The following is a 58,218-nucleotide window of genomic DNA, read 5'->3' on the forward strand; positions in this document are numbered from 1 at the left end:
CTGCTCCTAGCACCCAACCAAATCCTACCAACTTGTCAAGGTCCAGCTCAAATGTGACCTCCAGGAAGCCTGGAGCTGATCATCCTCTTCTCAAATTCAAAGCACCTATACATGATTCAGCTAACCACGGGAACTCATGAACCCACTAGCATCTCCTTAGTAGGAGGGTAGAGATCATGTCTGATTCAGTTCTGTATTCCTAGCATAGAGTCTGACAAAGAGCGCGTTCAGTATGTATTTGATGAACACACGAAATGAATGAAAACATTAATGAGTGAATGAGGGTGGTTTCACGTAACTGCCTGAATCCTGAGGTCTGGAATAACTATGCCCAGCGCCGGGGTGCTGTCATACTAAGCTCTCTTGGAATCAAATTCAGCCTAGGCTCCTTCTAAAATGGGTCTCCAATATCTTTATTATTTTGCAAACACACCCACATGCGCACATGTGGACACATATACACACACGTACATACCCACACACAAGCAAAATGCAGGGGGCCCAAAGAATCCATGATTATGGGTGAGGGGGTAAGGTCCAGGGTGGCGGAAGGGGGGGATGGACAGATGGCCCTGTTCAGCTCAGTTCAGCTCAGCACCTCGTTCCAGAGGCCAGGATGCTCCCTGAAGCTCAGGAATTTTTGCTCCAGAACTAACATCACCTCTGTTCCTCTTCATGCTTGATAGCGGTGCCTAGACCCCATGACTTACCAAACAGGGACAGGAGGTAGGGGAAGGTTGGGAGCCAAATATCCAGAGATTGGGAGAGGTGTAACTTAGGGATCCAGACAGGGCAGGAGGGCAGAACTACTGCTACTGCTCATTGGGGTTGGGGTTGGCATCTGGGTACTTGGTGAGGTCGAAGGTCAGGACTTTGCTGATCACACAGTCCCCTTGCTGAAGGAGGATGGAGAAAAAGAAAAATAAAATTGTAAGGAGAGAATTAAGAGGGGTCAAGTGCCCCAGGATTGTGGGGCCTCAAACCCTCCTCCCTACATACCTGCCCAAAGCGCAGGCAATGGTTCTCCGGGTATGAGAGGATGTACTCAGTCCCATGTGCCTTCTTTTCCTGCCTATCTCTGCACTCTCATCCTTTTCTCTGCTGTCTGGCTGCCTCTGCCTCGCCTTTCCACCTGTCCCCAAATGCAATGGCCCTGCCCAGCTGAGCTGGCTAAGCCTCCAGGGCAGGGCTCCAACAAGCCCAGATGGCCATTCAGGACCTGAGTCCCTATGCTCCCCCACCCCTGTGCCCCTGCACTGCAGCCTTCCCTTCCTGCCCTGGGGAGTCAGGCAGGGAGTGGGGCCGGCTCCTGAGCCAAGCCCGCCCTACCTCGGGGTAGACTCCAATGAGGCTCTCAGCCTTGGTGTAGAACTCCTCCTTGAGAGAAATGACGATGGCCTGGAAGTTGCAAGTCGACTGCTCCTTGATGTAATTTGCTACCTGTGGGAGGGGCCGTGGAGCACTTAGCAGGGCTGAAGCCCTAACACTCCCTGTCTTATCCAGTCAGAACCAGAGGCAGGTGGGATGGGGTAGGGGGTGGAGGGTTGGGGGAAGAGAGGCTGAAAGGAGGCCACTGACTAACACAGTGCGGCTGACCCTGGGCCCAGCCTCCCAGGCACAGAGAACAGGCTGCAGGAATGGCTAGGGCGCACTCAGGAGCTGTTCCCTGAAACCCAGCCCCGACCTGGGGGCCTCCCTCCCGGGCCCCACTTTCCTTGCACCTACCTTGCCAATGTTGGTGTTATCCAGGGCAGCATCGATCTCATCCAGGACGAAGAATGGGGCTGGCTTGTAGCTGGGAGGGAACCAGTAGGTGAGCTGACACTGATGGGGGCAGGGGCGGGGCATGACAGCCCCAGAGCCCATCATACAGGCCAGCACCCCCTTCCATTTCTTCAGAGATTAAAAAACCCAGGTCTGAATGTTGCCTGAGCCCCTAAAGGCCAATATACCAACTGAGTCCTCCTTTGCATCCAGCCCTGCGCTCCAGGATCCCACAGAACAGAAGACATGGTCCTCTCTGGAGCATCCAGGTTGGCTGGGGAGATAAAGTGTCCTAGGCTCTGGCCACACTGACCAAGCTACCTGGAGGTCTACCCCACCCACTCACACCATGTCTCCCTGCCTCTGCACATGCTGTACCCTCTGCCTTGGAATGCCTACTGGTCTCCCTGGCTAACTTCTACTTATCCTTTGCATTTCCTGCTCAAGTGTTAGCTGCCCTTGAAAGGCTTTCCTGGCTACCCACACCCTCCCAGATTGGGTTGGTGGCTCTCCTCTGTGCATCCACAGCTCACACGCTCACCCGGTTACAATATTTAGCTCACTGTCTGTTTACACATCTGGCTTCCAGTAGACCATGAGCTCCTCGAAGACAAAAACCACGTCTGACTCAGCTGTGTCCCTAATCCCCCAACAAGGTCTGGTACAGAGCAGCCCTCAAGAAATGCTCACTGAATGATGCTGTACAATCAAGCACTAAGTTGTGGGGGGGAGTCAGATTCAAGTACTGTTGGCATTCAGGAGGGGGAGGTCAGGGTATGCCACAGTGGTTGAAGCAGGCTTCCTAGAGGAACAGGAGGAAGAGAATGAGATGTGAAGGGGTGGAAGGTGATGGCCAAGCTAGATTTGCATGAAAAGGGCTTATGAGCCAGCAAACATGTGAGCAAAAGCCTGGAGGTGGGACTGAATACATGCAGGGGAGGGCATGCTGAGTGGATGAGGCTGGATTGGGAAGACAGGTCCAGGAAACCAAGGCCAGATATGCTGTAGTAGGTAGGGAGACAGGGATTCAATCCAGAGTCCACCAGATCATCTTCACCTCGGCATAACTCTGCATATCCTTGGACCCCAGAGCCTCCAGTGGCCTCAGTACAGTCTCCACCAACTGCCCGGGGGGGGGGGGGCGGGCGGGCACAGCCATACCTGTGGATGGCAAAGAGGAGGGCCAGAGCTGCCACTGTTTTTTCCCCCCCTGACAAGTTGTCCATGGGCCGGAAGCGTTTGCCAGGAGCCACACAGTTGTAGTTGATGCCATCCAAGTAGGGCTCCTCGGGGTTCTCAGGGCCCAGGAATGCCTAGGGGGAAAGGAGATGGGTCAAGGGTCTGGGTCTAGATGGGGATGAGGACAGGAAGCCTAGAGGGAAGGGCAAATGAGGATGGGTAGGGGCTAGTTGGGTAAGGGGCTCCAGCCTACCTGGGCACTGCTGTTACGGGACAGGGCCTTGTAGATCTCATCAATGTTGGTGGCCACTGATTCAAAACAGGCATTGAAGCGGTCAAAGCGCTCCTTCTTGATCTGTTCAAATGCCTGCTTGGCCTTCTTGGCTCGCTTTCGGGCTGCCTCAAATTCTGCCACAAGGGAAAGACAGGTGACCCCTCAGTACCCAGGCTCTGCCAAGGCTGAGGACCATGCCCTGGCAAAAATGACCTACAACTGACAATCCACAGAGCAGGGACATCCCACAGGAAGAGGAGTGCCTGCGGAGGGGCCCAGGAAGACAGTTCCACGATCACCTGTATCCAGTGGGCCAGCCACATAGTGCAAAGGAAGAAACATGGGCTTACAGCCACATAACACGGATTCTTCCCTGGGCTCTACCAGCAACCAGCTGTGTGACCTCAGGCAGGTCACTCATTCTCTCTAAACCTCAGCAGTTTTCTACTCTATAAAACAGGTGTGATAATCCCTACTGTTTAGGGCTCTTGGGAGTTTCGAGTAAGAAAGCACGTAAAAACAGGAGCCGTTGTGATGTATAACAGGCCCTTGCCATACCTCTAGCCTCCTGCCCTCATCTTAGAACCAAGAAGAAGAGGAAACCCTTACCGTCTGAGGTTTCCTGGAACTTGTCTCGGACACTTTCCAGCTTTTCCATGGCCTTCATGTTGGGGGCAGCAATACGCTGGAGCACACTCTGCTGCTCATTCAGCTTCTGCTGCAGTGTGTTCATCTCCTGCTTGATCTCCTCCTCGGCCTGGGCATCCTGCAAATCCCAGGTCCAGCAACATCAAGAAGGGCCAGGCCCCTACAGAGATACCTGATCCGGGCGGGGGCCTGGGGACCTACTCCCACGCAGAAGGCAGGTTCTTTTTCCCTAACCCTGCTCCTCTCATCAGGTCCTGCCAACAGTAATCATTCCCACCGTCCCTAGAAATTACAGGCTGACATCGCTTTTCTCATCTCTAGCCCTTCCCCCAGGCCGTCAACCTCTCCATCTCTCAGGAGGAGCAGCTGGTGGTGCCCCTCTCTGGCTCTCAGCCCAGGCCATGAGCCAGCGCCATCCCAGGGTGACCTAGAGGCTCCCACATAGGCTGGTCTGGACTCCACTTACAGCTCTACAACGAATAAGGCAACTCACGTTTTCTGCTCAGGTCACCACACCTGAGCAAATCCCATTTGAACTTGGTTTTAGGTCTTATGGATATTGTGATGCATGTCTGGGCTTGTGCCTTTCTGCCACTTTCAGTCAATAAATATTTACTGAATGCCTTCCAATGCCAGGCACTGGCCACTCATATCCTGTGAGTCATGGCTCCTTTGTTCATAGAGCTCATGGACTAACAGAGGAATGCATATAAGCAAACAATCAGAACATCGTATGGTGAATACCCAAACAATGATAAACAGATGGTGATGGGTCAGCACACAAGAAGGGCGCCTAACTCAGACAATGGGGCTAGGGAAGGCTTCCAGGAATATTTTTAAGCTCAGGCCTGTAAGATGAATGGTGAGGACAGAGAGAAGGAACAGTCTTCTATGCAGACAGGAGTATCACATGCAAAACCAGGGTTTATTCATGGTTCATTCAAGGAAATCAAAGCAATTCAAAAAAGTAATCAACTTTAATGAACTTCAAAAGCCAAACAGGGGAATTCCCTGGCGGTCCAGTGGTTACGACTCAGCGCTTTCACTGCCGGGGCCCAGGTTCAATCCTTGATCAGGGAACTAAGACCCCACAAGCCACACAGCACAGCAGGAAAAAAAAAAGGCCAAACAAATAAGCAAAGGGCAATTCAACATGGCAATAGTAGCAACTGTGTGTGTGTGTGTGTAAGCACACGCATGCCTGTGCGCTAGGCAAAGAGACAAAGCTGGAGGCACATGAAGAAGCCCAATGATAATGGGCCTTTTAAGAAATTTGGACTTTTCCCCAAGGGAGGTGAGGTACCACTGAATGACTTCAAGCACAGGAAGGACATGAATATACATATATATATTTTAGAAAAGCCTTTCTGAACATCTCTCTCTCTATATATGTATGGAGTGATTCGTGGATACAGTATAAGTAAAATATGAAAGGTACACAATAGAATGCTATCTTTTACCTAAGAGAGGAAATGTGAATAATTTACATACAAATATATTTGTATTTTAAAAATACAACAACAACAAAAAGATAATCCAAAAACTAAAATGGTCACACATACAGGAAGGGGGGTGAAGTTGGACAGGAAAGAAAGCTAAACTTCTCTTCACATACCTTGTATTATACTTCTGGTTTCAGGACCAAATGAAGAATTTACATAATTATAAAACAAAATTAAATTGAATCAAAATGTGAAAGCCACTGGGTAAAAAAACTGTTGGGGAACAAGATACTGACAAGATGTCAAAGAATCACCCTAAAGATTCCTTATTACTTACAAAGGTAAAAGTGTATGCTTAGCATTGAGATCTGGCAATTGATACCTTAACTGAGGATCAAACCTAGAATCATGAATAGTGGGACACCCTAACACTATGTGCCTCCTGGCGTGGTGCAATATAAAGTACACAGTGGGGAGTTGCCTGGCGGTCCAGTGATTAGGACTTGGTGCTTTCACTACCATGGCCCAGAGTTCAATCTCTGCTAGGGGAACTAAGATTCGGCAAGCCACGCTGCACAGACAGCGGGGAGGGGGAGTACACAGTGAAATATTTTTGCCAAAAAATTACTTAACCCAAGTCTATCAAGCCTCTAAAATAGTTCAAACTTCCAATTCATAGGAAATACAAGGTTAGGTGGAACAAATTAAACAGAGTAATGAAAGGAAACTAACATATCCATAATGTACCCATAACATATCCTGTTCTTCGAGACAACATGTAGACTGTTCAAAACACCAATGTTATGAAAAAAAGTGAGGGGACTGCTCCACATTAAAAGAAACTAACTAAATAAAAGAAACTAAAGAGAACAACCAAAAGCAATGCATGAATTTGATTGGATCACAGCTTAAAAAAAACAAACTACTACAAAAGACACTTTGTAACAACTAGGGAAATTTGAATATGGGTGGAATACTGACATAAAATTATTAATTTTCTTAGATATAAAACTGAACTTTTTTTTTTTTTTGCGGCACACGGGCATCTCACTGTTGTGGCCTCTCCCATCGCGGAGCACAGGCTCCGGACACGCAGGCTCGGCGGCCATGGCTCACAGGCCCAGCCGCTCCGCAGCATGTGGGATCCTCCCAGACCGGGACACGAACCCGTGTCCCCTGCATCGGCAGGCGGACTCTCAACCACTGCGCCACCAGGGAAGCCCGAACTGTGTCTTTTGGTCTTGTTTATTGGTTTCCTTTGCTGTGCAAAACTTTGAAGTTTCATTAGGTCCCATTTGTTTATTTTTGTTTTTATTTCCATTTCTCTAGGAGGTGGGCTAAAAAGGATCTTGCTGTGATTTATGTCATAGAGTGTTCTGCCTATGTTTTCCTCTAAGAGTTTGATAGTTTCTGGCCTTACATTTAGGTCTTTAATCCATTTTGAGCTTATTTTTGTGTATGGTGTTAGGGAGTGATCTAATCTCATACTTTTACATGTACCTGTCCAGTTTTCCCAGCACCACTTATTGAAGAGGCTGTCCTTTCTCCACTGTACATTCCTGCCTCCTTTATCAAAGATAAGGTGACCATATGTGCATAGGTTTATCTCTGGGCTTTCTATCCTGTTCCATTGATCTATCTTTCTGTTTTTGTGCCAGTACCATACTGTCTTGATTACTGTAGCTTTGTAGTATAGTCTGAAGTCAGGGAGCCTGATTCCTCCAGCTCCGTTTTTTGTTCTTAAGATTGCTTTGGCTATTCGGGGTCTTTTGTGTTTCCATACAAATTGTGAAATTTTTTTGTTCTAGTTCTGTGAAAAATGCCAGTGGTAGTTTGATAGGGATTGCATTGAATCTGTAGATTGCTTTAGGTAGTAGAGTCATTTTCACAGTGTTGATTCTTCCAATCCAAGAACATGGTATATCTCTCCATCTATTTGTATCATCTTTAATTTCTTTCATCAGTGTCTTATAATTTTCTGCATACAGGTCTTTTGTCTCCTTAGGTAGGTTTATTCCTAGATATTTTATTCTTTTTGTTGCAATGGTAAATGGGAGTGTTTTCTTGATTTCACTTTCAGCTTTTTCATCATTAGTGTATAGGAATGCCAGAGATTTCCACACATTAATTTTGTATCCTGCTACTTTACCACATTCATTGATTAGCTCTAGTAGTTTTCTGGTAGCATCTTTAGGATTCTCTATGTATAGTATCATGTCATCTGCAAACAGTGACAGCTTTACTTCTTCTTTTCCGATTTGGATTCCTTTTATTTCCTTTTCTTCTCTGATTGCTGTGGCTAAAACTTCCAAAACTATGTTGAAGAAGAGTGGTGAGAAAATATTTGCAAATGAAGCAACTGACAAAGGATTAATATCCAAAATTTACAAGCAGCTCATGCAGCTCAATAACAAAAAAACAAACAACCCAATCCAAAAACGGGCAGAAGACCTAAATAGACATTTCTCCAAAGAAGATATACAGACTGCCAACAAACACATGAAAGAATGCTCAACATCATTAATCATTAGAGAAATGCAAATCAAAACTACAATGAGATATCATCTCACACCAGTCAGAATGGCTATCATCAAAAAATCTAGAAACAGGGCTTCCTTGGTGGCGCAGTGGTTGAGAGTCTGCCTGCCGATGCAGGGGATGCAGGTTTGTGCCCCGGTCCGGGAGGATCCCACATGCCGTGGAGCGGCTGGCCCCGTGAGCCATGGCCGCTGAGCCTGCGCGTCCGGAGCCTGTGCTCCGCGACGGGAGAGGCCACAACGGTGAGAGGCCCGCATACAGAAAAAAAAAAAAAAAAAAAAAAAATCTAGAAACAATAAATGCTGGAGATGGTGTAGAGAAAAGGGAACACTCTTGCACTGCTGGTGGGAATGTGAATTGGTACAGCCACTATAGAGAACAGTATGGAGGTTCCTTAAAAAACTACAAATAGAACTACCATATGACCCAGCAATCCCACTACTGGGCATATACCCTGAGAAAACCATAATTCAAAAAGAGTCATGTACCAAAATCTTCATTGCAGGTCTATTTACAATAGCCAGGACATGGAAGCAACCTAAGTGTCCATCAACAGAGGACAGGATAAAGAAGGTGTGGCACATATATACAATGGAGTATTACTCAGCCATAAAAAGAAACGAAATTGAGCTATTTGTAATGAGGTGGATAGACCTAGAGTCTGTCATACAGAGTGAAGTAAGTCAGAAAGAGAAAGACAAATACCGTATGCTAACACATGTATATGGAATGTAAGGAAAAAAAAAGTCATGAAGAACCTAGGGGTGAGACAGGAATAAAGACACAGACCTACTTGAGAATTGACTTGAGGATATGGGGAGGGGGAAGGGTAAGCTGTGACAAAGCAAGAGAGAGGCATGGACATATATACACTACCAAACGTAAGGTAGATAGCTAGTGGGAAGCAGCCGCATAGCACAGGGAGATCAGTTTGGTGCTTTGTGACAGCCTGGAGGGGTGGGATAGGGAGGGTGGGAGGGAGGGAGACGCAAGAGGGAAGAGATATGGGAACGTATGTGTATGTATAACTGATTCACTCTGTTATAAAGCAGAAACTAACACACCATTGTAAAGCAATTATACTCCAATAAAGATGTAAAAAAAAAATTGAACTGCGGTTATGGAGGAGAATCCCTCGTTCCAGCATGCTAAAGAATTTAGAGTTGAAGTCTACAACTTCCTTCAAAAGGTGCAGCAAAAACAAAAAAAGTGTGCAGTGCAGAGGGAGGGAGAGAGTCAAGAGAGATTAGAGAGAAAGCAAACTGGGAAAATGTTCATTGGTCAATCTAAGGTGAAAGGCATATGGGTGTTCAACTGTACTATTCTTTCAGTTTTTCTTGTAGGTTTGAAAAGTTTCAAAATTAAACTTGGAAAAAATAAAGGAGAATACTAAAAAGCAAAATCCTTTAAAAGTTGAAAACTAAACAAAAGAAATCTGCCTATATATTAGGCTGGTTAAACACTCAGAAGATTCTTTCAAATCACTTTAAAACATAGGAACAGGACTATCCATGCCCCATGAGCCATTAGCTTAATGAGCCATTAGCATCAAGAAAATCTTAAATAGCATTCAGTAATCGAATTGTTACTAATAATATCTTATTATGATTTTCTATATACATGATAGGCTAAAGTAAATATACTATTGAATACTTGCTAGAAGCCAGATTTTTAGCAAGAATAATTGGAAACTCAAACATAAAATCAACGTTAAACTGTGCGAATTACAATTTCAGTTGGAAGTATCAATATGAACTCATGATACATTTTTCCCTCTAATAAAAAATGCATTTTGTAGCCCAGTCTACTGAAAAGTTCTAGAAGCACTGAGCAACCCAGCAGTCATGAACATTCCAGTGTCCAGATGGTAGTTGCTAAATAATAGCATTCCCTACTAAAAGAAGTCAGAGCTTCTCAGAGAAATGGCTAATTCCAGATCTGCGGTGGGAAACGTAAAGGATGAGCCTGGACATACCAGAAAGCAAGGAAGATATCAAAGACTACAGGAGGGGACTTCCCTGGTGGTCCAGTGGTTAAGAATCTGCCTTCCAATACGGGGGTGCGGGTTCAATCCCTGGTCGGGGAACTAAGATCTCACATGCCACGTGGCACAGCCAAAAAAAAAAAAAAAAATACTACAAGGGTTGTGTCAAAATTATTCAGAAGCCAACTTGAACGAGTTCCCACTGGCCAAAGATACAACACCTTGATGCAATGAGAAGGATAATAACCACAGCAGAGTGCAACACGTCAAATGTGTTTAAATCCTTAAGTTCATAATAACATGAAAACAACTCAGTGGACAAATCTTGAGAATGCCAAAGAACCACCTCATTATTTTATAAACTGGTAAATAAAGGCAAAGAATCAAGCACATATATCCTGCCTTTCCTATACAAACTACCTCAGGGTAACCAAATAATTGACGAGAGGAAATCTCTTTACAGTATTCCAGCTAATAAAGAAATGATAGAATAAGATGACCATTTTGCAACCCCTGACAAATTATGTAATGGATCTAGGCAATAATCATCATGGCTGCAAGCCACACAAAAAGAGCCAGTGACCAGACATTATAAACCTCCTGATGGAAGTAATGACGTCATATGAAGTAGTCTTGACCAAAATAAACCCCAAAACTTCAATCTAATCAAACCTCTAGATCTGAGCTGTCCAATACAGTGGCCACAACCCACATGTCACTACTGAGCATGAAAAACGCAGCTAGTGTGACCGAGGAACTAAAGTTTTAATTTTATTGAATGCTAGCTAATTTAAATTTAAAAACTGATACTCAATTCAGTTACTACAAAACTTCTAAGTATATTTGGAACAACTCGGGTATGTGGTTCTCCTTTTTCAATTGTAAATTTTAGGATATCTAAATACAGATCAAGTATTTCTGAGTAAAATTTAGCATCCAAATTGAGATGTGCTGGAAGCTTAAAATAGATAATGAATTTTGAAGACTTAGTACAAAGAGATGGTTAAATTTCTCATCAATAATTTTTATACTGTTTACACATTGAAATGATCATTCTTTTGGATATACTCGGTTAAACAAAATATAGTATTAAAATTAATTTCATGTTTTAAAAGTTACACATGTGGATGATACTGTATCTCTATTGAACAACACTGATCTACATCTAACTACCCACTTACAGGAACTATGGGGGACAGCAGAACTTATTTTTTTTGCTTTGTTCTGCGGGAACATTTCAAAAACCACAGGATACAATCAACAAAATACAGAATGTAGAAAATCCTTCAGGAGAAATGAGCGAATTTCTTCAACAACAATAAATATTGCAGAGAAAAATAAAAACAGACAGAGGGGGAACTTTTGGATTAAATGAGACTTAGGAGACATCATCAAGCAATCACTATATCAATCATCTATCTCTCTTTCATCTTACTTGACTCCCAGTTCAAGCAAGCAAACTGTGAGTGTGTGTGTGTATAACAATCAGGGAAATGTGAACACTAATCATAATACTATTATTAAGGAATTATATAATAATATATAACTCCAATGTTAAGTAATTGGGTTTTTTGTATGATAATGATTCTAAATATTTTTAAGAATTTTCTCTTATAGAGATACATTCTGAAATATTTACAAATGAAATGACATGGTGCCCAGAATTTTTTAAATAACCTGGGGGTGGGAAGGGGAGGCTGGAGTGTGTGGGGGTGCATATGAAACAACTTTGGCCATGAGTTGATAACTGCTGAAACTGGTGATGGCCACATGAGACAGCACTGTACTATTTTACTTCTGCATATGAAATTTTCCATAATAAAAATCTAATAAGAACAATAGCAAAAATCAACTTGAAGTGGCTCCCGCTGGCCAAGAATGGGACAATTTGAATATCAAAAAGAAAAATGACTCCAAATAGACTGAAACATACCAAAAGACATTTCAACACTTAAGTTTATAATACATATAAATTAGAAACCTCACTGGTCACTAACTTTAAAGGTTACAAGGGCAACCAAGTCATTCTGAAAGCTGGTAAATAAAGGCAAAGAATTAAGTATTTATTCTACCTTTTCTGTACTAACTGAATTTCAAGGGAACTAAACACTTGATGTGAGAAAGTTCTTTTTTAGAAATCCAATTAATAAATGTAGGAGGAATGAAAGAATCAGAAAATTACCATTTTGCAGCCCTTAATAGATGTAGGCAATGATCGTTCGTTAATAGCTGCTGAAACCAGCTGTGAAAGGCTGATAGGGAACTTTATAAGATTGATGGGGCTAACAACACCTGAACATGGTGATCATGATTGCTTTTCCTTTTTTAACTTTACATTACGTAAATTTTTAAACATTCACAGAAATGCAGAGAATAATACAATGAACCCCACGTACCCAGCTTCAATAATTATCAACTCATGGCCAATACTCTGCCATCTATACCCAATTTCTTTCTATATTCAACTATTTTAAACCAAACCTCAAATGTTTCATCCATAAATACTTCAGTATGTACCTCTAAAACAGGGTTTCTGAATCTCAGCACTAATGATATTTTGAGCCAAATAATTTGTTGTTGTGGGGGCTGTCCTTTGTGCACTGTAGGATGTTTAGCAGCATCCCTGTTGTCTACCCACTAGATACTGGTAGCAACCCCTGCCCCAGTTGCGACAACTGGGTGTGACAAGAGTATCTCCAGACATTACCAAGTGTCCCCTGGGGAGGCAAAATCCACCCCACCCATTGAGAACCACTGTTGTAAAAGGTAAGGACATTTAAAAAACAAAACCACAATACCATTATCACCTAAAAATATTAACAGCAATTCCTGAACATCATAAACTATCTGGTCAGTGTTCAAATCATCCTAATTGTGTTACATAAAAAATTTTTTACAGGTTTTTTTCAAAGCAGGTTCCAAATAAGGTGCCCACATTACAACTGGCTGATATGTCTCTTAAATCTCATTTAATCTATAAATTCCCCTGCCTCTCTTTTCTTTGCAATGGATTCAAGGGAAGGCCACACATTGTAATTGGTTGATTTGTCTCATAAGCCTATAAAAGTTCTCCCTTTCTGTTTATTTCTTTCTTCCCATTTATTTATGGAAGAGACCAGGTCTTTTGTCCTTTAGAGTTTCCCACAGTCTGGATTTAGTTAACTGCATCCCTGTGCTTTTATTTAACATGTTCCTCTGGCACCAGTGTTTCATGTAATTGGTGGACATAAAAGCTTAATCAGATCCTTGTTTGAGTTTCTGGCAAGAATATTTCACAGGTAGTGTTGAGCATTCATCAATCTTATCATTACAAAGATAGAGAGAACTGACATTCAGTGTCTACTGATGCGATGCAAAAGGAAGTTCATGAGTACACGGTACCATGTATGATATATTCTTGCCCAAAATAAAAAATGAATCTGAATCCAATCAAACCACAGATTTAACTACCAGTTTATAGGAAACACAAGGATGGAAGGAAGAACATGTCAAAAAACATCATGGGACACAATCAGCCAAATTCAGAGTATAGAAAATTGTACAAGACCAATGACCCAGATTCTTCCATAAATAGCAAGAAAAAAATAAAAAGGGATAAAAAATGTTATAGACCATAAGAGACCAATTTTAACACATGGACCTCACTTGGATCCTGATTTAAACACAGAAAATTTTTTTATTTTATTTTATTTTTTTTGCGGTACGCGGGCCTCTCACTGTTGTGGCCTCTCCCGTTGTGGAGCACAGGCTCCGGACGCGCAGGCTCAGTGGCCATGGCTCACGGGCCCAGCCACTCCGTGGCGAGTGGGATCTTCCCGGACTGGGGCACGAACCCGTGTCCCGTGCATCGGCAGGCGGACTCTCAACCACTGCGCCACCAGGGAAGCCCAGAAAAAATATTTTTAAAAAAGATATTTATGGGACATTCATGGAAATCTAAACATTTATTGAATATCAGGTGACATTACAGAGTTAGTGCTAATTTTTTGGTATAATATCGTGGTTACATTTTTTAAAAAGGAGTCCTAGAGATATATACTGAGGTAATTATGAATGGAATATCTAGAATTTGATTTAAAATGTGCCAATCAGGAGGGGGAAGGGTATAAAAAACAGGATTGACCATATGTTGCTAATTATTGAAGCTGGATGATGGGTACCTGGGGTTCATTGTATCATTCTTTCTACTTCTGTATCTGTTTGAAATTTTCCATAATAAAAAGGTTAAAAAAAAAAATCAAGTCCCCCTGCCTGGCTATAAGGAAAGATTGGAAAGCACCAGAAACTATTTAGAAGGCTCCTACAGTAGTCCATGTGAGTGGTGAAAGCAGCCTGAACTAGAGAGACAGTGGAAACAGAGAAAAGTAGAATTCAGTAGATATTTGGAAGGTAGAATTGACAGGGCTTGGTAATTCACTGAATATGCAAAGTGAGAGAGAGAGTTAAGGACAAGGCTCAGATTTCTGGTTTGAACCTGGGGCTGGCACTGAAGAGAAGAGGCCGATTTGGGGAGGAAGGCTGGGGTTTGAGGTACCTGTGGGCCCTAGCATAGAGATGGCAGCTGAAGCCAGGGGAGTAGAGGAGATACCCAGGATGAGAGAAGGAAAGGATGCCTGGGACAGAGCCCTGAGAACCCCCCGAGGTCTATCTGTTCACTGTACAGGAGCCTGTTCTCCGTGTATCTGGGCTGAGACGTGTACACAGGTGGAAGGGGAAGACTGGCAACAGGCAGGGATGGGGGCAGCTGGGGGTGGAGGTGGAAGATGTGCCTGTGTCTGTGTGTGCATATGGGGGGAAGCCATGGATCACAACTCCACCCCACCCCCCGCCTTGCCAGCTTGCCCCTCTTTCCAGACATGGTCTGTCTCCACAGGGCCCCCAGATGAGCTGACCCTCTCTCTGGACAGCTGGGAGGATGTACCCACTCCCCGAGGCTGAGCCTCACCTTCAGATCCTCACACAGGTCGCCGTAGTCAATCTCGATGAGGGCCTCTCGTGCATAGATATTGGAAGTTCGTTGGGAGCCACTCACTGAATCCTCCCCCTGGGAGCTACCCTGCAATGGCAAGAGGGAGAGTCAAATGGACCCGAATGGCCATAAGAGCACTTGCTCCTCTAGAGGGGGCTGAGGGGCTCCTTTGCAGCCTTCGATGTCTTTGAGAAGCACCTTGCTAGAAAGTACCTGTGGCAAAAGGAAGAGCAGCTCTGACAGGAGAAAGATCTGAGTTCAAAATTGGGCTCTACCACCGACTAACCGCGTGACCCTGGGCAAGCCATGCTGTTGCTTGAATCCTCATTTAAACACACAAACCCTCATCTGTAACACCGGACGATGCCTGCCTGGCAGGGCTGTGCTTAGGATTAGGAGTAATTATATCACGTGCTACCATGATGCCTGGCACACTGCCGGTGTTCAAAATATTTTGCTGAATTAAATGGAAATGCTATTTGGGAAGAAAGGAGGGAGAAAGACATGTGGGACTGAAATACATGTTCAGGTCAAAGACAAGATATCTGCAAACCTCCTCTCAGTTAACATTCCCAGCCCCTTGCTACCAAGCTTCACTTCCAGTGGATAAAATGCCTTGGCTCTTCTATTGGCTGGTGTCTCTCCCTTTTCCATAACTAAGCTTCATCACCTCTGCATTGCTGATGTCCCTTACCCAACTCTCTCCCGGCCAACCTCCCTCACTGCAGCTAAGTTACCATCCCTCAGGTCCCTCAATTCCATCTTCCTTTGCTCTTGGCTAATGACCCTCAATTCCCACTCCTACCAATATCCATCACCTGCTGGAACTATCTTAGCTCAAGTCCCTAAGGTTAATGAATGACTTCCTCCTCTCCTGGCTTACCTCCCTCACCACCTACTGACATGCAGCCCTACCCCCAACAACTTCCCTCTCACACCAAGGTTATTACCTTTCACCTCACCTGCCTTCACAGCCTCACCCTGCCTCATCTCCCCTGCATCCCTCCTTTTGTCTCTCACCACCTGCACCCACCATCCTTTTCTCTCTCTCTCTCTCCCTCTCTCACCTGCCCTCCCTAGCCACCTTCATCCCCCATTCCTGGTTATGTTGTTCACAGCTCACACCCACCACCAGCCTTAATACTCACCTCTTCCTGACTAATATCGTCCATGGTGCCCTTAGACAGTGGCAACTTGATGTCCTGCATCTTGCAGGCCTGTAGCAGGTTGTGGCGGTCACTGCGTTTCTGTTCAAGCTTGGTCTCAATGGCTGTTACCTCCTTCTGTAAATGGGTCATTTCCCTAAGAAGATCCAGGGAGATAGGTGAGACCCAAATCCAGCAAGCTGCCCGTACTACGTACCTCCCCCAGGCCCAGGCCTGAACCCACTCACTTGTTGGCGCCCCCCAGTTTCTTACGAATCTCCTCCATCTCATGGTTCTTGTCATTCACCTCTGACTTCTTGGCCAGGTGTTGATTCTTCAGGTCTTGTAGCTGGGCCATGGTCTCATCTATGATCTTCATGTGTCTTTGTTCCTCCTGGTCCCAGCACGGTGAACAGGACAAGAAGTGAAGGCTTTCCCCAGCTCACCTTGGGATCTTCCCTCATTGTCCCCACCCTTTCCACCAGACAGTTTGCTGGAATCTGTCTTCAATGAGCTCTGCTTTTACAAACCCCCATCACCCCTCTGAGTTCTTTTACCTTTTTCCAAATTATTTTGTTGACCTCCCCCTTACCCCAATATACAAGTTGCCTGCTGTAGAAAAGTTCAAAGTATAGGAAAAGTATGAAGTAGGAGGAAAGTAAGAAATTACTTGTAATCCCACCAGCCAGAGAGAACCAATTAACATTTAGCCTATTTCCCCTCAGCATTACTTATGGACAGGTCTACATAGTTGAGACTAGATTGTAATTAAAAGTCTATATTCTGACTTAATGTTATTTAAGCATCTTTTCCACACCAAGACTACTGTCATGAGCAATAACATCAATGTTTTTAAAACACCCACAAAAACAATACTGTGCACTTTGCATGAGTACATATATATGAATGCAAAAGTATTTAAGTAGGGCTTCCCTGGTGGCACAGTGGTTGAGAGTCCGCCTGCCGATGCAGGGGGCACGGGTTCGTGCCCTGGTCCGGGAAGATCCCACATGCCGCGGAGCGGCTAGGCCCGTGAGTCATGGCCGCTGAGCCTGCACGTCCCGAGCCTGTGCTCCACAACGGGAGAGGCCACAACAGTGAGAGGCCCACGTACCGCAAAAAAAAAAAAAAAATTAAAAAAAAAAAAAGTATTTAAGTAAATGCCTATAAGGTCTGGAAGAATACACCCTACATGAGATTAGCCCCAGGAAGAGTAAGGGGACTGGGATTGAGAGTGGTCAAAGGGGACTGTCATCTTACCTATTATGCTCTGATTTTTTTTTAAAGGAGAATGTTTTCATTTTGATCTGAAAGTCACAGAAGGGGACATATTTGCAACTTTCTCTCAAATGGCTCATAAGAAATAATATGCAGGGCTTTCCTGGTGGCACAGTGGTTAAGAGTCCACCTGCCAATGCAAGGCACACGGGTTCAAGCCCTGGTCCGGGAAGATCCCACATGCCGCAGAGCAACTAAGCCCATGTGCCACAACTACTGAGCCTGCGCTCTAGAGCCCAGGAGCCACAACTACTGAGCCCGTGTGCCACAACTACTGAAGCCCGCACGCCTAGAGCCTGTGCTCCGCAACAAGAGAAGCCACTGCAATGAGAAGCCCGCGCACCGCAATGAAGAGTAGCCCCCGCTTGCCACAACTAGAGGAAGCCCATGCGCAGCAATGAAGACCCAAAGCAGCCAAAATATAAAAATAATAATAATAATTTTTTTTAAATTAAAAAATAAACAACCTGGGGGACCTCCCTGGTGGCGCAGTGGATAAGACTCCACACTCCCAATGCAGGGGGCCTGGGTTCAATCCCTGGTCAGGGAACTAGATGCTACACGCATGCCGCAACTAAGTTTGCATGCCAGAACTAAGGAGCCCGCCTGCGGCAACTAAGACCCAGCACAACCAAATAAATAAATAAATAACAAAACAAAAACATCAACCTATGTGCCAGCATTTTGGATTTCCTCATGTATTACTGAGGAGAAATGTATTCTGAAGACTCTCAATGGATGGTGCCATATGGCCTAAGAATGCTGGTTTTGTGCGTCATGGCCAGTATCATTTAAAAAAAAAAAAAATCTTGGGTGATGTGATAGGAAACAAATTACACATAATTGTTTTAATTTGCATTCCTTTGATTTCTACTAAGGCTAAATTATATATATGTGTTTATGGGTTATTTGAATCTCTTCTTGAACTGTTTGTGCCACTTACTCATTTTTTCTCCCTATCTAGGTCTTGGTGTTTTTCTTATTTAGAAGAGGGCTTTATAAATTATGGATATTATCTCTTCCAATTTTTCCTCTTAGCTTTTAGTTTAGTTTTTCATGGTCTCCTTCCTTACCTTCTTGAGCTTTTCTATCTCATTTTCATCTTTTTTCACTGTCTGCTCCCACATGTGTACTTTATCCTGGTCCTCCTTCAGTTGGTTCTTTTCAAAATCCAATTGGATGCCCAAGCGAGTCTTCTGATTCTCGAACTCCAAACTGTGGGGAGAAAGGAGAACTAGGCCTAGGGCACAGGGACTCAGTTACTGCTGAATTTTAGTCACCACTCAGCTCATCCACATAAAACTGTCCCCTGAAGTTACAGAACTAAGTTCCTTGGCCTAGCTTTGTAGATATGGCACAAGGCAGAGGAGATTGGGCCAAACTCCATGAATCCTCCTTTAAACACTGGAGCCCCCATTCGGAGTTCCTAGAAGGAGGCACAAAAAGGTCCACCTGAACCCACCAGCTATGATAATTCCTATTTATTAAGCTTCTATGTAATTTACATACATTACCTCTAATCCTCTAATGAACAGCTCCACAAGAAGGCATTATTATCTTAATTTTACAAATGAGGAAACTTGGGCCAAGAGGTAAAAGACCTTGCCCAAGGCCACAGAGCTGGCAAAGAGACATTAGATCCCGGGTGTAAACACCAAAACCTGGGTTTCTTCTCCTGGCATCCTTGCAATATAATGTGGTGGGATAAGGGGACTGGTATCTCAACTCTGCCATTTACTAGTAATGAATCTCAGACAAGTTAGTCATACTCTCCATGCCTGTTTCCTCACCTGAAAAATGGAAATATTAATAGTACTTACCTCAGAGTTATTGGGAGTCAATATGTATAAAGTCCTTAGAACCATGCCTGGTACACAATAAGTACTCAACAAATTTTAGTTATCATCACCACCTCCAGGTATACTGGCTGTATTCAGTTCATATTCAGTTCATGGGCTTTGACTCTTTCCAACTACCCCCAAACCCCCGCATACACCTCTGCCCCAACATTCCAGAATCTCTAAAGGGGCAGAGCTTGGGTAGTAAAAAAAAAAAAAAAAAAAAAAAAAAAAAAAAAATGGAGAAAATAGATTCCTGCTAGTTCCCTCCTCCCCATCTCTATAGAAACTCAAGAGTATGTAACCAGCATACACAGATGCTAGCAGGACAGGCAGGTCTAACTTCCAACTGTCCCTCCACCCCCCAGTATGGTGTGACAGATGCTGCCAGATGTCATGCTAGCAGCTTAAACCTATTAGTCACTATAATCCAAATGGGATGTAATTAACTCTATAATTTTGAGCTATGCAATTTTAAGTTCAATCTCCTAAGCATGACTCACAAAGCTTTCTGTGATCTGGCCCCTGCTGACCTCTCCAACACCTCCGCCTTCCTCCTGACCCCATTTTTCTGCTCCAGATATTCAATACTTAGTTTGCAGAACAAGGTACGCTCTCTCACACCTCTGAGCATGCTGTTCTCACTGCTTGGAACTCCCTTCTTCTGTCTACTGCCAGGTTGGCTAAATCCTACTCACTCTACAGATCTCCAGTTCATCACTCCTTGGTCTATAAAACCTTTCCCAACGATTGTGAGCAGGTTCTTAGTTCCTATTACACTTTGTTGGGTTCCTCCCTTTTTGGTATAATCATACCCCATAGTCCATAAAACACTTATGATCGCTGTCTGTACAAGACCTTTCCCTTTTCTCCTTTGGTTCAATCTGATTTCTACTCCTATTATCTTCCCTACAGTGAGCATGTACACCAAAGTGACATACATACACACACATACATACATACGTATATAACCTTAAAAATGCATATCCTTGTAAAATGTTGTTTTGTTTTTAAATTTATACAAATGTACAGTGTTATAAATTTATCCTGTTACTGCCTGTAAATCTAGTTCTTGTCTGAACTGCTACACAGTATTCCATAGTCTGTATAGTCATCATATTTAACTTATACTTCTCTGCAGTGATGGCCGTCTACATTGCCACCAATGTCCCACTATTACAAATTATGCCAAGATGAACAACTTTGAATGTGTCTCTTTGTCACCCTGTGGCCAAGACTCTCTCTGGGATATAGACTCAGGAGTGGCTTTGCTGTCATTGGGCTCGTGTAGACTTATTTTCACCAAATACTGCTAGATTGTTTTAATTCGCATTTTCTCTAATTAGGAATGAGATGGAACATCAATTCACAGTTATTAGCCATTCGAGCTTCTCTTTCCTTGAAATGCTAATACATCCTCTCTCCATTATTCTACTGGGTCTCTAGGTTTTTATTTTTCCTTTTGTTGATTTGCAGCTCCTTGAACATTTTCCTCTGTATTTTCTATCTACCTCAAGTACGGCATCATTCTGAAACTGCTGATCTACTTGTTTGTCTTCCTCTTTACTCCATAACTCCCTGAGGACAAGGACAGTCTCTGATTCAATTCTATATCCCTTGAGCCTGACTTGGGGGTAGGAGAGCAATGAACAGTTACTGTATGGGTGATGGTCTAGCTGAACTGCTGACTGAAGCCCTGGGTCCAGGGGGTGACCTCCTTCAGAGAGACTGTGTTGTGTTCACCTATCTTACCCTCATCTCCCCACTCTCTCCAATACCTAGCACAGGACAACTTGGCACAAGTAGGTATTCAAACAAGGTTTGTTGAACAAATGAATAAACTAAAGTGGGAAAGAAAGGAGAAACTTGCTTTGTTCTTACTATTCTTCCAACCTAGAACTTTGGTCCTCCTCTCCCACATCACCCATCAGGACAATGACAATAATAAAAGCTAATATCTATTGGGAGTTCCCTGGTGGTCTAGTGGTTAGCATTCGGTGCTTTCACTGCCATGGCCCAAGTTCAATCCCTGGTTGGGAAACTGAGATCCTGCAAGCCACATGGCGCGACCAAAAAAAAAAAAAAGCTAATATCTATTGCTCTTAGTAGGTGCAAAGTATCATGCTAAATACTTTATAAGGATTAAGCCCAACCTCTGATCCACCCCAACAATTCTATGAGATAGGTATCACAATTATCCCACTTGATGCATAAGGAAACAGGCTTAGAGAGGTCAAGTCACTGCCCAAGATAAATGAACCATGGAGCTGGGACTTTAACCCAGGAAAACCACATTTAAAGTTGGTACTCCTAATCCCTATACTGTGCCACATGCTTCCCTGATGTCCCTGTTCTTTAAGGCTGACATACCATAAATGCCCATCGTTGTAAAAGCTGCTCCCTGCCTTACGATGGCATTTGACTTCCCAGATGTCAGGCTAGGGGCTCAAGGGCACCCCAGTCTCCCCTTCTAACCACACTTCCACCTACCGCTTCTTGGCGATTTCATTCTGCCGCTTCACCTTCTCTTCCTCAAACTCCCGGATGTTGCGCACACCAATCTCCCGACAAAACTCTTCAAATACCTCATCCTCTACCTGAGGGGGGGAAGCAAGGGAGAGAAAAGGCCCTCTGGGTCAGAGTGCTGCTTCCAGCCTCAGTCCTGCCCTGATGCACATGCTGGCATGGCTCATCCTCTACCAACCTGGTTCATCTTCTCCTTCAAGTCTTTCATTTCCCTCTCTCGACTCTGGATGATCCTCTTGATATCATTGATTCGAGGCCCAAAGTTCGCTAGCTCACTCTCCAGCTTGGACTTTTCCTGAAGGAAACGGGGTTGAGAGGACAAAAGAGACCAGGATCCTTGGAGAAAAAGAGCCACCTTGAGTATAGTAGCCCCATGGACAAAAAGGGCTAACTCGCCACATGCTGAGAGAACCTGACTTAGCACTGCTGTTAAGGTTGCATCATCTCTCACTTGGACCATCACATGGCTTCCTCCCTGGCCTCTAGTCAGCCAGCTTCAATCCAAAAGGCTGGGCACACAGTAAACATCATTACTTACAGGTCCACACTCCCTCATCAATAACCCCTGGGGCGAGATATGTTTTGGAATTCAGACTTTTTGATTTTAGAAAAATGATACATATACTACATATTACATAAACCTCCAGGGTGAGTTGGGGAAGCACTCATAATCAAACACATTACTGTATCTATAAAAGTACCCCCACCCACAGGGACTGAAATATCTGTAGTTCACTTTGAAAACTTTCAGAAGGAACTCAAATATTTGTTGAATGAATTAGTTATGTTAATAGCACCTAACATTTACTGAACATTCACTGGCTATGAGGAATCACTCTAAATACTTCACATGTATTAACTCATTCAATCTTTGTAAGGACCCTATAATTCTAACTCCCACTTTACAGATTAAGATGAAAAAATTGACACTGAGAGGTTTGTTTGTTTTTTTGTTTTTTTTTCCTGTTTTGTTTTGTCTTTTGAGTATCTGCAATACATATGTTTGACAAAGATATTGTTTCTGGAATATATTTTTCAAAAAACTTACAAACCAATATAAAAGTGAGCAAAAGATTTGAACAGGGCTTCCCTGGTGGTGCAGTGGTTGAGAGTCCGCCTGCCGATGCAGGGGACACGGGTTCGTGCCCCGGTCGGGGAAGATCCCACATGCCGCGGAGCGGCTGGGCCCGTGAGCCATGGCCGCTGAGCCTGCGCGTCTGGAGCCTGTGCTCCGCAATGGGAGAGGCCACAGCAGTTAGAGGCCCGCGTACCGCAAAAAAAAAAAAAAAAAAAAAAAAAGATTTGAACAGATACAACACAGAGGTTTAGTAACTTGCCTAATGTCATACAGAGCCAAGATCTGAACCCCTGTTTGTCTGACTCTATGCTATGTCTGGCTCCCCAAAGGAAGTGGGACAAGTTCCCCACCCCCAGAAAAACCTAGGCCAGGAATGTGAGGATGGCTTTAGGCAAACAGGGCTGAAGGCCAGGCCCCACCTGCAGATTCAGGGCCAGATGTCGTGTCTTGGTCTGTTCTAGGTCACTCTGTGAGTACTTGAGCCGCATCTGCAGTCCATGGGCCTGAGACTGCACCTGACGCAGTTCTGCCTCTTTCCGCTTTGCCTTCATCTGCTCCTAAAGTGGACAAGAGAGAGGGGCTAGGTGGTAAGAAGGTGGCCGGCTGGCCTGGGCTTCGGACCCCCATTCTTAGGGACAGCCCTGCCTATGGCTTACCTTCAGCTCTTCTGTCAACCGCTCTTTCTTCTCTTTCAACTTGTCTACTGCTTTCTCATCCCAGCGCCGGGCCTTGGCCTTCAGATCACTAGCCCCGCCAGAGATCACCCCTGACTTCTGGAACAGGGTACCATCCAGTGCCACTGTCTACATACAGCAGGGAGAAGAGAAGAGAGGGGAGAAGCTAAACAGAGGAATCGCCAATACTAAGCCTGTCCAACTCCAATATGGGCAAGGGAATCCATACCTTGTGGCGCTGGTGGCCTCCAAAGGCAATGCGGCGGGCATCCTCCACATTGTCACAGACAAGGGCATTGCCACAAGCGTACTGCAGGGCCTTTTTGATGTGAGGTGGCTCATAGCGAATAACGTCAATCACCAGCTTGGCCCCCTTCAGCTCCCGGAGTTTCTCATCTGTAGGTTTCACCTGTGAGAAGAAGCTCAGTTAAATGGCAGAACACGGAGGGCTAGGAGGAGCAGCCCTCTCACACTGCCCTGACCCCATCACCACCAGCTTCACCTCCAGGTAATCAAGAGGCAAGAAGGTCTCAGGCTCCCCACGCTGCTCCTTGATATACTGAATACAGTCCCGGCCTGTCTTCTCTGAGTCCACGATAATGGCATCCATGTTCTTACCCAAAACCTTGGTTACTGCAATCTGATACTTCTTTTGTGTGGGCTGGCAGAGGTCAATGAGGCGGCCGTACTAGGGAAAGTCAGAAGAGAAAAGTGAAGCATGAGGCTTTTGGGAGCTGGCTTAGGAACCCCAATTCCCAGCTTGGAAGGGGGTGGGAACAGGTCAGAATTTCTATCAGGAACACAGCCCCCACACTACAGAAGAAAAACCTACTTTGGCTTTAAAGCAACAACAACTTCAGGCAGTCATGTCTGAATCCAAAAATCATCTTTCTAAACCTCACTTTTACCATTTCACAGACCACTGCCACCCAGGCATTATGTCAGAGACCCTATATGCATTATATCAAATTCTCACAAACACCCAGCAAACTAAATCTCTTTGTTCAGTTCACTTCCCCCATGCCCCCCAAATCAACCATGGTTCCCTAAGAACTATCAGATAAAGGGTAACATCTTTAAGGGCAGTGACTGAGTCTAACTCCTTCTTACCAACTCCCCAGCAGTGTCTATAGGAAAGATCAGGAAATAGTTGTGGAACTCAATTAAGTTGAACCCAGGGATGGAATTACAGCAATAGAGGAATAATATTCAGGGAATCTGGGGACTCAGGATTTGGTTTAAGAGGCCAAGAGATCTGATAAAGCCTAATGAATGAGCTGGTTGTTACCTGCCAAAGAAGCTCATACTGATGCCTGCACAGAGCTACTTCCTGGGAGCTAATTCCTGCCCTGTGTCCCCTTCCCTTCCCCAAGCCCTCTCCAGTTTCCCCACCTCCCACAGAGGAGTGGACACAAGCAAGACAAAACTTTCAGAAAGATACAACTGGTGTGATGAAAAGAACACGAGGTTAAGAATCAGAACAAGTTGGGTCTGAACTGCAGTTTTTTTTCTAATTTTATTTATTTATTTATTTTGGCTGTGTTGGGTCTTCGTTGCTGCATGCAGGGTTTCTCTAGCTGTGGTGAGCAGGGGCTACTCTTCGTTGTGGTGCGCGGGCTTCTCACTGCGGTGGCTTCTTTTGTTGCGGAGCACGGGCTCTAAGCACACGGCTTCAGGAGTTGTGGTGCTCGGGCTCTAGAGCACAGGCTCAGTAGTTGAGGCGCACAGGCTTAGTTGCTCTGAGGCATGTGGGATCTTCCCGGACCAGGGATCGAACCTGTGTCCCCTGCGCTGGCAGGCGGATTCTTAACCACTGCCCCACCAGGGAAGTCCCTGAATTGCAGTTCTTAATACTTAGAAGCTACGCTGTTTTGAGCGAGTCATTTAACCTCTCTGACCCTCAGTTTCCCCAGCTGTAAAAATGGGACTAGCAATCCTGTCCTCACAGGGCTGCTGTGAAAATTATCTGACAGTGAGTGTGAAAGTAAGTGCTCAGGAAATGAGTTCCCTCTCCACTCTTACCACAGAGCCAGGGTACAGGCGCTTGATGCTTTCCATAATTTCTGCCTTTCGCTGTTGGCGGCTGCTCTCCTGGCGGTCAATGCGTGCATCCCCCAGCTGCTCCATCACCTGGTTCAGCTCCTTATTGATCTCATCAATTCGCCGCTTGGCCATCTCCACCTCCTCTGTCAGCTCCCCCTCTAGCTTCTTCTGCTCCTCGAGGGACTGCCTACAAAGTAAGGAAACACAAGGGTTACCCTGGCTGGCCAGAAAATATTCCTGGCCGAGAGGGACTCTGTGGGTCTGCCTGGAGAGGGGCAGGACAGGAAGGGTTCACAAGAACAGGCCTGGAAGTAAGAGGAAAGGTTACAAGGCCACATACTTGCTAGTTGTGATGTATTCCTCCAGTTTCTCAATCCGCTTCTGATTCTCTTCAATCTCCCTCAGCTTTTGCTTGATCTTGGCCTGGGAGAAAGACAAATACACTACATCACCATAGGCTGAGTAAGTTAACTCCAAGACCATGGGGCCCTGGCTCACCACCCACCATGTGCCTGCTCATCCAAGAGCCCAACAGTCACGGACAATGGGTCACTAGTGCAGGAGGCCCATTAAAAAGCAGACACACAGAGACTTCCCTGGTGGTGCAGTGGATAGGAATCCATCTGCCAATCAGGGGACACGGGTTCGATCCCTGGTCTGGGAAGATCCCACATGCTGCAGAGCAACTAAGCCCACGAGCCACAACTACTGAAGCCCGAGCACCCTAGTGCTCGTGCTCCGCAACAAGAGAAGCCATCGCAAGGAGAAGCCGGCACACTGCAACAAAGAGTAGCTCCCACTCGCCACAAAAAGAGAAAGCCCGTGTGCGACAATGAAGACCCATCGCAGCCAAAAATAAATCAAATTAAATCTTAAAAAAAAAAAAAAAAAAAAAAAGCAGACACAAAGATGGTGTTCAATGTGGCTCTGCTAACTGATGGGGTCACCTTGGGCCCTATGAAACCCTCTCATAGGTGTTCTACCCAGCCTGGGCTAACTTCCTCACCAATCAAGAGAGGATCGAACCAAAAAAGTGTGGGCTAGACTGCCCAGGTTCACATCCCAGTTTGGCCACTTAATAACCTTAGGCAAATTACTTCACCTCTGTGCTGTACTTTCCTCATTTGGAAAATGAGGAATTAAATGACTGCATACATGTAAAAAACAGTGTCTAGCACACAGTAAGTGCTTGCTAGATGTTAGCTATTGTCAGTACTGTTAAGACTATCTTTACTTCCTTTTCTCTGGACCATCACTCCTAATCTTGTACGGCATGCCCACCTCTGTCTCTACTTTCTTCCGCTCTTCCAGATCCAGCCGGTCCTGGTCGGCCTTCTGGTCTCGATTGAACTTCTCAAGCTCCTGCGCCAGGGTAGCTGCTCTCTTGCTGGCTTCTTCTTTCAACCGGTGATATTTCTTCACCTGTGTCAGGGACAGGGAAGGAGGACAGGGATGACCAAGTCAGTCCATATCAGCCCAGCGATCTCTCTACTCCCCACCCCCGCAAGAGCTTACCTGATTCTCCTCCAGGGTCAAATCTCTGCCCTGACTCTGACTCTCCTCTTCCATCCGTTCCTCAAACTCCTGCCGGGCTTTCTCCACTGACAGCATCTCCTTTTCTAGCTCATCCATGTCACCTTTACGCTTCTTGTAATGCTTCTGAGCATTCTGTAGGGACTTCTTGGCTGCTTCCAGCTTCTTGATTTTGTGGGAGGTATTCTCCTTGGCTTTGATGTACTGAGGCCGCTTCTGGTTCAGCTCTGAGTCCTTCTCCCTTTTGCGAGAGGGGAAGGGGGAAACCAGTTAGCACTGTGGGAGAAGGGAGGGTTCCAAGGCTTTTTAATCCAAAGGGGGCCTAAACTCCAAGCCTCAGGGAAGTGCCTAAAAGAACAAGGGCCTAATGCCCCACAGATCCTCAAAAAAGGGGCTATTCCCTAGAAATGATGGCTTCGGCCTGGCATTCCAGCCACTCTATAAGGTAAAGCTACCACCCCTGCCTCAACCCTAGCCAGGTCAGGCCCCTCAGTAACCACTCCCAAGAGTAACCTGTGTTCATGTAATCTGACTTAACCTTTTCAAATTTCTGTCCTTTAAACTTCAAGCTCCAGTTTTCCTCTTCTAGGAAGAGACTACAGCCACGAGTGGCTTCCCATCACTCCCTCTCACTTGGCAAAGCCACCACCCCTTTCAAGTTCTCCTCTTCTGAGTACCTATCTACCCGGAGTCTGAGTACTTAAATACTCTATTTGTCTAAAATGCAAGTCAACTAATGTGTCTGATTCTAGCCAAAGCAAGTCAAGGGGAAGATAGAGAAACTAGTACAGGCACTGGGCTCTGGGCTCAGAGGAGCCCTAGGAAACAGCACAGCCTCTTGGCTTTCCACAAGTCACATACCCAGGCCTGCCACTTACTTGATCTCCTTCTCAATCTGCTGCTGTTCCCGCATCATTTTGCCCAGCTCCTTCTTCTTCTCCTTCAGCTCATCCTCTACCTTGTCCATGCGCTTCTTGTCCTTCTCGATCTCCTTGTTCTTAGAGGCCAGTTCTTTGTTGAGCTTCTCGATTTCCACTTCATTATGATAAAGTTTGAAAAGTTGCAACTGTACCTGAGCTCGCACCACCTCATCCTTCAGGCGCTGGTAGCGGTCAGCCTGTGCAAATAGGGGTGTGGAGGCAGGGGTGCATCAGTAAGGCACTGGCTTAAATCTGGCCTCTCAGAGCCCAGAGGCAACCTGGTCACCTACCTCTTCTTTTTCTTGTTTGGCCTCCTTGCGTTCAGCTGCGATGTTTTTTTTGCGATGGTAATTAAACTGCGTGTCCTCTTCAGCTTTCACCATTTCCTTTTTTCGCTTGTCATATTCCTGGGCCAGCTCCCCAGAGCGACTGATCTCTTCAAAAAGAGCTGTCCTCTCTTTGGGGTTCTTCATGGCAATAGATTCCACAGCACCCTAGTAAAGGTCAAAACACTCTCCCCACTTAGACCCTAGCCAGTCCAGTTCCCGCTACCCACTCCCACTCAATCATTCAGAAAAAGTTCACTGATCCCTTCCACACAGTGGGTGCCACATTTCACCACTGAGCTTTGAGGACACATTCCCTGCCTTTTGAGGTACGTGGGGAACAGAAGAGATAGAAGCACAGACAACACCGTGTGTTACGTGCAGTGACACCAGTAGCACAAAGAACTAAATGAAGCTCGAGGGTAGGAGACTGGTAGGGGTACCTATGTAGGAAGGTTTCCCAAAGGTGACATCTAAGATGAGTTTGGAAGATGGCGAAGAAACTAACCAAGAAAGAAACTAACCAAGAAAGTAAGAGAGACGAGGTTATTCCACATAGAGGAAAATTAATATTGCAAAGGCCTGCAGGCCAAAGAAAGCAGGTGAATTTGGGAAACTGTAAAAGGCTTAATTAGGCTGGAGGGCAGGGCTAGAAGGGAAGAGTAATGGCATATGAGGCTAGTGAGGTGAGCAAGCACCAAAGGGTGGTGTTTCATGAATGACAGGAGTTGGATTTCATGCTAAGGCAACGGTTCTCAAACTTTAGCGTACATCATAATAACCTGGAGAGCCTGGGAAAACACAAATGGCTGGGCCCCACCCCATAGTCTCTGCCCCTATATGTCTGGGGTAGGGCCTGAGAATGTGCATTTCTAACATGTCCCCAGTTGATGCCGATCTGGAGACTACAATTTGAGAACTGCCATCAGAAGGCAATGAGAAATCACTGAAATGTTTTAAGGAGAGGAGGGAAAGAAACATATTTGTGCTCCCATAAGATGATCCTGGCCTAGGGGATGAACAGGAAGGGGCAAGACTGGAGTCGGGAAGCCCAGCGAGGAAGCTGTTACATTAGTTCAGGGGAGAGATGATGAGGCCAGAGATGGAGCAGGTCCAGTGGGGATAGAACAAAAAGCAGGTAGCCAATAATTGTTAAAAATGCCCACCTGGAAGACGAGGAAGTTACGAGCTTTGATAAGAATGCCCAACTTCTCTAATTCCTCACTGTACTCATGTAGCTGGACCACTTTGTTGTTGATCTTGTACTCAGAGGAACCCCCTACAAGACAATGCATGAGTCAACCGAGGGTTAGGCCTCCCTCCTACCCCAACAAACTAGTCTAGCCACCCCCCGATGCCCGTGGACCCAAGGAGAACCTCTGGCCAGCCTCACCCACCAACAATGACACGGGCAAAGGTGCGGTCCTCAGCACCCTCCTCAGAGTAGACCATGCTGACAAAGGCCCGGTTGGCAGCTGGCTTGCCCACAGGAGCTCCATGGATCAGGTCCCTCAGGGTCTTTACCCGCAGGTTGCTGGTTTTCTCACCCAACACAAAGCTGATGGCATCCATGAGATTTGACTTACCTAAGGGAGGACAGGACAAAGTAGAGGAGGGGAAGTCACGAAGAAGGGGAGAGGAAAAGGAATAAAGGAGACATTGACAAGAACATAAATGTTCCCTAACCACTCAGTGCACAGACTAACAGGAGGACAAAATACTGCTTTGCCCCTGTAAAGGCTGGGCCTGACCAAAGCCCTGGATCAAAGGCTTAGAAAAACAGCTCCTTTGCAGTTACCACTTACAGCAGCCAAAAACTAGAACCCCATCTAAGGAAATGGTATATTCACAGAATAAATCGTTCTACATTTTTTTTTTTTTTTTGGCCATGGCGTGCAGCATGTGGGATCTTAGTTCCCCAACCAGGGATCGAACCCACGCCCCCTGCATTGGAAGTGTGGAGTATTAGCCAGGGAAGTCCCTCTACAACCTTTGATGACATGGGAAAATACCCACAATAGGAGAAACAAGCATGATACAAAACTCAACATAGTTTGATCTCAACCAAGTTTAAAAAAAAAAACACACAGGGGCTGAGGGAAGGGGGAAAATGCAGAGCTGTTATTTGATGAGTATAGTCTCAGTTTTGCAAGATGAAAAAGTTCAGAAGATTGGTTGCACAAAAATGTGAATATATTTAACACTACTGAACTGTACACTCAAAAATGGTTAAAATGGTAAATTTTATGTTATGTGTATTTTAACATAATTTTTTTAAAAAGGCATATTCCTATAGTGATACAACATTCACCTATGAAGTATCTTACCTAAAATATTTGACCTGAATCTAAACAAACCTACCTTCCAGTTTATAGGAAATACAGCAGTTAGAGAAACATGGTAAATGACACCATGAAGAAACCTTAAGACAAACAAAGAATGTGGGATATTCTACAAGACAACTGGTCTGGTCTTTTTAAAAAGTCAATGTCTTTTGGGGAGAACCATTCCAGGATACAGAGATTACTGAGACATAAGCAAAGGCAGCACACAAACTTTGACTGGATTCTGGTTCCAAAAAAATCCCAAAAAGGCATTTTGGGGAGCAATTTGGGAAGCTTGAATATAAACTGGATAACTGATGACATGAGGAAATTAATTCTCTCAGGTGTGATAATGGTATACTGGTAAACAGGAGAATGGTAATCTTAGTAGATGAATGCTGAATCCTTTAGGGGTGAAACATCATTATGTCTGCAATTTACTTTCAAATGATTAAGTAAAACACAGGGGTAAGTTTGAAAAGTTTCATAATCAAAACTTGGGGGGGGGCTTCCCTGGTGGCGCAGTGGTTGAGAATCTGCCTGCCAGTGCAGGGGACGTGGGTTCGAGCCCTTGTCCGGGAGGATCCCACATGCCGCGGAGCATCTAGGCCCGTGAGCCACAACTACTGAGCCTGCGCGTCTGGAGCTTGTGCTCTGCAACAAGAGAGGCCGCGATAGTGAGAGGCCTCTGCACCGTGATGAAGAGTGACCCCCGCTTGCCACAACTGGAGAAAGCCCTCGCACAGAAACGAAGACCCAACACAGCCAAAAATAAATAAATTAATAAAAAAAAAAAAAAAAAAAAAAAACTTGGGGGGACTTCCCTGGTGGTCCAGTGGTTAAGAATCCATCTTGCAATGCAGGGGACGCCAGTTCGATCCCTGGTAGGGGAACTAAGATCACACATGCCGCGGGGCAATTAAGCCCGCCACAACTAGAGAGCCCACGCACTGCAACCTATGAGCCCACGCGCCACAACTAGAGAGAAGCCCACACACCGCAACGAAGAGCCTGCGCACTGCAACGAAAGATCCTGCATGCCACAACTAAGACCCAATGCAGCCAAAAAATTTAAAAACAACAACAACAACAAAACTTGGGGAGACGGAAAGGCATAAAAATATAAACAGTGTAACAGTCGTCATTTCTGGGAAAGAAAATAGGTAACAAGTCAGAGAAGGGAGAGAATCTTCCTTTTTACTGTATATCCTTTGGGATTTTCTGAATTTTATACCATGTGCATATATTCACTATTCAAATAAATAAATAAGGTTTTTAACATTAAGAGTGATTATCTTTTCAGTAGTGGAGTCACAGTTTTTACTTTCTCTATTTTAGACTCAGAAAAAAATATATTAAAAAAAATTTAGACCGGGGTTGGGGGTAGGGAATAGTTTAATCTCTATAAATTCTATCTCAAGATTCCCCCCAACATGCTATCTGACCTTGAACTGAGGACCTGATTTCTAAAACCCTTCTACCCAGCTATAAAAATGGCAGCCCAGGTCCTTCCACAGAGGCAAAACAAGACAGTGATTAAGAGCTTGGGTTCTAGGGGCTTCCCTGGTGGCGCAGTGGTTGAAAATCTGCCTGCCAATGCAGGGGACACAGGTTCGAGCCCTGGTCTGGGAAGATCCCACATGCTGCGGAGCAACTAGGTCCGTGAGCCACAACTACTCAGCCTGCGCATCTGGAGCTTGTGCTCCACAACACGAGAGGCCCGCGCACCGCGATGAAGAGTGCCCCCCGCTCGCTGCAACTAGAGAAAGCCCACGCACAGAAACGAAGACCCAACACAGCCAAAAATAAATAAATAAAATTTAAAAAAAAAAGAGCTTGGGTTCTAGTCCAACAGACCAGGTTCTAATCTTAGTTTCACCACTTCTTAGCTGACCTTCCTTTCCCACACCTGGAAAATCTGAAAAACCATGACTCATGGGTAAAGCATCTAAAACAATGGTCGGCACACAGTTCTCTGTGGGAGTGGCAGGAGCACAGGTATGACAGGCACAGGTTCTGATCCTGGCTCTGAGAATCAAGTGTGCAAGTGATCACAACTCTTTGTGCCTGGGTCTTCTCATCTATAAAACAAAGATAATGGTATCTCCTTCCTAGGGTCACTGTGAGAATTTAAATGTAAAGTGTCCTAATAAATAAAGTACTTGCCACACAGTGAATGCTCAATAAATGGCAATCCTATCCTAACCAGGTCTGGACTCTTAGCTTAGTCTCCCTCATCACAGCAGGACTAGCACATCATACTGACCAGGAGTCAGCCTTTTAGGCACCCATTTCCAACTTTTGGGCTTCTCCCATGCTCTCCAAGGATGGCAAGAACATCTCACAACCAAAGGCCTCCCTACTTGCAATCATTCAATATTGTAAACATTTTTATAACAAGCATTATGACCTGAACAATGATATAATGTTTCAAGGAATGTCTTCTTTGGGGCACTCCATAGACCAGTGATGAAGATACAGAACAGAATAAACGTGAACATGTAGCAAGTGTCTACTATGTGGCAGAGAGAAATTCACTGAGGGGAATCAAAGAATGCCTTGTGGAGCTGGGCACTGAAGAATGGGGTCGGATGTAAGCCTGACATCTACTCGAAGAATGAGGAAGAAGGCAGTCTCTTCCCCCTCCCCCATTTTCCTTTGACTATAAAAATGTAGCTCAACTGAATCCTTGGAGCAGAGCTCCCTCGCCTTCCCACTTGTATCCCTCACAAGCATCCTATAAATCTACTTCTTTAAGTCAGAAAGAGAAAGACAAATACTGTATGCTAACACATATATATGGAATTTAAGAAAAAAAAATGTCATGAAGAACATAGGGGTAAGACAGGAATAAAGACACAGACCTACTAGAGAATGGACTTGAGGATATGGGGAGGGGGAAGGGTAAGCTGTGACAAAGTGAAAGAGCGGCATGGACATATATACACTACCAAACGTAAGGTAGATAGCTAGTGGGAAGCAGCCGCATAGCACAGGGAGATCAGCTTGGTGCTTTGTGACCGCCTGGAGGGGTGGGATAGGGAGGGTGGGAGGGAGACGCAAAAGGGAGGGGATATGGAAACATATGTATATGTATAACTGATTAAATTTGTTATAAGGTAAAAAATTTAAAAATAAATAAATTAAAAAAAAAAATCTACTTCTTGCCCGTCAAAAAAAAAAAAAAAAGAAAGAACGGGGTAAGGGAGGGCCAGTCAGACCAAGGGCCTTTTCGGAATACCTGGGTATACAAATTTACCCGTGTTGAGGAGACTGAATGCCAAGAGGTGCATCTCAGCTCTTTCCACAGGGGCCACCACACCAAAATCCTAAGAAACTGCAGTGGAACCCCAAGCATTAGCCATCTAGGCCAGTAGTTCTCAAATGAGGTGGGGGAGGGTGGAGTGATTTTTGCCCCTCCCCACTGGGGACATCTGGTAGTGTCTGTAGACATTTTTTTTTTTTTTTTTTTTTTTTTTGCGGTAAGCGGGCCTCTCACTGTTGTGGCCTCTCCTGTTGCAGAGCCCAGGCTCTGGACACGCAGGCTCAGCAGCCATGGCTCACGGGCCCAGCCGCTCCGGGGCATGTGGGATCTTCCCGGACCGGGGCACGAACCCGTGTCCCCTGCATCGGCAGGCGGACTCTCAACCACTGCGCCACCAGGGAAGCCCTGTAGACATTTTTGATTGTCACACCTGGAGGGGGTGGGGGGGTTGCTACCGTCACCTAGTGGGTAAAAGCCAAGGATGCCACTAAACATCCTACACCTTACAATGCCACTAAACATCCTAGTGGGTAAAAGCCAAGGATGCCACTAAACATCCTATAAGGACGGACCCCACAGCGAAGCATTATCTCACTGGAAATGTCAATAGTGCTGCTGTTGAGAAACCCTGCTTAACAGAGAGCCATATCTAGGCAAGACTCCAGGGAAGGCCATCAGTTATAGCTACTTCAGTAAGGGCAGCCCCTCAGGCTAGAAAGTGATTTAGCTAGAACACCTCTGAGGTGAAGGAACACAGCAGGATTCCAAACAGACCTCTAATGTCCGTAGATGGGAGGACTCCATGGTGTATAATTTAGAGATGGGGAATTTAGATATGAAATAGAGGCCTTATCTGACTACCCTTTCTTTCCTCCTTGCCTTCCTTTTTCTTTCTTTTTATTTTTTCTCCCAGTTTTAACAAGATATAACTGACATACAACACTGTATTACTTTCAGGTGTACAACATGATTCTGTATTTGTATATATTGCAAAATGGTTGCCACAATAAGTTTAGTTAGCATCCACCACCTCACAGTTAATTTTTTTCTGGTGACTTTTTAAAGATCTACTTTAAAATATACAAAATATACAATACAGTATTGTTAACTAATGACCACTCTTCCTAAAAAGCCATCCAAGTCACTCTATCACATCACTGTATCAAATCAATCCTGCACAGCACTTATCACAGCCGAAAAACAACTTATTTCCTCCTTTATTATCGTCTTTCCCCTCTGGAATGTAAGTTCTCCGAAAGCATGGCTTATTCTCTTCTCCGCTGTTTCCACAGCACCTTGACTGAATAACTCCTTATAAAGCAGTAAGCATTCAATAAATTTGACGAGCGAATGAGTTCTGACTTTTGACGGTTTCAGTGGTAGGAAAGGCATGCCTCGAATTCGAGGCATCCCCACCTCTCAGTTGAGGCCGGGGAGTCGAGACCCCAAGCACTCCGGAGACGCGAGCACGGAGTCCGAAATTCAAAAGTGCCGCCTCCAGAGAAGAGTTTTTAAAAGAAAAAAAAAAAAAAAAGGAATTGGAGTGTACCAACGCGAGGCGGGAGGGGGCGCTGGGATGAAGCAGAAGTATACCGTTTGGCCCGGAGGCTACGGGAGGGCCACGAGCGGTCCCACATCTGCCGGGGGGTTCAAACAATGCGTGGAGGCCGGATGCAGCTGCTCCGGGGAGGAACTGCGTGGCCAGAGACTGGCAGCTGGCTCCGGACGCGCCACTTTTGGCTGCAGGGGGCAGTGGGCGGGGTAACGTAGACTTCGGCCCGTACCACTAGGGCCGGGAAGGGGGTCGCACAAAGAGCGGGCAACTGACACCTGGGCAAGAGGTTCGCGTCAGCGCACCCGAGCGGGAAAAGCGGGCCCAGGTCGAACCCCTCAGGAGGGCAAGGAACCTGTTAGGGTTCGCGACATTTCAGGCTGCACAGGCTGGGTTGTACTACTGTGCTGCCGGATAGGGGGGGGTCCAGGCTGGGACGTTAAGCAGGGCCGCAGCCGGGTTTATCTCACCAGAGCCATTGGGTCCAATGATGGCGGTGAACCTCTGAAATGGTCCGATAATCTGCCGACCCTTGTACGACTTAAAGTTCTCGATCTCAATCAGCTTCAGGAAACCCATGACCGTGGCGGCCCCGGCGCCTGTTAGAAAGGCCGCGCCGTACGCCCGCGAACTGGGATAGCCCGCGCGGGAAACACCGCAGTGCAGGCCGGGCGGACGGCAAACCTCGCGAGAATAAGTCCAGGCCTAACGGGGTTTTCGGCTTCCGGCGCGGGCGGGGCCTTCGGGCTGACGTGGAGGTTTTCTTGATCCGTTGCCAGGGCGCGAGGTTACGACAGGCGCTAGGGCCCCTCCCCCCTTCCTTGTCGCATGGCAACGCAAACACCCAACATAGTCTTGGAAGAGGCAGGCGGGGCCGGGAGGAATCTGCAGCTGTTGGGATGGGGGAACCCGTCTGAAGGAGCAGATCCTTGCGGAGACAAGCCAGGAGTCACAGCAGGATTATGCCCTCCAGGGCAAGAGGAAGGTGGGAGCTCGGCTGAGGCTTTTGCCTGGCCGGCGGGAAGGCTCTAACAAGAACGGGGTCGGGAATTGGAAGGACCCCAGGGAGCGGAGGGCTGTACAAGAAGGAGGGGCCAGCGGGAGGATTCCGTGTTAGAGTTCAGATCTTGCTGAGGGTGGAGTAGGGTTGGAAGTGGAGTGGGGTGGGGTTATAGGTGGGATGGGGTGTGAAGGGGGATGGGGCGTGGATGGAGATGAGGGTACTCTGGAGCGACTGGGATACGGGCTGGGGAAAACTATGGCCAGAGGTACTGTCCCTGTCCCCCGCCTCCCTCCTGTTTCTCCAAGCAGAGTTCAGAGACTGCCGCTATAGCTGCTATAGTCTTGGACCTGATCCTAGAACCAACCTGGGAGCTTCAAAATTGGGACTCCTTACTGAGAAAGGTATTTTGTGTGAACCCCTGGGAGTCAGGGTCCCTAAGCCAGTGCTCTCCACCTCTATCCTTCTTCCCTTCTCCCCCCTTCTTCTCTCTCTCTCCATGCCTCACCCCCATCTCATTCCCTCCTCTCCATCCCCCTCTGCCGTCCCTTGCTTCCTCCCTTCCTCTTCTCTCTCTGCCCTCCACCCCTATTCAACCGCCCTGTTGCCCTCCTTCCTCTTTTCTCCCTCTGCCCCTGACTCTGCCCTTTCTGTCCCCTTCCCCTCTGTTTCCCATCTTTCTATCCCTCTCCTCCATCCCCTCATCCCCCATCACCTTATACCTGCTTTTTACTAAGCAATGGCCTTAGCAGTCCAAGAGGCTGTCTGTGGAATCTTCCCCTTCAGTGTGACCTTATATTGTGGTGACAGATGGAATGAGTAGGCTGGTGTTGGTGCTTAGACATGAAAAGGGTCTGGTGGCTGCCACAGCCATTCCTGTAACTATTTTTTAAATGACGTCTGGAGGCTGGGAAGAGTCTTAAAGCCTTAGGACAAGTCCAGGAAAGTGAGAAAGCTTGGTTGATGCAATCTAGTAAATGAAGTTCAGTTGGGAGAAACAGTCATGATCAGGCTGAGGGGATAAAATGACCAAAGGACAGCAATCTCATGTAATTGACAGGAACTACTGTTCCATTTAAGATGAAATGGAGCTTGGGGGGGGGAATCAAATTGGATCCCTACTTCTCACACCATATACAAAATGCAATTCCCAAATAGATTAAAAACTTAAAAGAGGAAAGCAAAACTTTAGAAATTTTAGAAGAATATATAGGAGAATATCTTTATGACCTCAGGGGATTTCTTAAATAATAAAAACTTTTGAGCTTAAAGGAAAAGATTGGTAAATTTAACTACATTCAAATTCCTCCAAATTACAACATAAAGTGAAAAGATGGTAACTGCACACAGAAAGCTTCTAAAGTTTTGATACTGTTCTATTTTCTGGGTTCTGTGGAGGGTTCACAGGTGTTCATTTTGTTGTTACACTTCATAATTTACATGTGTTAACCATATTCTTTTGTGCATATCAACTGTTACCATAAAATTATTATAAAATAATAATAAAGTGAAAAGACAAGCCACAAATTGGAGATGTTTGCCACAGGTAAACTAAGAAATGATTAGTGTGTAGAATACATAAGGAACTCCTAAAATTAATAGGAAAAGGACAAACTGATTTTTTTTAATGAGCAAAAGATATGAATGGGCACTTCATAGTGCCCATAGAAGAGAAAGAAAAATGGACAAAACACACATGAAAAGATGTTGCACCCTCATTAGCAATAAGGAAAATTCCAATTAAAACTGATAATTATAATTTTATACCCACAAGTTGGCAAAAATTAAAAAGTCTGTAATATCCAGTGTTGCTGAGGATGTGGAGTGGCTAGAGTTTTTATACACTATAGTGAAAGTATAAATTGGTACAATCTCCTTGGAAAACAACATTATCTCGTAAAGTTTAAATAGGCTTATGCCCTATGATCCAGCACTTCCACTCCTAGGTATATGCTAGGGAAACTTTTCCACCTGTATATATGTCTCTTTTAATCTACAAGTCCCTCCTCTTTTCCTCTTGCAATTAAAAAATAAATAAACTGGGTTGTTTGTGCTGCTGGGTTGTTTGCCTAGAGTCCTAGTCTCTCTTGAACCCAGTTCAGTCAGGCCCCACCAAAAATGTTCTAATCAAGGTCATCAGCAACCCTCCCCTTCAAGTTAGTCAGTTCTCAGTCTTCATCTTACTTAACCCATCATCGGTTGCTCACCCTCTCCTCCCAAAAGCACTTTCTTCACTTGGCTTCTCAGGCATTCCCGTTTTTTCTCCCACCTCACTGGCCACTCCTTAGCCTCCAGTGCTGGCTCCTCCTCTACCTGTCGCCCCTGAGGCATTCTTAATTACCTACAGTCCCTTAGAGATCTCTCACTGCCTCCTAGCTTTAAATTCCTTATATCAGTCAGGATGGGCTAAATTATGCTGAGGTGACAACCAACCTCAAAATCTCAGCAGCTATATGTGGAAGCTAATAAATACAACAAGCTAGTAAATATGACATAAAAGAAGCAGACTTACAGATATTGAGAACAAACTAGTGGTTACCAGTGAGGGGGTAGGGGCAATATAGGGGTGAGAGAGTGGGAGGTACAAACTACTGGGTGTAAGATAGGCTCGAGGATGTACTGTACAACATGGGGAATACAGCCAATATTTTGTGATAACTGTAAATGGAAAGTAACCTTTAAAAAAACTGTTTAAACGTGTGTTGTGTGAGTTGTGAAAAAAATAATATCTACTTCATAGAAATATTAAGAAGAAAACTAGTAGGTCAAAAATAGTCAAATATCAGCATTTTCATATGGTGCAACCTAATAAATGAGTTACTAATACAACATGCTTATAACTGCACCTTTTCAGTAAATACTCAGTAAATGTTAACTGTGATGACAATAAAAGAAAAAGAAAAAAAAGAAAATAAAACCATAGGCTATATAAAGCTTAGTAAAAATATGTGCTACATAAGAACAAATTGTTTCTGACAGAGGCCCTGAGAAAGCCTTAAGTGATCTAGTTTTGTTTATTTTTAGTTTCAAGCTATGTTACGGGTGGGTGAGGTTGCTGGTTAACTAAATTCCAGTTAGGCAAGGTCCTGCTATACAGAAGCCGAATAATAAAATTATTTTTTAAAAAAACTGTTTAAAAAAAAAAAAACTAAGGACAACCAATCCAAACAGCCACCTAGGCTTTCTCAAATAAAGCAAGCACTTCAGCTATAGCCAATCAAATAATTTCCTTGCTTTCCATCTCTTCTGTTTAAAGATCTTTCCCTGAACTCTTCTTCTTTTTTTTTTATAAATTTATTTTATTTTTATTTTTGGCTGTGTTGGGTCTTCATTGCTGTGTGCGGGCTTTCTCTGGTTGCGGCGAGCGGGGGCTACTCTTCGTTGCAATGCACAGGCTTCTCATTGCAGTGGCTTCTCTAATTGTGGAGCACAGGCTCTAGGCGCGTGGGCTTCAGTAGTTGTGGCACAAGAGCTCAGTAGTTGTGGCACACAGGCTCTAGAGCGCAGGCTCAGTAGTTGTGGCACACGGGCTTAATTGCTCCGCGGCATGTGGGATCTTCCCGGACCAGGGCTCGAACCCGTGTCCCCTGCATTGGCAGGCGGATTCTTAACCACTGCACCACCAGGGAAGCCCCCTGAACTCTTCTTAACCACTTCTGGTTTGGCACTGCCTGGTTTGTTTTTTGCTCAGATAAACTCTTAGAAAAATGTTTTTTTAAGTCTCAGCAGTTCATAAAAACAAAGATTTCTTGCTCCTGCTTCTTGTCCACTGTGGGTTGGCTACATCTCTGCTCTGTCATCACTCCAGGACTGAGGCTGAAGGGGCAGCGCTCACCTGGGACAATGCCGGTCCCACAGCAGAGAGTGAAGAGAGAAAGTGGCTATCATGTAATGGCTCTTAGTTCTGCTTGGGAATGGCACACGTCAATTCTCACATTGCAGAGGGCAAAGCAGATCATGTGGCTAAACTTGAGGACAATAAGATAAGGATATAGAATCCTGTAAGGAGGAACAGCAAATTTTTTTTTTTTTTTTTTTTTTGGCCACATGGGGCTTCTGGGATCTTAATTCCCTAAGGAGGGAACAAGGGATCTAACCTTTGTCCCGTGCAGTGGAAGCGCAGAGTCCTAACCACTGGACCACCAGGGAATTCCCAACAGCAAATATTTTTGAACAATAACAAAATTTACCATACTATATGTATGCTATCAATGGGTATCTAATCGACCTCTCAAACTCAACACTTCGAAACTGATCTCCAGATCCTCATCCCATTCTGTTCTCCCCACACAGACTATTCAGTTGATAGCAACTCCTCTGACTGCCCCAGCCAAAATCCTTGAAGTCATTCTTAACACTGCTCTCTCACAGCACATCCAATCCATCAGAAAGTCCTGTTGGCTCTGCCTTCAAAATATATCCAGAATCTGACCACTTCTTGCTACATCTGCTGCTACCAACCTGGTGTGAGTCATCATCATCTCTTGCCTGAATGACTGCAATAGCCTCCTGTCTGGTCTCCCTGCCTCTAGCCTTGCCTCCCCTCCCCTCCAGTCTATTCTTAACAGAGCAGCCAGAGAGATCCTTTAAAAATCAAAGACAGGACACATCACTCCCACTGCTCAAAATCCTTCAATGGCTGCCCATTTCTCTCAGAGTAGAAGCCGCAGCCTTTACAATGGTCTATAAAGTCCTACATGCTCTGCACTCCCCACCCAATCTCTCTAATGTCATTTCCCACTCCTCCTTGCCTCCCTGCTGTCCCCTTGAACGTGTGCCTCTTCTGTCCACCTTAAGGCCTTTGCACTTGTTCCCTCTGCCTGCAGTGCTCTCCAAGTTATCTGCATAGGAGACTCTCTCACCTTCTTCAAGTATTTGCTCAAATATTACCTTCTCAGTTATGCCTCCCATGACGTCCATATTTAAAATTGCAACACGCCCCCCACTTCCTTGGCACTTCCAATTCCCCTTATCCTGCTCTATATTTTTTCCCGAAGCACTTATCATCTTCTTACAAACTATTTAACGTACTCCCCACTAGAAAGTAACTTTCACAAGGACTCAGATTTTTGTCACTTTCGCTCCTTGATGTCTCCCAAATGCTTAAAGGATCATCCGACAGTAGGTACTCCATAAATATTTGTTAAATGATAGAATGAACATGGGTGAAAAAAGCAAGATGCAGAATAATGCATACTGTGTGATACTCCATAAAATTCTGAGACAAGAAGATGTTTTAAAATATTGTTCAGGGAGTCACGCACACACAGTATATTAATGCATATTAGTAAGGGAATGGTAACATTTTGGATAGTGGTTATCTCTTAGGGTAAGGATGAGGGAGGAGAGACATAAGACCCTTCAACAGTATTGATCATTCACTATTTCTTAAGTTGGGGAGTTGGTTCATGGGTCTCTTTTATCATGCTTCCTAACTTACATATGGCTTATATATATTCTCTTGTATGCATCAAATATTTTAGTTACAAAATGGTTAAAAGAGAGAGAGAGGGCTTCCCTGGTGGCGCAGTGGTTGAGAGTCGCCTGCCGATGCAGGGGACACGAGGGGACACGGGTTCGTGCCCCGGTCCGGGAAGATCCCACGTGCCGCGGAGTGGCTAGGCCCGTGAGCCATGGCCGCTGAGCCTGCGCGTCAGGAGCCTGGGCTCCGCAACAGGAGAGGCCACAACAGTGAGAGGCCCGCGTACCGCAAAAAAAAAAAAAAAAAAAAAAAAAGAGAGCGAGAGAGACCGGAACTAGCTATACGAGGAGTTGAAGAATGGTGTTCCAAACAAAGGAACACAGTGTACAAAGGCCCTGAGGTGGGAACAGTTGTAGTGTTGGAGGACTTGATAGGAAGCCAGTGTGCCTGGAGCACCGTAAGCAAGGGATAGGGAGGCGTGAGATGAACTGGAGAGGTGTGCAGGAACCAGATCGTGAAAGCCCACAGTAAGGAGTTTGAATCTGATTCTAAGTGCAGTAGGAAGGCAGTGGAGGATTTTAAGCAGGTGCAAGACATGAGCAGATTTAAGTTAGCAGAAGTGGTTTGGGCTGTGGCTTTGGCTGGCTCACGTGCCAAAAGTGGGCCTCCCAAAATATGAAGGAACACAGGCAAATTTAAACCCTCTAGCCTTTCATTTGACTGGAGAATAAGTAATAAAAATAAAGGGGGAATGGTGGTGGCATTTTACGGAAACGGGGAAAACTAAGTAGAACATAATGCAAAAGAGATGTTGTAAATGAGTTTGAGACTTGGAAAGGTGAGCAGGGGTCAGATCATGAAGACTCATAAATCTGGCAAAGGGCGTTGGACTTGATCTTGTAAACACTGGGGAACCATTTGCTTTAAAGCTGCTTTTAAGGGTTTTAAGCTGAGGTGTGCCATGGTCAGATTTGCTTTCAGAAAAATCACTTTGGTAGCCAAGGCAGAGAAAGAGGTAGAGAGCATAACACTGGAGCAAGGGAGGCCAGTGAGGCTCCTGGGAATACTGTCTGGCACCAGCTTGTGAGGCCTGAATTAGGGTGGTGACAGCAGAGATGGAGAACACAGATATGAAATATGTCAGGAAGTAAAATCAGTAGGAATCAATAACTGGTAAGATACTGTGGGGAGAAAGGAATGGGGGTGGGGGTGTAGTCAAGGAGGATGGTTAGCACTGACTGGCCATTCACCTCACTCTTTTTTTTTTTTTTTATTAGTTTCTGCTTTATAACAAAGTGAATCAGTCATACATATACATCTGTTCCCACATCCCTTCCCTCTTGCGTCACCTCACTCTTGCTCCAGATGTATAAGGTAGACCCACAACCAGATCCCAAGGAGGTGGAAGCCATAGAGGCTAGAAGAAATCAAGAAAAGGAGCAACAGAGCCGATTCTTCAGTGTGTGGACCAGAAAAATGCCGGTGAGTGGGCAGCGGGGACTTTCTCTGGACCAGGGGCCACCTCACTCTTGCACCTGGAGAGGAACATAGCAGTGCCCATCACAGCCCCTCCCTGATGCAAGCAGACTGTAGGGCTAGAAAGGAAGGGGGAGGGTGAAAAGGCACCCACCCCCACGTGTGGGAAGGGCCTGGGAAAGGGGACTGGGGGTGCAGGGGAAGAGACTGGGGGAAGAGGAGCCAGTGACAGCTGACTTCTCCAGTCAGCTCTGGGCCAAGTGGCCTGGTTCTCAAGAGACAGGCAAATGGAGCCGAAAGAAGTCTATAAAGAATATTTGGGGGCTTCCCTGGTGGCGCAGTGGTTAAGAATCTGCCTGCCAATGCAGGGGACACGGGTTTGAGCCCTGATCCGGGAAGATCCCACCTGCCGCGGAGAAACTAAGCCCGTGCGCCATGGCCGCTGAGCCTGTGCTCTAGAGCCCGTGCTCCACAACAAGGTGTAATGAAGAATAGCCCCCACTCGCCATAACTAGAGAAAGCCCACGCCCAGCAACAAAGACCCAACTCAGCCAAAAATAAATAAATAAAGAAAGAAAGAAAGAAAGAAAAAAGAATATTTGGTATTGCATGCATATGCCTAAAACTCTTTCTGGAAGGCTACATAAACCGTTAACTGTTCCCTGGTGGTCCAGTGGCTAAGACTCCGCACTCCCAATGCAGGGGGCCCGGGTTCGATCCCTGGTCAGGGAACTAGATCCCACATGCCACAACTAAAAGATCCCATATACTGCAACGAAGATCCTGCGTGCTGCAACTAAAACCCAGTGCAGCCAAATAAATAATAAAATAAATAAATATATTTTAAAAAAAGAAACCGTTAACCAGCCTGAGGGACAGAGATGGGAGGGACACTTACTCTTCACTAAACTGTATTCCCTTCTGCACTATTTTGAAACATTTTAAATGAATTATAATCAAAATAAAGAGAAAATATTGATAGTTTAAGAAAAAACAGATTGCTGGCTGGGTGGATGAGTGGTGTGACTGAGATCTAGTTGGCAAGCGTTTCCTCTGGGCCTGCTCTGTGCCAAGCACTGGGTTGGGCAGTAGGGATACAAAGCTGACTAAGGCCCAGTGTCTGCCCTTAGCAGGCTCACAGTCTGGTGTAGGAGATAATCAATAGAGGCAAACTTCATTATAGTGTCAGCAGTGGGCCCTAGATTATATGGGAGTAGCACCTGCTGGAGGGGTCAGGAAAGTGAAGTCTGAGCTGATGTTAAGGGATGAATATAGGAGTTTGGGTAAAGAGGGGAGGCAAGAGTGTTCCAAGTGGAGGGAGATGCTGGAACAAAGGCTATCAGTGTGAAACAGCCTGGGATGTGCAGGGAACTGTAAGCAGAGCTTCTGAGGGTGGGAAAGGGGAAGAGGGTGAGATGAGGCTGGAGACAGAGGAAGAGGCTAGACCACTGAGGGACTTACAAACCATGCTGAGATGGTAGAATATTATCCAGTAGGTACTGGGGATCCTATAGGAGGATTCTGAAGCAGGTAAATTCTGAGCAGTCTGTGTTAGAGCATTCGAGGCCCACTGCTGGGCCTGTACCTTGATTTAACTCATTTCTTTGGGATCAGGTGGATGCTGAAGCCCTGAACAGCCACATGGAAGAGAAAAAGCTTTGGAAGGCAAAAACGCAGAGCAAGGTGGCAGCTTATGGTAAAAGCCCAAGGCCAGGGGCCAGACAAAGGGGAAAAGCAAGGGCCTGAGTGGGATAAGGCAGGGCAGTTCTGCTTCGGAGTGGGGCCTGAGGCCTGGGGTGTGGTAAGACAAACCAGATTGGCCTTTGGGAACAGTGGCTGTGCTGAGTGGGCTCTGTCCCTCCCGTGGGGCCTTCTCCATGCCCCTACCCACCACCCCCAGATACCAACCAGGCGCAGTATGATATGGTGGCTCAGACGCTAGAGAAGGAACAGGCAGAATGGACACCTCAGCTGGTCAAGAAAATGCACGAGTTTCGGAAGCAGGAGAAGCAGCTCAAGAAAAGCCGTGAACTTGACTGTGAGGATTCAGACCGACTCTGGAGGGAGTTTCCAGCTCAACTTGGTGACAATGATCCCCACTGGGGCCCAGCCAGCCTGCAGTGCTTCTCTGGGGAAGATTGGTACAGGGCCACATGCCTGAGAATGCAGCAGGAGGAGTTCATGTGCAGCCTGCAGAAGCCGCAGCAAGAGCAACAGCAAGCCAGAGTTGAGGAGATCTGCGCAGGTAAGCAGCGGGGGCCCTCCAGGCTGTGGCCTGAGGCCTAGTGGGGAGTCATCCTGAGCTGGATACAGTGCCCAGAAGACCAGAACTGCGTGGGGAGGTCCAGTTACCCATAGGGGCTGATGCTGAAAGGTTAGACTGAGCAGGCCCCAACCTCCCTGACTTCCTTCATCAACTGACAGTATAGCCACTGATCCCCAATCAGCCTGGCACTCCATTACCTGGAGGCAGCAGAGTGAAGACAAACCTAATGGCTCTGCTGCTTACTAGCCGGTTTGGGCAAATGAATTTTCCTCTCTGTGCTTCAGTTTCCTTATCTTTAAAATGAGGAAGTTAATCCATACCAGATAGAGCTCGTATGAGAATGAAATGAGATACTGTAAGTAAAGCACAAGTGTCAGTGCTCAATAACCAGTAGCTACTATCAATATTACTATGACATCTGTGGCCATGTCCCCCTCTTCCATTAGAGTAAGCCTTTCACGGGCAAGGACCATCTCTTATCTACTCACGCTGCTCACCTTTAAAACCACGCCTGTTATAGCACCCTGTTCTGTTATACCGCTTATCACAGAGGTAACTAAGTATCTGAAAGTACTTGTGGAATGTCTGTCTTCTCCCCAAAATGTCAGCTCACTGAAGATGAACCACATATCTCATTTCCACCCCTATATCCCAGTTGCCTAGTACATTGTCTGCCACAGTGTCAGGAGCTCAATAAGTCATTGTTGAATGAACAATTGAAGACCAAAGTAAACAAGAAAGGCACCCTACCCTCCAGGAACCCACAGAACCATGCCTTCCAGAAAATCAGTGTAGAGTAAGAGGAAAAGATACACGCACAGGTCATTTACCAGCACATATCTATACTTTAACACCGCGTTAGGTACTATGAGAGGTACTGTGATAGAAGTATATATAGGACACGGAGGGAACATCAATATGGGAGTGGTCAGTTCTCACAAAGGAAAGGAGGCAGGGTAGGGGGTTGGCACAGGCCCGCTGTCAGGAACCAATTTTGGAAAGTTGGGTACAATTTCGGCAACGTAGAGAGTGGGAATGAGAAAAGGTCATTCTAGGCAGAGCGGGTAGCAAAAGGAAGAGCTAACCTTTGCTGAGCGCTTACTGTGTACCAGACACTGTGCCAAGCTTTCTACCATGTACTAACTCATTTTATCCTCACAACAACCCTATGAGGCAAGTACTAGTAGTATCCCTATCTTAGGTGGAGGAAACTGAAGAACAGAGATGTTAAATAACTTGCCCCAAATCATACAGCTAGTGGGTGATGGAAGCGGGAAGTGCGGGAAGTGAACTCAGGCAGGCTGGCTCCAGAGCCTGCACTCTTGACCGCTAAGCCACACTTGCTGTCAGTCACCATGAGAAACTGGGGACTCAGAGGCCAAGGGAGAAGTTTCAGGGAGGGAGTCATCAATAACGTCAAATGCCCCAGAGAAGTTCAGATAGGAAGAGAATGAGACTTGAAAATGAGATTTGAAAAATGAGATTTGGAAATTAGGAGTATTTGGTGATTTTTGTCAGAACAGTCAGTCGCAGTGGAACCAGGGGCCATCTGCCCAATGGCAGCAGGCAGGTGTACGAGAAGGTAGAGCAAGGCAACAGGGACTGCAGAATGCTGGGAGAGAGTCTGTGTAGTGTCATGGAAGGAGCATGGGCTGTTTCCTCGAGAGATCTGGATTCAAATCCCAACTTACTATTTGCTGGCTGTGTAACCTTGGGCATTTTACTTCATGTCTGGACCTCATCTGAAAAATGGGGCTCATCTTTCCTCTCTGGGTTGCTACGAAGAGTGAAATGAAACAAGGCACCCCTATCCTCCCTTCCCCCTCCCTCCAGTCTCTGAAATCTGTGTCCCTGTGCCTCTCCAGAGCCAACCCCTCAACCTATGCTCTGGACCCCATTCCCCCTGCCTCCCACACAGGCTGTGCTCCCCTAGGTACTCCCGGCTGGGTTCTCAACACTTGCCCTTCCACTGGCCCCTTCTGTGAAGGCTGTAAGCATGCTTGTGTTTAACCCTTCTTAGGAAGAAAACAAAAGTCTCCCTCCACTCTGTGATTCCTCTAGATGCTGTGAGCTAGCTGTTTTCCTTTACAGCCGCATTTTCTGAAAAATCTGCTTCCACTTGCTCTTTCCTTCCGAACTTTCCAGTCACACCTCAACCCCTGAGATCTCATTTCTCCCCACACAGGTTCACTGACACTACTCTTACTAAAATCATCAATGCCCTTTGTGTTATCAGGTACAAGAGGCTCTGTTCAGTCTTCTCTCCTTGACTGGGACTTTCTCGCTACACTTGACTCTGATCACATCTTCCTTCTTGAACCTCTCTCTTCCTTGGCTTCTGTGACAGCACATTCTGCCTGTAGCTCTCCGATCATTCCTCCTCTGTCTGCCCTTTACGGATTCCTCTTCCTTCTACTTCTTCCTTCTTGAGACTCTGTCCTGGCGCACTCCTTACCCTGCATACTTGCCTCAGGCACCCTCGGTCCTCATTCTGGTTTCAGCTAAAATGTCGCCACCTCTGTGCTGAGGACTCTCTACCTGCAGAATCAGATATCCAGGTGCCTGCGGACCACCTCCAACTCAGCTTCCTAAACAATTCATCAGTGCTCCCTAACCTGCTCTGAATTCTGTATCCTCTAGTTCCAGTGGTGGCCACACGATGCATGGAGTCATCCCAGCCAGGACCCTGGAAAGCATCCAAGCCTTTCTTCTCCCTTACTCCCTCATCCAATCCATCAAGTACTGCTGATGTAACCTCCATATATTTCCCTTCCCTCCTTTCTATCACTGGCCTGGTTTGAGCCCTCCCAACTGGCCTACTGCCTTAGCCTCCAAGATGGCTTCCCTACCTCAACTGTCTCCCACCAGCCTGACTGTCCTCTATACTGGCCACCAAAAGGAGCTTTCTAAAATGCAAATCTGTGTCACCCCCTTACTTAAAATCCTTCCATGTTCCCCACGACCTTCAGGGTCAAGTTTTTAGTCCTTAGTCTGGCCCCTGTAGAGCTCCCCAGTCACTTGCATTTTATGCTCTAGGAAGAGCAGACTATTTGTAATTTAAGATACAGACCATGCTGTTTCCTGATTTCCTTCATTCATTTGATAAATATTTACTGAGCACCCACTATGTGCCAGGCTCTGATGCAGGTGCTAGGGCATGGTAGTGGATAAAACAGACAAAAATCCCTGCTTTCACAAGGGTTACCTTCTAGTGAGGAGAGAGACAGGCAATAGACAAAAATAATTAAGTAAAATGTAGGGTATATTGGATGGTGACAAATGCTAGGGAGAAAAATAAATCAGAGAAGGAGGATAAATGTTGGGGGCAGGCAGGTGGCAATTTTAGGTAGGAGAGACAGAAGGCCTCAGTGAGGCGGTAACATTTGAGCGAAGACCTGAGGGAGGCAAAAGAGCACGAGACAAGAGCAACGTTTATTGCAAATCCCCGAGGCAGGAACGTCTGGCATGTTCTAGAAACAGCAAGGAGACTCGTGTGGCTGGATTGAAGTAAAGTTTCAATACATTTGCTCATGCTGTGCTTGCAGCCTGGAATGCCCTTTGCCCTTTCTGACTATATGCAACATGTATTTCAAGGATCACCTCCTCCTGGAAGCCTTCCTCTCACCCAAAGCTCTCTTAATGCCCTACACACATCTCTGTCATTGCCCTTACCACATTGTGGTCTGATGATCTACATTTGATCCATCTCCTCCATTAGACAAGGAACTCTCTGAGGACAGGATCTAATTCGTTGGTATCCTCAGAACCCAACACATGGCCCTTAGACTGAGGCTCAGAGATGAAATGATTTCCCCAAGGTCACACAGCCCAGAAGCAACAGAGCTGCATTGAGACTCAGGTCCATTGGAGGCATCTTTCAGTGAGGCACCTGAGAAATTCTTGTTGCTGTCACTTTGGTTATCCCTGGCCCCAAAGAGTAGCTCCTTCCACACATCCCTCCAATGAGGACATTACCCCCTTCCGAAACATACATACACATACATCCACAAAGCTCGCTGAACAAATGGCTGAATGAGTGAACCAGGAATGCAGCAAGCCAGTACAGTGCCCTGACCATATTTCTCTGTGTAGATACGCTCAGTGAACAGCTGCGCCTAGCCGTGGAATTGCGGGCCATCCAGGTGGCCAAGCTGGAGCAGTGCTGCCGCGAGGCCATAAAGTGTGCCACGGCCAAAGCCAACAAGGCCCAGGTACGTATGGCCAGAACCATCCAGTGCACCCGGCTCTCCCCAGTCCCCTGAACAAAGTCCTGGGGAACCTCAGCCACATCTTTCCCCTCACAACCCTTCTCGAATCAACACCAGCCCTCTCATCTACCTGAGGATTTCCCCCTTCACCCAAGGGCCCTCTTAGGGCAGAAGGTCCCCTTCCCCACCTCCAGACTCAGGATGACCTGAGAACAGAACACTGCCCTCCCTTCCCCAGCCTCTTAAGTCTAAGGGCTTCCAGAGGGCAGGGGAGTTCCCTGCCCATTCCAGCCCTTCCCCCACCTTAAGTCACTCAAAGGCCATGCAATATCTGTTCCTTCTCTCCCTGAGTAGGGCCATGTCTCCCCCTCCCGTGACTGAGAGTTCCCTGAGGTTGGGCATCCAAATGCTCACATTCTGGGGCCCCACCAGGTAGCTAAGATGGCTAAGCAGCAGCGCCGTGAGCATCAGCACCAACAGGAGGCCAACCTCACGAAGATCCAAAACCAGATCACAAGTGACCTACTGACTGAGAACCCCCAGGTCGCCCAAAACCCTATGGCTCCCCACAGGGTCCTGCCCTATTGCTGGAAGGGCATGACTCTAGAGCAGAGAGCTGCCATCAAGAAAGTACAGGAGGTGCAACACCATGAAAAGGAGGCACAGCGCCAGACCAAACAAGCACTGGATACCATATGGGAAGGCCAGCCCATGTGCTCGGCCCAGGCAGCAATGGAGCTAGAAGAGCTGAATTTCAGAGGGGGACTAGGCTTCTTCAACCAGCGGCTGGCTAAGAAGCTTTTAAAGAGACCAGTGAGTTCTAGGGGGTGGCAGCAGGGATGAATGCCAAGGGAGGGTGGAGACAGATGGCAAGGGCCAGGGAGAGAGGGAAAGCCCATCACCTGAGGCCTCTGGATTTCTAACTGAATTCAATAATCTACACCAATCAGCCTACAGCCCAATATCACTTGCAGTTCAACACCAGCAGCCGCTGAGCTCAGGATGGTCATCTCTCCCTCCTCCCCCCATCAAGCTCACAGAGGCTGAGTCGAGAGGAAGATGATGCAGACCCGCTCCACCAATCCATTACCCAGTGGGAGAGCTGAGCCAGCACCCCCACCTTTGACCCTAGGTAATAAAGTTATTCACTAAAATCAAGGCCACGTGTTGTAACAGGACACAAAAGGTGTGAGGTACTGCCTTTCCCGCCCCACCCCTGGGCTCTGAGCATCCAACCCTGTCAGAGGCTTCACCCATTCACCTTTCTTCCCCATGCCAGTTCCCCCAGCACACAGTGCTGCTCGCTCCCCTGTGAGAAATAGACTTTATTAGGCACGAAGGGTGACTGGTGGGCAGAGGTTACAAAATGGCTACTGGGCTTCCTCCCAAGCTGGAGTAGGGTACTCCAGGAAGAGGAGGGACAGAGGAGCCTGTGTTCTCTCTGCCTTCCCCCTTCAAGGCTGCATGCGGATGGCCCCATCCAGCCGGATGACCTCTCCATTGAGGAATGGGTTCTCGATGATGGCCTGTACCAGATGAGCATACTCAGCAGAGTCACCCAGTCGGCTGGGGAAGGGCACCTGGCTGGCCAGGAAGTTGCGCACTTTATCTGGGAGGGTGGTCAACAGCGGAGTGCCAAATAGGCCTAGACAAGACAACCAGAGTCAGAGACCCACCCTCGCTTTCATATTGACCTGGTCCCTCCTCACCTTAACCCTACTTGTGGTGCTTCCCTATGCCCAGAGGTAGAAGGCTGCTGCTGTTTAGATGGTAAATACCTTCCCCTCTCAGTTGCCCATGGATCCCATCCAATCCCAGGTGTGGCAGGGAGGGGATATGTCTACCTGGAGCAATGGTCATCACCCGGATGCCCATGGGAGCCAGATCCCGAGCAATGGGCAGTGTCATGCCCACTATGCCCCCCTTGGAAGCAGAGTATGCAGCTTGTCCAACCTGGAGAAGGAGTGGAAGTCACAGGGGGAAGGGACCCAACAAGTCACCAAGGCACAAGCCTTGCGCCTACTCACACACCTGGCCCTCAAAGGCAGCTACACTGGCTGTGTTGATGATGACCCCACGTTGGCCTCCCTGGTCTGGTTCATTCTGGCCCATCTCACCAGCCACCAGGCGGATCACATTGAAGGTGCCTATGAGATTCACCTGGAGGACCAGTAGAGACATGGTGTAGGACCTAAAGCAGAAGCAGTCTTTTGTCCCCTAAAAGCTTTGGGGACACCCACAGCCAGATACTTCTTGCTACTACCCCTGGAGAACCTCTAAGGCCTTACATTGAGAACTCGCTGAAAGTCCTCCAAGGTATGGGCCTGGCTCTTCTTTAAGTTGTATGTCTTGCTGGCCACTGCAATGCCTGCACAGTTGACTGCCACATCCACACGGCCAAACTTTTCTTTTGCTAGAGTCAGGGCTGCTTGCACGTCCTTCTCTGAGGTCACCTTCAAAGGGAGAAGTGGAGAAGGTATTCATCTCCCATCACACACATACCACTAAATCTTGAGGAGGGGAGGGCAAGGCAGGTTCACTCTTTGAGTGACAAGAGAATTGTGTAAGCAAGGGAGAGGCCAGGAGAAAGAAAACTCGAGAGTGGGATAAAGGTGAAAATGTTAGGTAATACAGAGCAGTGTTTCAAAACATTTTTGAAATCCATACCCTCTTCTGATAAATTCACATACCCCTAGAGATTCTCAACTGCTGTGGATCAGAGAAGTTTTGAGAATTATTGATATGAAGATAATCTAGCTTTTTTGTACCCGTACCTGCTAAGATAATTTCGTCAAGCTTTACTTCCTGTAGTTTGTTTCATGAAAAGTTTTTTGACTTTGTAAATATAAAATTACAGGGCACAATATGTATTTTCAAACTATACATACTTCCTTGAGGAGATTCTGATATGGCCAATTCCCAACCCCTCCGTTGTGAAACCCAGCTTTAGAAATTCCTTACCGAAGGCGTTTTGAAAACGGCTCCAGCCAAAAGGGAAAAGGAGATGGGTCCACTGCCCACATAGACGGTACCCTTATGAAAAGGGACCCCATGGGAGAGGTGAGGTAATCCCACTTACGTCCGCTGGGGCAAAGGCGCAGTTCCTCCCTAACTTCTTGGCCTGGGCCTCCCCATCCGAGTTGGGCAGGTCCAGAAGTACAGCAGAGGCCCCCTGCCCCACCAGTCGCTCCGCCGTGGCCAAGCCGAGGCCCGAGGCTCCACCGGTTATTACGGCGACCAGACCCTGTGAAGAGGGGCACGGTCAACAACTATACTGTACAGACCACCCCCACCCTTGCATCTGCCCATTTCCCAGGCTTCTGCGAGGGAGGCTCCCGGTCACCCCTGCGGTTTAGCCCTGATGTGCCTCCTCACTTTAACGATGGGACCTCTGGGTGTCTCATCCCCAAAAAGCCCATCCAGACACCCCGCATGCACGTGCCACAGAGAGTTGACCTTCACCTCCCGAGGCCAACCGCCGCAATAGCAGGCCTCGATAAGAGTAACCCTTTCTCCCAGCACCGATCTCTCCCCCCTAGTTCTACGGCCGCGCCGTCCCAGCGGGTGCAGCGGGGCAAGAAGCAGGGACGAAGACCCGGTTACCTTCACGCTCCGACACGCAGCAGCCATCTTGCTCTGGCCTCTCTACAAGCAGGACTGCCGGGCGCTCGCTGGTTGGCCGAGGCAGAGCCGCGGGGCGGGGCCGGCGAGGCTGGCTGTCCGCGGCTGAGAACAAAAGGCGAGTGCCGGCGGCTAGCGTCCAAGACCCGAGAGCAGGCCCGGACAAGGTCCCGGCCGAGAGTTATTTCACCCGGGGGAGAAAACAACGAGTAGCAGCATCGCACCACCACAACCTCCGGCCTTTGGGCAGACGGCCAGCTCCGCTGGGCGGAGGGGGACAGGAGATTGAGCGTGCGTACCTTACTCCTCGGAAAAAGCCTCCATTCAACATTCATATGTTTATATCTGAGAGACTCCTATATGCCAGGCTCTGTGCGGGGCACTGGGGATAACCAGAGGAATAATAAAAGGTTCATGCCTTACGAGAGGGAAGTTGGAAAAAGTTCAGTTGGAAAAAGAGATAATTACAGTACAGACACACGAAGGAAGGGACAAAGAACCAGATTCTAGAACCCAGACATGGATATCCAAAGATGGAGATTCTGAGAGCCATGTACAGAGAAGTATGTCGAGGAAGAGATTGAGAGGAACAGAGATGACCGGCAGATTCTCAGAGATATGGATGTGGGCAGCCATTAAGAGAGAAGCTAGGAGACAGACATTCTGAGACAGCTGCTGAGAAGCACAAACCCAAAGAGGCATAAACAGAGAAGCCAAAAACATCTTTCATCAGGTCAGCCTTTGCTACTGTCTTCTTTGTCTAACCTATTTTAAACCCCAAAGCCCAGATCAGATTGGAAACATTTCAGATTGGACCTCAACGAGACTGTCATTTAAGACCCAGAACATCCTAGAACATCTTTTAACCAGTATCCCAATTAGAATCCTGAGCCCACCTAATCTACCTAATCTGACTTCTTTCTATGGAAGTATACTTCTCCCCAAACCAAGGTCTTCAGACCATAACCTTAGTCTACATTTTCAGCCTCATTCGATTGTATGTTTAATCTATCTGAAGTATCTCCCTTTGTGTTTTCCCATCCAGGAAGACTTCCCTCTGGGCCTCCTAAATGTTGACCACCGCCACACTCATGGTCACTACACCATATTCATCAAAGGATTTAATACCAGATTCACAATCTTTCTGACAACATGAAGCCCCCCAGCAGTCTATAGCACTCTTCACTGAGCCCAGTATGCTCCAACCACAGTGCCCTCTTTGTGTTCTTCTTTGTTTTGTTTTTTAATTTTTATTGGAGTATAGTTGATTTACAATGTTGCATTAGTTTCAGGTGTACAGCAAAGTGAATCAGTTATACATATACATATATGCACTGTTTTTTTAGATTCTTTTCCCATATTGGCCATTACAGAGTATTGAGTAGAGTTCCCTGTGCTATACAGTAGGTTCTTATTAGTTATCTATTTTATATATAGTAGTGTGTATATGTTAATCCCAATCTCCCAATTTATCCCTCCCCCCTGTGTTATCTTTTTTTTTTTTTTCTTTTTTGCGGTACGCGGGCCTCTCACTGTTGTGGCCTCTCCCGTTGCGGAGCACAGGCTCCGGACGCGCAGGCTCAGCGGCCATGGCTCACGGGCCCAGCCGCTCCACGGCATGTGGGATCTTCCCGGACCGGGGCACGAACCCGTGTCCCCTGCATCGGCAGGCGGACTCTCAACCACTGCGCCACCGGGGAAGCCCCCCCGTGTTATCTTTGAATTAGCTGTTCCCTCTGTTTGGAATGCTCTGCCCCGATCTTTGCATGACTGTATTTGTTGCTGTTGTTGTTGTTGTTTGGTCATTCAGAACTAAGCTTAAATGTCACCTGGAACTCTCAAGCTGTAAGCCACCTAGTTACTATCCCATTGGCTTGGAAGATGTCATCAAGAGGACGTGACCTCTGCTTGACCACAGAGCTGGACCCAGGCATTGGGAGACTCCTTACCCCTTCCTCTGTCCTTGGAATATATCCACCGTTCCCACAGGTGGAGCTGTTTTAAGGACGCAGCCTTGAAAAAGCAAGGTGTGACCATCTGGACTGAATACATGACTGAACCCCCTTAACGCCTCTATATAAACTTTTAAGATTCTGGCAGGTGGGTGCGGAGATCTACTCGCCTTTCGGCCACCCAAAACAAACCTTGGAAGTTCCCTTGCTCATTAAATCTGCCACCTACCAATGCAGAGCGGTCTGCCTCTTTCTTCGGTTTCTCCTTGCCCTCCCTGTTCAGGGGCCAGTTTTTGGATCAACACATTGCATGTTTGAATTCTCTGCATAGCACTTACAGGTCCATCACCTTTTTTCCAAACTTGGGGCCAGATATGCTTTGGAATTCAGAATTTTTTCAATTTTAGAAAGGAAGACATGTACCCTATATTACATAACCTTATACACCGCATGTACTCTATATTACATATTACTTAGAAAGGTCTGGAGCATCACTTATAATTAAACATTAATTTCTAGAGTCAAAAGTATGAAAATTCACACTGAGTGAATCAAGACTACAAATAACCTCATGCTACTTCAGATCAGGTTTTGTCACCTAATTAGTTTCGGCTCCAAAGTATGAAAAAACAACCTATACTTTTCAGGACTTTTGGCATTGTGGAATTGTGCCTCAAGGCTTTTGAGTCTCGTCTAACCTGGCCTTGTTTGTGTGTGTATTTGTGTTGTACTCCCTGTGCTGGAAGGTAAACCCCATGGCAGCAGGGTCTTGTCCTGCTGGTTTACCTCTTGGCTACCTAATGCCAAGGACACTGCCTAGAGTGTACTAGACACTCAATACGAATGAAGGAATGAATCAATCAATCAGTCAGCCAATCTTGGAAGAATTTGCTGGCCCAGCTTCATGATTCTTTCATCTGCTCAGCTCCAGGGACCTTCACCTCCTCTCTACTTTAACCACCTCTGTCTAAACCGCATTATTAACCTTGTCATGCCCTGGAATGACTCCCCCACATCTACACACCACTGTCTCTCACTCTGACCGTGTTCTCCCAGTCACCTCAGGTCTCCTCCTCTCCACCACTTCTCTTATCTCCTTGAACCCTGTTGATCTGTGGGCCTTTCTATTTTCTCCAGCCCAGCAGCCTCTTCCTACTTTTCTTCTGGACAGTGTAGACCCTCTCTCATTCCTCCTCTCTCTTTACCATTCTCACCAGTGCCCTCAACCCATTTACCCCTTGGCATTCTACCAATTCACCTCCTTGACTTTTCAACAAAGGATCTGAAGCCAGAGGTCTGGGTTTGAATCTCAGCTTCATCATTTACTAGCTGGATGACCTTGGGCAAGCTACTTTACTGTTGTGCCTCATTATCCTCTTCCATAAAATGGGTGTAATCAAAGCACCTCCCTTGTAGGGTTGTTAGGAATAAATGAGTTAACAACTACATAAGGAAAAGAAAAAGGTACTCAAGACAGTACCTGGCCTTTAGGAAGAGCTATGTAAGTGTTAGCTACTGTTATTCTTCAGAGCAGTGTCTCTTAGCCTTTTTTATGCTAAGAACACTTCTGGCAATCTGGTGAAGTCTAAGGAACCCCTTCCCAGAATAATGCATGCATGAGATAAATAAAGATTACAAAAGAAATACTATTACCAAAATAAGAAAGACATCTGTAATGTAGTTATATAAGTGCTTCTTTATTAATACATTAAATACCAAACTCTATCAACAGGTCTAGTGACTACGATGATTTCAAATAGTGATGTAATTTTGGGAGATCTGCAACAACCATGATATGCTATGAAAATTTGATTTCTATTGGTGACAAAGCCACAGGTACTGCTAATACTACTGTAGTTTGTTACCCACATGCCCTAGAAGGACATGCTACATATCTGTTGGTGATAGTGAAAATAAAGATGCAATTCCCACCCCCACCTCCAAGTCCATGGGCTCCCTGAATTCTCTCTACAGACTCTGAAAGGGCTGTGGACCCTGGGTTAAGAACTACTGCATTTAAAGCAAACAGAGGCTATTGGGTGAACACTTCCTCTCTTTTCACCTCCAACCTTGTCTCTACCCACACTCTCCTTTCCTTGGGTCTCAGAGAAGAGAGGTCCTGTTTGAGGCTTGCCCTTCCCACTGGGCTCTGGATCCCAACCCTTCCCACTTCCTTGGGGATTTGTGCCATTGAGCATCCCCTCTCTTATTGTTCGCGCCTCTGTCTGAAGATAATTAGAAAATAGGGAACAGGACTTCCCTGGTGGTCCAGTGGTTAAGACTCCACGCTTCCACTGCAGGGGCATGGGTTCGATCCCTGGTCGGGGAGCTAAGATCCCACGTGCCGCACCACTTGGTGCCGCCAAAAAAAAAAGGAAACAGAGCAAACTGAACTTTTGCACACACTCATCAGTTAGGGTGCATGAGGGCCAGAGGTGAGCAAAGAGTCATGTCAGGGACACCAAAACCCGCAACATCCAGCATTACCCAAGGGGTGTTAGCTCTACCAGGAGGTGAGCGAAGAGCAAAGGTGGTCTTCACTCCTGGGAGATAAAAACCACAGGATAACCCATTTAACCCTCGTGGGTGCCTGCAGTTATCCCTGCAAAGGCAGAGCTGCACTAGCTCCGACTCTGAGGTGACATTGGCAAATATAAAGGCCCCCAGCTGATGAGTATGGAGAGCATCTGAAGGTGTGCCTGTAATTTCTGAGTGAGTTGGGGCACAATTCAAATGAATGGTTTAAATTCTGAAGGAGTGTGTGGGATGTGAGAATGACTATGATGTTTATCTGAGAGCATGCTGAGGACTGCATGCTAGCTGAGTGTTTATCATTTGAATAAATGGGACTGATGTCTAAATGAGCCTGTTTGATGCCAGCCTAAGGTCATGATGACTTTACCTTTGCCCAACTCAATGGTCGTTGTTCAGCCTTTGTGTAATCAGGACTTTCTGGCTGCATCTGACATGGTT

General features: G+C 46.3%; 3 protein-coding genes across 10 annotated transcripts; 1 reads left to right on the forward strand and 2 right to left on the reverse strand.

Moving 5' to 3' along the window:
- Positions 1–389: 389 nt before the first annotated feature.
- On the reverse strand, positions 390–35,961 carry SMC1A (structural maintenance of chromosomes 1A). Of its 3 annotated transcripts, XM_082609020.1 has the most exons (25): positions 35,771–35,961; positions 29,557–29,745; positions 29,326–29,438; positions 28,124–28,327; positions 27,792–28,030; positions 26,896–27,154; positions 26,662–26,802; positions 25,721–25,803; positions 25,360–25,567; positions 23,840–24,025; positions 23,567–23,746; positions 23,320–23,466; positions 23,083–23,220; positions 21,764–21,880; positions 21,550–21,656; positions 18,295–18,436; positions 16,192–16,337; positions 15,947–16,100; positions 14,775–14,885; positions 3,827–3,983; positions 3,197–3,351; positions 2,926–3,077; positions 1,722–1,795; positions 1,330–1,436; positions 390–896 (listed from the first exon to the last, which is right to left on the reverse strand). In XM_082609020.1, the coding sequence occupies exons 1-25, from the start codon at positions 35,877–35,879 to the stop codon at positions 813–815; spliced, it is 3,702 nt and encodes a 1,233-aa protein (XP_082465146.1). In that variant the 5' UTR covers positions 35,880–35,961; the 3' UTR covers positions 390–812. The 3 variants fall into 3 exon arrangements, with proteins under 3 accessions (XP_082465146.1, XP_082465147.1, XP_082465148.1); XM_082609021.1 differs by lacking the exon at positions 29,557–29,745; XM_082609022.1 differs by lacking the exons at positions 29,326–29,438; positions 29,557–29,745 and having other exon boundaries at positions 35,771–35,861.
- Positions 35,962–36,114: 153 nt separating this feature from the next.
- RIBC1 (RIB43A domain with coiled-coils 1) lies at positions 36,115–50,860 on the forward strand. Of its 6 annotated transcripts, none has more exons than XM_082609463.1 (8): positions 36,115–36,285; positions 36,612–36,704; positions 43,000–43,204; positions 44,813–44,894; positions 45,099–45,443; positions 49,557–49,675; positions 50,105–50,485; positions 50,623–50,860. In XM_082609463.1, exons 3-8 carry the CDS (start codon positions 43,088–43,090, stop codon positions 50,665–50,667), a joined length of 1,089 nt encoding a protein of 362 aa, XP_082465589.1. In that variant the 5' UTR covers positions 36,115–36,285; positions 36,612–36,704; positions 43,000–43,087; the 3' UTR covers positions 50,668–50,860. The 6 variants fall into 6 exon arrangements, with proteins under 6 accessions (XP_082465589.1, XP_082465590.1, XP_082465591.1 ...); XM_082609465.1 differs by having other exon boundaries at positions 36,116–36,285; positions 43,088–43,204; positions 50,647–50,860; XM_082609461.1 differs by having other exon boundaries at positions 36,119–36,285; positions 43,088–43,204.
- A 119-nt stretch (positions 50,861–50,979) lies between these two features.
- On the reverse strand, positions 50,980–53,364 carry HSD17B10 (hydroxysteroid 17-beta dehydrogenase 10). The gene is made up of 6 exons (XM_082609475.1): positions 53,276–53,364; positions 52,752–52,916; positions 51,961–52,125; positions 51,704–51,832; positions 51,517–51,625; positions 50,980–51,317 (listed from the first exon to the last, which is right to left on the reverse strand). The coding sequence occupies exons 1-6, from the start codon at positions 53,300–53,302 to the stop codon at positions 51,127–51,129; spliced, it is 786 nt and encodes a 261-aa protein (XP_082465601.1). The 5' UTR covers positions 53,303–53,364; the 3' UTR covers positions 50,980–51,126.
- Between the last annotated feature and the right edge of the window lie 4,854 nt (positions 53,365–58,218).

This window comes from Mesoplodon mirus, assembly GCF_964341445.2.
Source record: "Mesoplodon mirus genome assembly, chromosome: X".
NCBI lineage: Eukaryota > Metazoa > Chordata > Mammalia > Artiodactyla > Ziphiidae > Mesoplodon > Mesoplodon mirus.

Excerpts from the sequence above, each read along its gene's own strand:
- RIBC1 (XM_082609466.1), top strand. The coding sequence starts at position 43,088 with ATGTATAAGGTAGACCCACAACCAGATCCCAAGGAGGTGGAAGCCATA. Across the intron at positions 43,205-44,812 it reads TGTGGACCAGAAAAATGCCG|GTGGATGCTGAAGCCCTGAA; the intron begins GTGAGTGGGCAG and ends CTTTGGGATCAG. Across the intron at positions 50,500-50,594 it reads AGACCAGTGAGTTCTAGGGG|ACTGAATTCAATAATCTACA; the intron begins GTGGCAGCAGGG and ends TCTGGATTTCTA.
- HSD17B10 (XM_082609475.1), bottom strand. The coding sequence starts at position 53,302 with ATGGCTGCTGCGTGTCGGAGCGTGAAG. Across the intron at positions 52,126-52,751 it reads GCGCCTTTGCCCCAGCGGAC|GTGACCTCAGAGAAGGACGT; the intron begins GTAAGTGGGATT and ends CTCCCTTTGAAG. Across the intron at positions 51,626-51,703 it reads TAGCTGCCTTTGAGGGCCAG|GTTGGACAAGCTGCATACTC; the intron begins GTGTGTGAGTAG and ends CTCCTTCTCCAG.
- SMC1A (XM_082609020.1), bottom strand. The coding sequence starts at position 35,879 with ATGGGTTTCCTGAAGCTGATTGAGATCGAGAACTTTAAGTCGTACAAG. Across the intron at positions 28,328-29,325 it reads GTAACTTCCTCGTCTTCCAG|GGTGCTGTGGAATCTATTGC; the intron begins GTGGGCATTTTT and ends GACCTTTACTAG. Across the intron at positions 897-1,329 it reads TCATTGGAGTCTACCCCGAG|CAAGGGGACTGTGTGATCAG; the intron begins GTAGGGCGGGCT and ends ATCCTCCTTCAG.